The sequence below is a fragment of the Rhipicephalus sanguineus genome, chromosome 8, assembly GCF_013339695.2.
Source record: "Rhipicephalus sanguineus isolate Rsan-2018 chromosome 8, BIME_Rsan_1.4, whole genome shotgun sequence".
Taxonomy (NCBI): domain Eukaryota; kingdom Metazoa; phylum Arthropoda; class Arachnida; order Ixodida; family Ixodidae; genus Rhipicephalus; species Rhipicephalus sanguineus.
The window spans coordinates 120221253-120293341 of record NC_051183.1 but is presented as its reverse complement, the minus strand read 5'-3'; the positions used below and the strand labels follow the sequence as shown (position 1 = coordinate 120293341).

Below are 72089 nucleotides of genomic sequence, written 5' to 3'. Positions count from 1 at the left end.
CTACCCAAATGAATGCCAGTCATCACACCCAACTAGCCCGCATTAGCCCCTTAACTGCTCCAAAAGGGTATATAGTTTACACGGGCCTTGTTTTCTTTACGTTGGTTCAAATCTTATGAAACTAAAACTTGTTGGGTAGGATACAATAGTTTATTGTACTTTTAACAAGTGTTTTAAATGAATAACTGATAAAACAAATTCGCTGATTAGAAAGATGGTATGAGACGCCCCGATTACTGCATTGCCATCAGTTGGTTCCGAATTCATGTAATCGTTTTATGTCGACTCAGGGGCGTAGCCACGTTAGGGCACACCTGGGCCCGTGCCCCCCCCCCCCCCCCCCCCGAAATTTTTTTTGCCATAGCATACAGAGCAGAAAATGACACTCGACCACATCTGCCTGCTCGTCCCCACTACAGATCAAGGAGGTGCCCCCCCCGAAAAAAATTTCTGCCTACGCCCCTGTGTCGACTATTCTGTCGACACAACGAAGGAGTCCCAGGACACGAGTCATATACACGTTCGCCGTAGATAAATATTGTACTTGCGAAGACGCGCGCCTCTACCTAGTGACATGGCCAGTGCTCTTGTCGCGGTGCTGCTCGGTGGTGTCTCTGTGACGCTGCATCATGCTTCCTGGCTGTTGCGTTGCGTAGCGCTTATGTGGGTTCGCACCGCCTATAGACATCACTTAACAGTGGTACCAGCATTTAGGCAAGATTCATTCCCACCGCGTTGATCTTTCTCGCGTTCATTTTACGTGATGAGTGCAGTATTCATTGGGGATTCCATCGTGCTCTAGGGGAACCCCGAAGGGCATAGTCAAGTTTCTACTTCACCGACAGCTTTTGCTCTCTTTCCTTCTCTCATAATCATAATATAAATAGTGCATGTGGGGATTGATTGATGTGTATTTATTACAAGTGGACTAATCCTAAACAGACATTGCTGGTGCGGATCTTGAGCGCTTAAAATTTCTTTATTCGTCGTCTTAGATTTTCCTTATCACGCAGTCATTACGTTTCATTACAAAGCTTCCGATATTCAGAAATGGGATAGCCACGTGGCTTAGTTTCCTTAACATTTGCACCTAATTACTGATCGAGTCGATTATAATACAGGCATTTAGAGACGCTATTGGTTGTACGGCATCAGTCTTGTTTAAGAAACTAGTGTTATAAACGGAAAGCGAATATATATATCGCTGGCTCATAGGGTAGCGGCATGCGGCGCTCTAACATTCTTTCAGGACATGCACAAGCCATTGCTACATATGTCACGCGGGCGTTACGAGTTGCGTACTGCTTACTATGAAACAGAATGTTCGTGTAAACAATGGTTGTTCCATTTCTTTAGCTATATCCAAGCCATTAGTACCGAACATCGCACTGGCAGTGACGTCACAAAGAAACAAAGAAGCGTGAGCAGGTCATGTCGGCGCAGCGCATATGATGACCGCATCGGCATTATTAGAAACTCCACGCAGTATTTTATTGGGGAGTTGCCTAAGTGATGCCTAAGCGTAGTGTTTAACCGTACAAATAGCCATGGCGTGGCCTGGAACTTTGTTTGTGGACTTCATTGCCATGGCGCATTTGATCTTTTTCTTGCGTTCATCAGCATCAGACAAAGGCGCAACGAAAGGCTGAGCCTGCTATAATCGAAAGCCGTGTTGAGGATTGTATTTTGTCAAAGTGGCAATGCTCCTGATACCTGAAATGCTCATTGACTTCACACTTCATCCTATAAAAGACTTTTATTCGATCATCACGAAATATTTCAATAAATCCCTCAGAGCAAGTGTTGTTTTCCATTTTGAACGTATTCATAGCGTTCTGATATATATTGTTACGCCCACAGTAAGGGTTTCGGGTTTATTGACAGAAGGCTTGGACGGAAAGACCGCACAGGACGAAGCTGCCGAGAGATCTTCTTTTCCAACTCCACACAGTTCTTCGTCTTCTCAGTCCGGCACATGCACGGCGTAATATTTCCCCCTTTTCAGACGAAGTGCACAGCGCGTTTTAGGCATCGTCCCGCCGACTAAAAGGTTTGAGGCGAGCCACCTGGGTGACCTCAGTCTTTGTAGATCGTCTCCCACTAGCTGTCATTCGTGCTATTCTATACTCCACTGCACTGAGGCGCTCAAGGACAACGAATGGGCCGACGTAGTTGGCGAGGAGCTTTTGGCACAAGCCACGCTTGCGCAAAGGTTTCCATACGAGCACGAGGTCTCCCGGTTCATAAGTGACGTCCCGGTGCTTGCTGTCGTAGCGGAGCTTCGATCGGTCTTGTGATGCTACGGTACGCAGGCGGGCAAGACGGCGAGCTTCTTCAGCGAGACAGAGTTGCGGCTAAAGAAGGGTGAATTATCGTCATTATCAGAGAACGAAAAGATAGTATCGAGGGGTCGAACATAAAGAAGAAAGAAAGGGCTGTAGCTGGTGGTCTCGTGTTGGGCAGTATTGCAGGCATACGTTATGAACGGTAAAACGTCGTCCCAGTTCTTATGGTTGGACGCCACGTACATTGACAACATATTCACCAGCGTCCGGTTTGTTCGTTCGGTAAGGCCATTCGTCTGTGGATGGTAAGACGTCGAATGTCGAAGTTCTGAGCCACACATACGGAGGAGTTGCTCGACAACGTCTGCCGTAAAGTGACGTCCGCGGTCACTTATTATGACGCGAGGAGGTCCGTGGCGCAGTATAATCGAGTGCAGAAGGAAGGAGGAGACTTGCCCAGCAGTCGCACATGGCAGGGCGGCCGTCTCACAGTAGCGGGTAAGATAATCGGCGCACGCTACAATCCATCTGTTGCCTTTCGATGAGCGCGGAAAAGGGCCCACGAGGTCAATGCCAAATTGCTCAAATGGAGCACTGGGAGGCGTCACAGGCTGTAGGAGTCCGGCTGGAGCTGTCGTGACTGATGTGTGCGCCTGGCATTGGGTACAACCGGCCACGTACTGCTGAACTGACTGCCGCATGCGTGGCCAGTAAAAGCGCTCCTGTGTACGATGGAGTGTTCGGGTCATCCCCAGGTGACCCGAATTCGCGTCGTCGTGCATGGCGCGCAGAACAGAGGATCGTAGCGTATTCGGAACCACCAGCAGGAAGCGGGAGCCCGTGGCCGAGAAGGTCTTCTTGTAAAGCAGTCCTTCACGAACGCAAAAGCGGCCTTCCGAAGCGGATGCTCGTGCGTCAGCAAATAACGGCTCGAAACTGACGTTTTTCTGCTGCTAAATTTCAAAGGCGGCCTTGTCCGGGACCAGTGATGTCACTGACGCAATGAGGTGATCGAAATTGTCGGCATCGCAGTGTCGTATCAAGCGGCATCCGCGAAAGGCAATCAGCGTCAGCGTGTTTACTGCCGCTCTTGTACAATACCGTAAAGTCGTGCTCTTGCAAGCGTAGGTCCTAGCGTGCAAGATGGCCGGATGGATCGCGAGGGCTTACAGGCTAGCACAAAGAATGATTATCCGTGACCACTTGGAAGGGACGACCGTACAGGTATGAGTGGAATCGCTGTACAGCGAAGACGAGTGCCAGACATTCTTGCTCAGTCACTGTGTAATTGCGTTCCGGCTTACTTAAAGTTCTACTGGCATATGCAATAACGTGTTCCTTTTCATTGCAGCGCTGTACTAGAACTGCACATATGCCAATCCCGCTGGCGTCAGTATGAACTTCAGTCGCCGCAGAAGGATCAAAGTGCCGGAGAATAGGCTGCGACGTGAGCAGGAACTTCAGTTGGTTGAAGGAAGTCTCGCAGTCGTGTGTCCATTCAAAACTAGCACCTCGACGAAGCAGACTGGTCAAGGGGAAGGCAACGTCCATGGCAGCTGTCTTGTTTGGGTCGGGCCTGATGCCATCTTTGTTGATGAGGTGTCCAAGCACCAATGTTAGTCGCTCATCGAAACGACACTTCTTCGCATTAAGATCCAGGCCAGCGTTTCTAATACATTCCAGAACGACGTCCACTCGTTCGTTATGTTCATGAAATGTGCGCCGGAAAATCACAATGTCATCGAGATAACACATAAAGATGTTCCAATTTAAGCCCCGCAGAATAGTATCCATGAACCTTTCGAATGTGGCGGGAGCGTTACATAACCCAAACGGCATCGCGTTAAATTCATAGAGTCCGTCTGGGGTTATGAAAGCAGTTTTTTCCTTGTCCATTGGTTGCATAGGAATCTGCCAGTAGCCTAAGCGCAAATCTATAGACGAAAAGTAGGACGCCGAATGTAGACAGTCCAAGCCCCCAGTCGAAAAATCCGACAAAGGGCCCCTGTCGGTCCGACAAAGATAGCTGTCGGCCCGACAATGGTAGGTGTCGGCCCGTCAGAGGTAACTGTCGGCCCGTCAAAGGTAACTGGCGGTCCGACAAAGGCACCGACAAAGGCACCTGTGGGTACGACAGAGGTCTCGTTCGCCGACATTTGAGACCGATAAGGTACCTGTCGGTACGACAAGGGTGTTTTTTCCCGACCTCCGAGACCGACGAAGGTGCCTGTCGGTACGACAAGGGTATTTTTTCCCGACCTCCGACCCCGACAAAGAGCTGTCTGTACGATAACATACTCGTCTGCGCACGACCGACACCGATAACATCACTGTTTGCGCCGAAAACATATTCCACTGCATAGCTCTCCGACACCGACAACGTGGCAAACGGCGACCGAGCAAGCGTTGTACAAGTGACTCCCGCTATGAGACGGGCCCGTGCGGCCACCTCTTCGTGTTAACTCGTATTCGTGCGTTCATCAGACCAAGAGAACATGAAACAATAAGTATTCAATAGATCCAGGGGCGTAGCCAGAGGGGGGGTTGGGGGGTTCAAACCACCCGAAAATTTTCAGCTTTGCTTGCGTATATATATACACGCGCACATACAAACGCACGCACGAACATACATAAAGTATGGTTGAACCGCCCCCCCTGAAAATAATTTATGGCTACGCCCCTGAATAGATCGATTCCTCATATAAAGGATCGCTGCAAGTATAGTCAGCAATTGATGAACGTCTGCATGGCGCATGCCTGCCCGGCCGTCTCTTTCCACGAGACAGCTCAAACAATAAAGAATAATGATATAGAGTCTGTGCTGTTTACTTCCTTCGAAAGATGTACCAACTTGCCTATCAACCTATTTTAGTGCAGTTTTCCAATTACATAATGTCTGCTGATGATTCAAGCTGCAAAAACAAAATTGGACACACTGTGTTTGGATAAAGTACAAATTGTGCTTACGATAACCAGATCCCCGAGCCAAGGTGCGTCGCAGCGCCCCCCTCCCTCTCCCTATGAAGTCAATGTATGGGGCACACTGCCCCCCCTGCCGTGCGCACGCCATGCGTGAACATTGATTGGCAACTGTGCGGCACTGCGCACACGAGCTAAAACTGGCGTGCCTTGGTCGGTCACCTAAGTTGTTCTGCAACAACATCTAAGAAGCAAATCCTAAAATTGGGTAGCAGCACCCTTCCTCGCCTTCACCCTCCTCATTCCCTCTTTTTTCCTTTTTTTCTCTTTGTATGCATTCATCAGTGTCAGTGGTTGACAATAAATCGCATGACACCACAGATCAGTGGAGCTGGGGCAAGCCCAGTAAAGTAATGCCACACCACACCAGAAGTCCAACCTTTGCATGAAGTCGTGTTCCATATCTGCATAATGCTAGCCCAGCGATCCTACATTTAGAATGGCAACTGTAATTTATTATTTGCAGACATTGCGAAACGCCTCATAATACCTATTGGTGATCGTGTCAAGGTGGTGTTCTATTAGCCTAACGAAAATTGCGAAGTGCAATCAATGAGGTTATTAAGTTGTTTATATTTTTAACTTGTCGGGCTCCCGAACTTCTCAACACCCTACCTCCACAACACTCCTTTTCTTCTACCTCAGTAAGCCGCTAACAAAATACCCACTACGAAATAGATACCAAGATTTCAGACTCTGCACTTCTATTCGGTGGAGGCAAAAGTGCAAACTGCCCTTGTGCAAAACAGTCAGCCAAATTAGACTGACACGTCCATCAGACCTCGAAAAACAAGAGCTTCCAAAGAGGTTCAAGGATTTCGCTGTCAGTCCAAGGTTTATCTCCGAAAAACTAAGGATACTCCTGCACTACCAACCACAGCTTCCCTCAACCCCTATTCTGCAGATTTAAGGTTTGTTACATGCGTTGATATCTGTTATTCTCACTTCCACAAATGTGTTAAAAATTCTTAGTTTCTGCAAATCACAGAATGTGTAAGAGCTCTCTTACGAAATTTGCTTGAAAGAAGCAAACAGCTCAAACAAGAAAGAATAATGATAGAGTCTGTGCTGTTTACTTCCTTTGAAATACGTACCAATTTGCCTATCAACCTAATTAGTGCAGTTTGCCAAATACGTAATGTCTGCTGATGATTCAAGCTGCAAAAACAAAACTGGACAGACTGTGTTGAGGATAAAAGTACAAGTTGTGCTTACGATAACCAGTGCACATAAGGCAGGTAGTCGTTGACACAGGAATCCACCCAAGATGAACGTGTGAAGAGAAAATTTTATTGAGGCAAAGCTGTGCCCAACATAACAAATGTGAAGAGAAAACTTTATTGAGGCAAAGCTGTGCCCAACAGAGCAAAGACAACACAACTAGCTGAACCACAGCAACATGTACAAGTGCAGCTGTTGTCAATGAAAAGTACTATACACAGAGCCTACATGCTGCTAGTATTAAACTACTGTGGAGAAACATAAAGACATGTGCGTATGTATCATCAGCTATAACCCAGCTCCATACAATGAGCCCACTAAACTTACGGAGCTGCGACCTCAGTAGGGTTGAACAAGTTTAGAAGTGATAACAACAGTCATCCTGATGCTAAAAATAAGCGATCGCAGAGTACTCAAAATTCTCAAAACAAAGCTACAAAAACAAGGGCACGAAATGTTAGTTTCCATAAGTACTTCACTCCACAATAGAAAAACCAGCACTCTCAACCAATGCAGTTGAATTCTTGTTGTCGCTTTTTCACTGCTAGATCCAAAGATTTTCCCTTGCCATTATGGTTCTGTAGACACTTGCTGCTGTGCTGCTGATTCATTGCTTGTAATGGCCGCACGCAGCAGGCAAGTTTACTTCACTGGTGCATTGGAGCTGGGAGGGTATTTAGCGATGCAATTGGCAGCCACGACACCTCCATTGGCTGCTACATCAAGCGGACGGTGATGACAACATGTAGCAATTTCAAAAGTCAGATCAGGAAGATGAAGCATCGATGGGGTACTCACAATTATAAAGGTCAGTATAAAAGCAGTAGCAGTATAAGTGGCCAGGTTCGTTGCAATGAAAATACAGAGGATGCTAGTCAGGTGTGTTTCATATATGGCCAAACATCTGCACGATGGACCACAAAGCACCAAACATCCGCACTGCCTTTGAAAGATGCAACGACTGATGCACGTCAACACACTTTCTTCATACAGCCTTGCACTCTGCTGAACAAATGACAAAAGCAAGCTTCCAGCGGTGCAGATTTCTCCTTCTGTGGCAATATCCTTCAACAAAAAGTAAGACTGCCTTTGCAAGGAGTGCGAAATGTGTTGCATAGTTTCGTGGAAATATGTCAGACACAGCTAAGGCAATAAAAAAGAAGCCACGAGTGCCATTCAGCAGCCCTTCAATATGCCCAGATCTGATAATGGCATTCCCGACTCGCAGAAATTTGTGGGTCGGCTTAAATGAATGCAGCCTTGCATTCACAAGTGTCAAGTGTCTGTTTATGTACCAAGAGCAACCAGTGCACGAAAGCCACAGTTCAGCAAGCTGCTTGGTAACTTCTTCCAATACGCAATGCCTATAATCAGGTGGAAGTCTCCAAACAAGATCAAGACCTTGCCACTTGAGAGTTGAAGGTCCCTTGATTCATTGGACCAAACAAGTATTCAGCAATGCAAAGGGCAGCAACCACACCACCATTGGCTGCTACGTCAAGATGGCAGTGATTGTGACCTGTAGCAACTCACTGGTAAATTTTGCCTTAACAGATGGTTTTCAATTTCAAGTGTCCTTTGGTCAGGTTGGGAACATGAAGCACCGTTGGGGTACCTACGAATCTGAACGTTAGTATGGAAGCTGCAGCAGCGCAAGTGGCCAGGTTCATTGCGATCAAAATACAGAGGATGCTGGTCGGGTGTGCCATATATTTGGCCAATATTCTCATAGAGGGCTACAAAGGACCAAGCATCCGCACTGCATTTAAATGATGTGCACCAGTTGTCGCGACAAAGGTCATCGCACTTTCTTCGTACAGCGTTGCTCTCTGCTGAACAAATGATAAAAGCAAGCTTTCAGCGGTACAGATTTCTCCTTTTGTGACAATGTCCTTCAACAAAAAGTAAGACTGCCTTTGCAAGGAGTGCAAAATGTGTCACATAGCTTCGTGGCAATATGTCAGACACAGGGAAGGCAATAAAACAAAAGCCACAAGCATTATTCAGCAGCTTGTCCAATTTGATAAAAGCCTTCTTGACCCGGAGAAAGTTATGGGTGGCCTCACTAAACGTAAAGGATGCTGGTCTCCAAATGCTGCTCTCCAAATGTCAGACTTCCTCAGGGCAGCCCTTTCAACTAGAAGCAGATAATCTGTTGGTTGGGGGTATGGCGAAAAATGTGTATGGTAGTCCACTTGGGCAAACAAAGTTGTTCACAGCTACGGTGTACAAAATAACCTGTGGTGTCAAGGTATGCATGTATCCAGGTTTTTCATTTGGCTGAACTGGTTGACCTTTTCCTAGAGACTGCTGCAATTTTGGTCTGATGACATCACCAAACTGCCACTTGAGGACAAGAGCTCGAACATTTTATGCAATTCCTATTAGAAAACTCCCGATAGCGTGGTGATGGTTATGGCATCGAACTTGGCAGTTGACATATTGCAGAGCAAAGAAGGATGTCCGTACCATTTTTTTAGAATATGAAGCTTTTTTTTTCAATCACCACTCGTTGAGAATTTTGCGACGGTTTGCAATGGATTGCAAACCGGATTGCCAACATTAGGCAAGTGAAAAGTTCTTCACTCTTCTAATAATAAGAAAGCTGAGCTTCATTTTTCTGCAGCACTTCTGAATCTACTCAGCCAAAAAGATGCTTCATCTCTTCGATGAATGGCAACACTTTTGTTGGAAAGCTATAAATGTGACTACAGTCACTTCTCGGCCCTTTTCTTGCAAGCAACGCCTGAGAATACCCAAAACAGGCTGCCACCGATATTTTCCCCATGTTCTCAGCAGAGGTCCTTAGCTGAAGGAGTGCGCATGTTCCAGCTCTTTCATGTGAAGTAGGCTTACCTCAACTTTGTGTGTCACCCACTTGTTGTAGGTTGCCATGTGTTTGAATCATTCCAGCCAGTCATTGGGGGCACTACATGGCCATTCACGGAATACTGCTCACATGCTTGCTGCAGCAGCATCAGAGGTTCACTCATCTTGATGGTCATGTCCTCCTATGTGGGGTGTATTTTCTGCGAGGAGTCCATGCAGAGTTCAAGCTGCCAGCAGCTTCATTGGTTACGATCTTCGGCATGGGTGTTCTAGTGTTACGAATGCAAGAAGAAGCAGTGGTCATACCCTGCACCTCCATCAGATGTCACACGTAGTCTTCAGTACTGCAATATACACAAGATGACTGTGTGGAAGATAAACATTCGTATGCCACTAACTGAGAGCGACATGTACAGGCACTGCTACTGTCGACCAATGGAACTACGCACAGCTTACATGCTGCTGGTATTCAGGCACTCTGAAGAAACATACAAATATGCACATACGCGCCATGAAATATCACCTTGCCTGATACTCAATGCAAGTTGAACTTACAAGGCTATTATCTCAACAAACTTGGACAGTGTAGGAGTAAGAAAAACCGTCATTCGAGGCTTTCAGTTGAAAAACGTGGAATGGCTCATCTGAATATGCAGGGTCTCTTGAATCACAAAGCAATTTTTTAATTTTGCTCTATTTACAACTTTAATTCTTCTCTAGCTTATTAGGCGCCTCGCACAAATATGATACGTTACAAACATTAAGAAACGCACACTGCGAGGTTACATTCTCAACACAAGACGTGGTTCTCGGATGCAGGTGGTTGCTGACACTTGAAAACGTGTGGCACATCAAATGCAGTGCTTGTAGTAAGCAGCTGCTGGCAATGCAGGTAAATGGTGCCTGATGCAACACAAATGCCCAAGGTGCAAAAATACATGCTATCGGACATTTTTACATAGGAAGAACAAGCTTTCCTTGGCACAAATTACTCCGAACTGTGAATGACAATTGTCCCAACCTGGCATCTCAAATACTTGCACAGCCTGGGGAGGCTGCCAAATCGTGATATAAAAAGTCTTTTCACACTTTCAGGAACATCAGAAATTGGCTGTGCCTGTCCCAAAACACATGTCTGAGAGCGACTCTTGTGCGTATGCTCCAGCTCCTTCTTTGCTGATAATAAACAAAACGTAAGATCCACTTGTGTGGATACAGTGCGGTATGCCTGTTGCATGACGCGTCTTTCAGCTATCTGTACAGGCACTTGCTTAGCAGCAGTGATAAGCTGGAGCACCTTACCAATGCCATCTTCAAAAGTAAATGTTGATATGCCCCACAAAGGACCAAACATGCGCACTGCTTTTGACAGGTGCAACAACTGATGGACATTAAAGGTCATCGCTCTTTCTCCGTACAGTCTTTCAGTCTGCTGAACAAACTTCAAAAGGAGGTTTTCAGCTATACAGATTTCTCCCTCTGTAACAACATCCTTCAACAAAAGAAAGACTGCCTTTCTTAGAAGCGCAAAATGTGTCGCATAGTTTTGTGGCAATATGTCGGACACCCAGGGAAGGCAATAAAATAAAAGCCACGAGCGCCATTCAGCAGCCTTCCAATATGCCCGATCTGATAAAGGCCTTCCTGACCTGGAGAAACTTATCGGTGGCCTAAATGAACGCAGCCTTGCATTTATAAGTTTCATGTGTCTTCCAATGTACCAAGAGCAAGCAGTGCCCGATAGCCACAGTTCAGTGAACTGCTTGGTAACTCCTTCCAATACACAATGCATATAATCAGGTGGCAGTCCGCAAACAAGATCAAGGCCTTCCAACTTGATGAGAGTTGAAGGTCCCTTGATTCCGTGGACAGGCTCCTTAAGACGACCGGCTTGTGCCATTGCTTTCAGCACACCACTGTGAGTCCTGTCCGGGGCATTCTGGCTCTTGAATGGGTACTCCATGGTGCCTGCAGGTAATATATATCAATTGTGCTATGCATTAGAATGACCATTCTAATTAGACGATAAAGTTGCAGAACATTGACAACACCTAGTAAAAACACTTTAGTATCTAAGAATTAAACTGTCAGCCCTTCTCTTGGTGCCACAAGTGAACTTGTGTTCGGCTCTGGCCATCATGAAGTGAAGGAGCCTGCTTTGTTTGAACTACCAGGGTGTGCAGTTTTCACAAGTCATTTGAAATAGCCTTAGTGTTTTGTGGGTTAATCTTTCATATCAACTACAAAGCTGGCTAAATGGCGCATGAGGTCCCTGAAATGAAGGACGTATATCTTTTTGCACATCATTATCATCACTGTCACGCTATTTGAAGCTAACCTACCTTGCAATGTAGGCAGCACAACCGAGAGAGAAGACGGACCAGAACAAACATACAACACAAGCACTCTTTGTTGTTTTTTGTTCATCAGTCATGCTGCCCACAGTGCATGCAAAAAATATTCAATTACCAACTCACCCAGCTAGCTATTTTAAATCACCTAACCCTCTATGGTCCATGGCCATGTTTCCCATCTCTTTTCATCTGTTACGTTGCCCTAACTGGCCATCAGCTACCTCTCCTAAGGATTACATGGCCAGCCCTTGTCCTTTTCTCTTAACCTTAACTGGAATGTTGGCTGCCCCTATTAGTTCTGATCCACTACATTGCCTTCCTATATCTAGGTGTTACACCTAACAATCTGTTCCATCGTACGCTGCATGGTTCTTAAAATGGCACGTTTCTTCGTTATCTGCCATGTTTCTGTCCTATACGGGGTGTTTCAAGAAACATGTACAAAATCCTCAAAAATCAGGGTAATAAGAAATTCATTCGATGCCTTCATAATTACTCCTGTAGCCGCAGGCATCTAAAAAAGCCTAATGAAATTATTTGGGACAGTAATTAAAAAAGTTAAACTTGACACCCCCCCCCCCCGAAATGGCCATTCCAATTAGACGATAAAGATGCACAGAACAGTGAAAAAATACGTAAGAACACTCAGCCCTTCTCTTGGTGCCACAAGTGAACTGACGTAAAGACGTTAAAATGAACACAGAAGAACTACACCTCTGTAATTGCCGTCTTGAACAGTGACGTCATTCTGGCCGTCTGCTTGTTTCGCTCAACAGTGCTTCAGTTTCGGTTTTGCTATTGAATTTGGTTGAATTTCATTACTAGAGGCTGCTTTTTCTATATCTCAAAGGTGCGATGGGTTCTTCACATAGAGTACTTCAATTCTCCCATTTGACATAACTGGATAACTCCACTAATTAAAAAAAGCTGGCAGATTCCACGCATTGTGGGAATCGATGTAATGCGAAGCAGCCAGCAAAGAGCTGCATACATCGTCTTGTATGTCACTAAGGAAAATGTGTGTCATGGTTTTCATGTTAACTCCCATTATTTATGTTCGTCACACAGTAACGTCGCGCAATGCCAACTTTGGGGTAGATCAAGCTAGCGAAACGGCCGCTAGCGCTCCATGAGCCTGGCACGTGTCATACTGTACATGACATGCGTGTCATGATTTTCATGTTAACTCGTGTTTTAATGTTCGTCACACAGTCACGTCGCGCAATACCAATTTCGGGGTAGATCAAGCTAGCGAAACGGCCGCCAGCGCACCATGAGCGTGGCACGTAGGTCAAGCTGTACATGACATGCATGTCATGATTTTCGTGTTAACTCGTGTTATTTATGTTCGTCAAACAGTCACGTCGCGCAATGCCAATTTCGAGGTAGATCAAGCTAGCGAAACGGCCGCCAGCGCACCATGAGCGTGGCACGTAAGTCATGCTGTACATGACATGCGTGTCATTATTTTCGCGTTATTTCATGTTATTTATGCACGTTACACAGCCACGTCGCAAGATACCAATTTTGTTGTATATCAAGCTAGCGAAACGGCCGCCAGCGCACCATGAGCGTGGCATGTAAATAATGCTGTACATGACATGCGTGTCATGATTTTCATGTTATGACTTGTCATTTATGTTCGTCATGCAGTCATGTTACACCATACCAACTTTGGTGTACATTGATTAATCAAGCGACCAGGAGAGCACAAAGTCGTAGGCGGCTAGATAGATAGATAGATAGATAGATAGATAGATAGATAGATAGATAGATAGATAGATAGATAGATAGATAGATAGATAGATAGATAGATAGATAGATAGATAGATAGATACGCTCAAAGTCGCAGAAGTTCGCTAAGAAATGCTTCGCATTTAAAAGTTCATAAAATGAACTTTGTTAATTGTCTTTAGCCATCTCATGATGCATGCCGCTACAGAAAAAAGCATTTGTGAAGACAGCGAGTAAATATTGCATTTTCCTGATTTTTGTGGATTTTGGACATTTTTCTTGAAACACCCAGTAACACTTACAAAATAAAAGCAGAAATCAGAGTAGCATGCTATTACAGCAACTATGCTATTACTGCTGAAATAAAATAATAGCTAGCTAACCATTAATATTCCAAGTTTTCAGACAAACCATGTTCTTCATTGTCAGACAAACCACCTTTTGCTGCGTCTTTCAGACAAGAAATCGGACACTTTTTCACAATTTCGACTGTAATGATTTCATTCAAAGCACCTTCAATGTTTCAAAACACCCTACCTCCACCCCCCTTTTTTCAACACCATTCAGAAAAAAACCTTCTTAAAGGTCTCTTTATTTTTTTTGCAAATGTACATAATAACAAGAGTGGTAAGGGATGTCACATGAGTTAAAGTGTAATAATTATATCCTCAGACAAAATTTTTTTACTGCCTTATAGTTTTACGTTTCTGTTTACTTGCTTTGAATCCTTGCATGCGTTTTATAGATACGTATAGATAGCCAAGGCTTCTGCTGCTCCAAACCAAACAAACGGTTGCAAGATATAGTGACACCTTCCTTAATAGTTACTAACAGCTTGCTCTGTGTATATAATCAAATAAACAAATAAGGCTATTGCGTTCTGCAGTTATTTGAACACAAAGTGCAGAAAAAGAAAAAAAAACAAGGTATAGGAAAGAGGGTGGTGCTAATTAAAACAAGTGTGTGCTAATTCAACTAATACAACAGAACACAGACACGGAGGGAACTGTCAATTGATGTTTTACTGAGGAAAAGATATCTACTCATTTAATATAATTAAATATTAAAACATAAAACAAACAAAAAGAAAGGATATGTAGAAACACATTAACTTCTGTCAATACTGTGGTCCCAAATATGACATCTCAGCTGTATGCAACATAATTGATGGCTGTGTGACAAGTTTCGTTAGGCTTGATTATAAAAATAGCTTCTTTGATCTGTTCTGCCACCTTGTCACGTAATCTCAAGAGTACCATGGTGCTAGACAACAATTTTGTGCAGTACACTCTTATAACGACAAGTTCGAACACAGCTAACCAGCTTCTTATCCTTGTTTCTTTGAGCCTTTAAACCTTGCACTTCTGCTTAATCTTCTGCAGAGCACTTCCGCCCAAGAAAGCCAAGTGGTTGCCGAGAAAATGCAAAAATTTGAGTCACTGAAGTTGCTCGTCTAAACTTTCATCTCTATGATGCAGGCAAGAGTTTTTGCGTGCAGTATTCATCACATGACCTCCACACCATTCTTGACCACCTCAAAATGCCTCAATTCGAAATGTTCAAAGGTGGCAAAAAAAAGAGATGGCCGCTAGGAATTGCTGCAATATAATCTTTTCGGCAAAAAACAAGCTTCGCAATATTTGTGTAGCAATAAAAAGCAAAGCTCAGGGATAAACTTAAATCATGTGCATGGTTGCACCCATCATCATGTTGAAAATGTGTTTATAACATACCCCTCCTGCAGGAAATGTTTCCAGGGGCAAACAGGGCATTGTTTGAATAATTTAATAACAGATCAAAATACCTCCATGACAGGACAGCTGTGTTCAAACTTGTCTTTACAATGTAGAGTGCTACTGCGCACAATTCTTTTCTTGCACTAAGATACTCTCAAGATTACATGACAAGGTGGCAGGAGAGAGCAAGCATTTTTTTTATAATCAGGTCTAGCGAAACGAGTGTAGCAAAGCCATGCAGGGCCAGGGCCGTAGCCAGGAGAGGGGAGGGTTCAAGTCCCCCCCCCCGAAATTTTTCAATTTTGCCTGCGTATATATGCACACACACACACACACACACACACAACCGCATGCACCCCCCCCCCCCGAAAGAAATTTTTGGCTACGCCTCTGCAGGGCTGTATCCAGGAATTTTTCTCGGGGGGTGTTTATGTGTAGAACGGCTAACTTTGAAAACTGGTGGCCAATTACGAAGGCGTGCAAATACTTTAGTATCTCACAAGAAATTAAAACATGAAAAAAATTTGGCAGGGGGTGTCAGAACCACTGCATCTCCCCCCTAGTTACAGCCCTGCAGCCATCCATTATGTTGCATACCACAGAGTGATTACTTGGGACCATACCATTGACTGATGGTAACAAGTCTCCATCAATATTCAGGAAGTATATATCTTTGTTCCCTCAGTAAAACATCCCTCGATACTTCACCCTGTGTCTGTCTCTCTGTTGTATTCGTTGAGTTAGCACGCTTTCGTTCAACAAAAGTATACAAAAACATGAGTTGCACCAAGTCATTATTTTGTGGCATGTGCTTTGCATACGAAGAAAACCACAATGCACAACCCATATTGCTCCATTTATGGACATGGATAACAGCTCTTACATGTATCAACAAAATACTGTTCAAATGAGCTCACTTACCATCTACAGTAGCACCTTGCTCCAAGCACCAGCTGCAGCCATAGTAACCGTTGAACTGCTTGCCATTGAGTACCTGTGCTCTTGCTGGAGAGTCCACACAGCATACAAGGGCATGTACCGCCGACTGAATGACGCTCTCTGAATTGGTCCACACCAGCTTTCCGATGTTGTTGATTTCTTCCACAAACCTCTTCATAATGAGGTGCATGGGTGGATGAGCACTTGAGAACCACACACCTGATAGGAGGACATTTTTCCAGCTAGTCAAAGCGGGAAGCTCATTGATCGTCACTTGCACTGGCCATATGCTGCTCTTGCTTGAATCGAACACGGGTGCTCCATCGGTGTTGAAAGACAATGTGATGTCACTCCACGTCATCTTTAGCTGCTTCCTAACACTGCGGTATAGGAGGCCATCTGTGATATCAGAGTATGCACCTACAGCATGAGGAACAGATATCTTTTGCAGGTTAGAAATCAGGATACCTCCAACCTGTTTCAAAAGCCTCAGAAGCTGCTCTTTCATGTTCAACACTAGAAAAAAGCTTCCACTGCTCATCAACAGTCGCAACTTTTTCGCAGAGCCACAATTATCACAAGTGATAGTGTGGTTGCCTGTGGCACCATTGTGTTGTCCAAGATAGTCGTGGCAAGACTGGCAATACAGACGCACCCTCAGCGCTTCCTTCTTGCTTTTCCATAAATTTCTCAGGGAATACGTCGAGGATGGTACAACCTGTTCGCCGAACAGGGCATTTATCAGAGTCAATAGTCCTTGTACTTGAGCCCAAGTGAGCCCTGATGTCACAATATACGCAAGCACAAGCAGCAGAGCCTGTGCTTTTGTCGTTGCCTGGTGTGGCAGGCGCTCCTCTGACAGCATCGCAAAGTATTTTTGGAAGTCATCTTCTGGAGGATCATTAGGACTTCCTTCAGCAGCATTATCTAGATTAGTACCTATATCACTGCTGCAGCTATCATCCAAACCATCACTACTCCCCCCAAAGGCAGTCGTAGGTTCATCATAATCCAGTGCTTCTTCGTCTGCATCATCATCTTCGTCTTGTTCTTCACCATACACACTTGTGCTTGCCCCAGCATCAGTTTGTGAAGCAAGGCTGGCGTTCCCATTTTGCCCGGAATTGTCCACTTCGTCGTCCGAGAACAAGTTGTTGCCACTTTTCAAACTCATCTGAAAGATCAAGCACAATAATAACTTTCACTGTCTCCATGTACCACCAAAAACACAGGTAACAAGGTGAATTAAGGGCTCGTTTTTCTGTGTTAGACACAATATTATTGAGAACTAACAGACAATAATGTCAAGAAAAGTATAGGGGGTGTTATTTCTAGTAATTAGATTATGAATGTGAAGACAGTAAAGTGGAGGAAAAGATAACTTGCCGCCGGCAGACTTGATGCCTTCAGTTAGTATGCGAGGGATTATTGGTCAGCTGCCGGCTCGTAAAAAGATCACGTGCTACGTTACGCCAACAGGCCGAAAAAGAGTGTTCTACACTCGCCGCCATGGCTTCAATCGGCACTGACTTACACTCCTAGGTTTAAATGTACATATATACCCCATAAAGTGGGCGAGAGGATGACCGCCGCTGTAGTTCAGTGGTAGAGCATCGGGCGCGTTATTCGAAGGTCGCAGGTTCGGTCTCTGCCGGCGGCAAGTTATCTTTTCGTCCACTTTACTTTCTTCACATTCATATTCTAATTACTAGAAATGACGCCCCCCAATACTTTCCTTGTCATTATTGTCTGTTAGTTCTCATCAAAGATACAGGTGTCACACTTGCAAGAAACCTGCACAGTAGTAATTATACCGTACGGTGAAGTAGCACACTTTGGACGGGGACCAAGGGGACAATTAAGGACACGACACTTGCAGCTTCCTTGTCCCCTTTGTCCCCGTCCAAAGTGCCCTACTTCACCATACGATATAATGGTCACCAACTAGCCCAGCTCTCAAAATTATTGAACTGCATAGTGGTGACATCCCCAATGCCATGTATACACTGCCATGGGACCAAAAAAAAAAGAAAACTAGTGCACACTTTTACATATATCAGGTCCACAACAGCATCATGCACAGGACTCATTCAGACTTGGCCGCGAGTCTGAGTGAGTGAGTCCGGACCAGCTAAGTAATGCTTTGGTGAGAGTGACTCCGAGTGATTCCGATTGCAGAAAAGTTTAGAGAGTCTGAGTCCGAGTGAGTCCGGTTGAGAAAAATATTGGCGAGTCCAAATCCGAGCGAGCCCTAAGCGCAAAATATTTTTCTTGAGAGAGTCTAAGTAAAAGCGATCGAGGTTTATATGTGTCAGACACATTCTTGAGGAGAAGGGGGCAGCACCCCAGAAAGGAGGCGGCAGCCCTCTCAGACCCACGGAAGTAGCGAGGGAGCAAGGCCTTGAGCACAGCGAAACGAGACTGACGTAATGGCCACGTCGCAATGAAAGCTCGTTCTCCCTGCGTAGAGGGAGCCTAATCGATTCTGCAGGCATTTTCAATAACGATGTTCCCTCTCATCGAGTCTGAGTGAGCTCCCTCTTTCATTGCCGACCTATGTGCACAGGTAACAAAGGTATGCAAGTTGTTTTTTAATCACATTGGTACTCCTTAGTAACAGATGCGTGTGTATTAGGGGACAAAATGTGTTGTTTTATGTGTCAGCTGGTGATCACCTCCCACTTTTAGTATGCTTGTCCAGATGACGTCATGTACAGCAGCAAAAGCAACTTACGAAGCATTCTGCAAGCGATCAAGTGGCAGCTTACCAAACAGCAAGTGCGATTTTTTGTGTTAGTTAAGGCAGTTTTTGGAATCAAAAGCAAAGCTTTGCCTTAGTGTTTTGCCTGTGTACACTCATTTTTGTCGCCACCATGAATGTGTCAATAGGCAGTTTTAGAATACGCTAAAATCCTGGGCATAGGTCGGCAATGAAATTGGAGCTCACTAGGCTCACAGCTTGACCAGAGTCTGAGTGAGCCTAAGCGAGTCTACTAATGAGTCCGTGAGCGTAAAACTTGCTTTTTCGATCACGGTGTCAATGCTCTTTAACGGCAATATCTCCCATAATTGGTGCTCTATGATACGCCCTTTGATCTTGTACAGTCTTATATGAGTGATCAGTGGTTTCAATCCAGTAAGGACATTTTAACGCGATAGCGTTAAAGAGCTCGTATCACAGGAATTCCGGTGTCGGCATCGTTGGTTGCAAGTGAAAAATCGGCGTTGTCCGTGAGCGAAAATTGGAGATGGATGCAAATAAATCAATAATGAAAAATTGTCAATCCAAGTGGGACTCGAACACAGGCCTTCTGCGTGGCAAGCAGGTGTTCTACCACAGAGCTGCGCAAGTGCTTGAAACTGCTTCGTGAAAAACGCTATAAAAATGTCATGTAGCGGGAGGAATCTCCTTAACGCATGCCATATTGCGTGGCAGGATCGTAAAATCGCACCAGTCGTCAAAACGTGTGAATTGTGCAACAAGTGTATAGTTTAAGGCTGTCCACCCATTACAAAGCATGCAAGTGCGCGTGGCCCTATACGGACCCATAGACTTTACTTGGCCAATTTTGAAAAGGAAAGAATTGCGGCGTAGTGGGCACTGCGCAACTGTACTTGTAGTAGGCATTGTAGGATAGCTTGAAACGGCCAATGTTACGCGCATAAACAGTCCCTTTCTTGTGGCATGGCTGGCGGAGATGCGCATGGGGTCCGATTACACTATCGCGTTGCGCTCCGCTCTTGAAGGCGGAGCTAAAGCGCCCTCAGAATTTTTATGAAATACGCGAGTCACACAAGGTATTTTCCTGATGATCTTCCCTTAGACAAGTTGATGGGGGGAAGTCATGGAATCCCCCTACCCACAACTCACGCCTCTGATCAATAAATATCGAGATGGAGCATGAACGCTAGTGCGTTGACATATATGTGAATAGATTTGAGTATAAACTTAAGCCTGTAAAGGCTGATAGTAAAACTGGACATGAGTAGATAGGACCATAGGTCAGCAATAAGAAGTGGAGCTCACTCAGACTCACTCAAGAAATATATTTGGCGCTTAGGGCTCACTCAGACTAAAACTCACCAATATTTACCTAAGCAGACCCAGTCGGACTCGGACTCACGAAAATTTTCCTCAACCGGACTCGCTCTTACTCAGACTCACCAAAATATTACTCACCCAGATTCAGGGTCAGGCTCACGGTTCGATCCGAGTCTGAGCGAGTTTGCCGACCTATGCTCCTGGATAACCACAGTAGTACCCAAGCTATACTAATATTCTAAAAATGTCAGTTTCTTTTCTCGGTGGGGTTAGTTGAGTTTTTAAGGAGATTTATGGCCATGCCTGGAAATTACACTCTGGAAAGTCCCCGGACAAATGGGAAGAGTTAGCAGAGATATCGCCCCATTACTTCATTTAAAGGCTAGGAATCCATCCTACAGGTTATAGTGTACTACATGCCATTGCTTTTTCACAAGCGTCCTACTCGGATCTTCCTGCCTTAATTTAGCAACAAAGACACGGACAGGAAATGCACTAAACATGGGTGTTGTCCAGCCGCTTCTAGGTTGTTGATACTGCAAAGCTCTCGTTCAGTATTTGCAATGCGGTCGCTACAATAAAAATGAAAAAAAAAATCAGTGCTTGGATTTGAACCCTAAACTACATACACCCATAGGCGTGCGCACGAGAGGGACAGGGAGGGGGCGCTCCCCCCTAATAACTCGGGAGGGGGGCAAAGTCTGCCCCATACATTGATATAATAGGGAGGGGGCGCTGCGACGCACCTTCGCCTCCCCCACCCCCCTGCTGAAGAGGAACCCTGCGCACGAGCATAAGACTTAACCGCAAGGCTACACACGTATACCCATGCTAAGCATGAGCTGTCAGATCAGCAAAACTTTTATTTCCAAAAATTTTAAAGCCAGACACTCGCTTTGATGGTGACGTACGTGACATTGGATGTTCGCTCTAATGCAGCCGCTGACACTTGTTAATGTTAATAAATATTTTAAGCGGTTAGAAGAGCACCCCCACCCCTCCCCACACACACACAAAAAAACCCGTTCCCACATGGGGGATCGTAATCGCGATGTTGCAAAAGCCAGTCCGCTACACCACTTATAACAATAATAATAATAATTTTTATTTGCACAACAATGTGAGCCCTCCGGTGACGTGCGAGGCTAGACAGAAAGGAAAGACCCTTACGCGCGTGCGTCTGCTAGCCCGTCACCGGAAGACGGAGTATCGTCTACAACACGCTGCATTTATCGCACGTTAAAACAAATAGTGGCACATACCTGATTTGCAGAAGTCGACTTCTTTTTGAGCACGTACTGTAGCGTTTGCCGCGGCACCTGACCATCCGAGTCCGACTGTAGGTACTGCCTGTAGCGTTTCCGTCGACTTTCGGACATTGCGAAGCGCGGTCGTAGTCCAAACTTTGGAATGTAAGAAAACTGCAGGTACCGAACGAGTCTCAACAACGCCCGCTTTTATACGATTCTAACAAAGGCTTACGTATTAGCGCCGCACTGAAGGAAACTTCATGGGCAAGAATACATTTTCTTTTATGTATAATCCGTTGAGGGTCATATTCTGCTCGAGAAAAACAATGGCAACTTTATCAAAATGTGAATGATAGCAGCGATGGCAAAAATTTGCACAAATGTTACTATGTAGATTCATCATTAACAAATAAACTGCATTAAAAAATGGGTCAGACGACTAGACGACGTGAAAACAAAAGTTAATAATTACTTTGCCGTTCCATCCCATCCTTTCGTCAGTTTCGTTGGTTTCGTTTGTGATTCAAGCCACATGGTTGTCTTAGAAAATGTGATCAACATAGAAAGTTGTCCGGCTAACTACCAAGGAAATAGTTTAAACGGATCATTTATAAATATATTTATGGGACATCGATGCTCTGGAGGAACATGGTTTATAATACAGTGTAGTCTTATCAGGCCGTAACACGAGTTTTTTGCGGTGGGAGGGGGGGGGGGAAGAAGGGCGGGCACTTTCTGAAGACCTTGACTATATATATATATATATATATATATATATATATATATATATATATATATATATATATATATTGAGAAAAACACCTATCTTCATTGCTTAATTTCGATAAAACGTTCCCCTCCATCAGAATAGGAATAGTTGATCAGAATTCTAATTTCACAATAAAAAGGTACGTCAAATATTAATTCCGAATACGAATTCATTTAGTAATAGAAAATATAACGGAACCTACTTTGTTTGACTATATCAAGTTTTTGATCCGCGCTTATTGTCTAAATCTTATTGAATGTGCTATATGAAATCTTGAACTGCTTCGCATACTTTCCCGTCCCTGTGCCCAAGGGCCAGTGCGCCTAGGCATAGTAAAGTTGATCGATCGCGCTGTCAGGAATCACCTTTTTTTGTTTGCTTCGTTAGCGCCTACATTTAAGCTGGTTCATATATATAGGGCACAAAAATTTCGACTTGGCGTTGCTTTTCTGTTTGCATGCTCAATTATAGCTCAAGTTGGTGAAAAATCACGGGCTAATTCTGTGACAGTTGACAACAATATATTTTGAACCGAGGGTCTACATTTTTCACCCAAAATTTATCTCGTACATCCGCACGTCTGTACTTTACAGAGGTGCAACCTATGTGCCTATTTGTTCATTGCAAATGCCATCAGCTGTCTTTTCAAGAATGCACCTTAATTACCTAGCTGACAGCACTATGCGCTGCACGTGCGTCCGCGTGTTTCTATCCGCTCTTTCGCGCACGTTTGCGCTCTAAGCGTACCTAATAATGACCCACCAATTAGAATAAGTCGAGTCACATTGCCGGGCGTATTTGATGTGCGTCTGGCACCAATTAAACGAGACAAAACTACGATTGACGTCGTCTTGTTTCTACGTGCGCCAGACTGCACGTGGTTGCTTTCTCGCCTAAGTGCTCTGGTATTAATTTTTAGCATCGGTATACAAAAAATTATACACTTTTCAAGCACCGACCATGTTGAAGAATATTTTGAACCGAGGATCTACACTTTTAACCCAGACTTTCTCTCATATTTGAAGCACATGTGCATGTATAGACGTGTGTGTACTTCATACAGGGGCAAACTATACGCCTATTTGTTCGTGCAAATATCATCGTTGGCTTCCTGCAAGCGTATATTGTTGCGATAGGTGATTTCCACATCAGCTGTCTTTTCAAGAACGCACCTTAATTTAACTAAGCTGACAGCACTATGCGCTGCACGTGCGTCCGCGTGTTTCTATCCGCTCTTTCGCGCACGTTTGCGCTCTAAGCGTACCTAATATAGACCCGCCAATTAGAGTAAGTCGAGTCACATTGCCGGGCGTATTTGATGTGCGTCTGGCACCAATTAAACAAGACAAAACTACGATTCACGTCGTCTTGTTTTTACGTGCGCAAGACTGCACGTGGTTGCTTTCTCGCTGAGTGCTCTGGTATTAATTTTTTAGCATCGGTACAATGATACACTTTTTTTACTTTTGTTTTTGTTGTTCGGGTTATTCGCCTTTTCGAGATTGCGATAGTACCAGCAAACATCGTACCGCACGTAGGTTTCGGCACTTCATTTATCATTCGCTAACACCGAAGCGTAAACCATGTTTTTAATTTGTCTCAAAGAACGAAAAATTTGTTTTTATAGTTTTAGATAAAAGAACGGTGCGTAAGCTTTAAGGAAGCCTTTGTTAGACTTAAGCGTAGTGTCTAAAAAATATTGTTTGAGATATTTGTCCATACCCACAGAAAAAACTGTCGAAATTCTGCGGGCTTTTGGCCAAGGCGTTTGTGTCCCGCCTCTTGGAGCGCTGTATCAGTAACCGAAAACGAAACGTACGTGCTGCGATAAACTTCGCGAAGCCGAAGCCACACGTGGAGCTGTGTCGGATCGCCTTAGTAGCCAACGCCGGCCGTCGTGTGTGGCAGTAGCTGGGATAGTCTCATCACGAGAAGGCATTTCGCCCACGCTATGCTTGTTTACATAGAGTACGTCATAGACTCGACTACTGACGTAGTGGAGCACACAGCAGTAAAGGACTTCGCTCCTGAAAACATTGCCGATTTCGATCCTACGGTTCTGCACCACGTATGGTGGAATGGAGATCAAGACACCGCGGGTGGCTACTACGAGGCTCGAGTGCTGCACATGGTGGTAAGTTCTGCTGATTTCATCTCACAACATTCGTTGAATTTGTGTCAAATCGGACTTGTTTTTAGAACAAATATTTTTACAACAATGTAACTTGTACGTGTGTGTGCTTGTCTCGCTTGTCGTGCAGCATCGTAGCAAGGGACTGCCGTATTGTCATAAGTTGACTGTGTACACAGGTTTGGGCCTGACTGCACAGGATCGACTTTCTGATACATATTCCTCGAGTGCGCCCGCCTTGTGTTAGCGTCACGGGCATTCTTACGCAGCCCCTAATCACTTCTCTGTGGGCGATCTGCGAAAAGCCTGAAAAGTTCGGCAGAGTCGCAAGATGAACTTGTTCGCTCACATTGTTGTGTACGATAGCTAAGAAGAGGGTAAAGCACAACTGGACTTCAGGTTTAATTTGGTTTTGTCACCATCACATGAAGGGTGGTATCACATGAAGTGATGCCAGCCTTCATGAAGTATAGACACGTGAATGGCGGTGTCACAAAATACCAGCGTCGAAAGGTGAAATATATTCATCAGTGAAAAAGCGAGCATAACACAAATACGACATCCGTGAGCAGGCATCTGTTTCAGAGATTTCAATATAGTTTTTTTTTTGCTGACTGCAACTTCACTTACTTCCAACAATGCAATATATCTGCAAAGTGCAGCTATGTTGCTGGATGGATTCAGTTACTTATATGTATATCCACGTCTTCTGTGCTTTATTGCTCATGCAGTGCCCCATCTGTCGGATTTACACCTTGTTGGATGAAAGGATTATCTTGTGGACTAAATGCTAGCACATTCCCTAAAAATGGGCAAACGTGTACTCTTGCAAAACATTCGACTTTCCTCCTTTTTTTAACTTTGCCCTGTTTGAACAGTAGCTTGAATTTCTACAGTGTTGAGAGTAACACGTGATTCAAGGCGTTTAGCACCTTTATTTAGTATGTGTAGAGGCAATGCTTGTATGGAACAATTTCAGGTCTTTTAGATTTGCTTTTTTTTCTTTACTTTTGATCCTACTTCTCCTGGTTTCCAGCATTTTTCTGTTTATTTTGATGAATGAATATTCATTGTTGTTTTTATGTTACTGTGGGCACTGCTTATGTAAACATGCATAAACTCTTTCCTTGTGGTCTGTACTGTTGCCACCAATTTCTGGGGGATCTTTCAGTAAACCCTTTCTTACTGACAGAAGCCGCTTATCTACACATTTCCATATCTTGAGAGAGTGGCAGTATTTTGGCTTAAACTAATGAACCACGTGAAAGCAACACGTTCTTTCCATGTTTTAAAATTCAACAAGTCCGCGGCATTTTCTCCTCAAAGGCAGAGGCACACATGCCTGCACAAATGGGCGCGCACTCCGGGCTGACTTCGGGAGTCAGATCGCCAGTGACTGTGCCTTCGGAGAGCATAGCTGAGTGCATGAGCGGGACTATAGCTTTAGTCATGAAGGAAATCGGCTGCCGTGCTTCAATCATCTGGGAGGGGTTTCTCTTATCCGACTATAAGAATGTCACAGCATGGAGAAGGCACAATTGTAGAAGTCATTTCATGCCCAACGTCCCAGCCTTTTGGCGATCATCTGAAATGTGTTTTAAAAAATTGTGCGGACTTTTTGCATTGAAAATAGTGAATTCCAAGAATATTTCGGAGAGAAAAAATTTTTGGTCACGTGGGAGCCTTTCCCAGAATCACGTGGGAGCCTTTCCCAGAATTCTGGGAGCCAATCCCAGAATGTCTTCTAGGTGTTGTTTGTAAGAAAATTTATTCTAAGAGTATCATTTCTTGTTTCAATACAAATTTCAATACCAAATCACATTACTGCAATCTGTCTTACATATACACCTTCAGAAATTTTGCCTAAATGGCCTATGGTTTCATTTTTTCTATTGCAATATTGAACCATGCATGAATATTTGTTTAATGTATACTTACTCTACTGAAGGTATATTTTGCGCTAAAAATATTTTCAGACCTCTGAAGTTTCTCACATTTGTGAAAGAAAATCGGGAATTTCAGAAAATCTTCATTTAAGTCCTTATTGAGATGTGATTTACACATGTGGTGCTCCGATTAAAAAGCAGCTTTATGCATTAATCGAAAGCCAATAGAGTTACTCTTTAGCAAGTTTTATCACTAAACTTCTTGTTTTAAGGAAGAAAATTTTCAAAGGTCCCCATTGATCGCTATCTTCCCATTTGCTCATGCGCCAGCTTTCTCGTTCAAGTTGCCCATCGCCGTTTTCAGGCCTCTCAAGTTTAGAAGCTTGAGGGGCCTGAAAATATATTCAGCGCAAGATATACCTTCCATTGACTAAGTATTCATTACTTAGATATTCATACAAGGTGGAATATTGCAATAGAAAAAATTCAAGCATAACACATTTTGGCAAGATTCCTGGAGGTGTATATGACGGCAAGATTGCAGTAATATTACTGAGCTGCAAACACCTTACCTATACACCATTGCTTAATGTGTAAACCGAATTCAGTATTGAAACAAGAAAAGATAGCCTTAAAAATAAATTTTCTTATATACGACACCCAGGTGACATTCTGTGAAATTCGGAAGGCTCCCATGTGACCAAAATTTTTTTTCTCTTCAAAATATTCTTGCAATTGCCTATTTTAAATGCAATAAATCAGCTCAATTTTTTAGAAGTTTGAAATGGTGTCCAAATTGCCTGCATCATTTGTTATTTACTGGTAAGTAAGTGGTTTCGGGATGTGAAAACACAACAATTATTAATATTAAGGTAAAGTAAATGAAGCAAGGCATTTCGGTAAATAAAGACTGTTAGCAGAAATTCACTTGAAGTGTACATTCCAGGTGTAACCGCGCTTAAAGGGACACTAAATGCAAATAATAATTTATGTCAGACTGACAGCTCAATGTATGACAACGTCTAAAACGGCAGTATTATCAACAGCAGTGCCCTACTTACCGCCATGAGCGGGACATTTTGGAAACGATCCCGATGACTCAGTCAAGTCCGACTACAATTAATCACTCGTAATCAAACTAGCTGCAATAAAAAAAGAACCTTCCGTGCGCCAAGAGATGCAATGAAATGCTGCTTGTTCGTTTTTGTTTGATTAATGGAAAAGGAACCTCTTTGGCGTTGCCATCGGGAACAGCGCACGTAGTTCAAAGGTTCCATTTTTGCCGAACTGCGCTTCGCCCGGCGCCCTGCTTTGCTCACGCGGTCGCGTCTCAGTGGTAGTTTCGGTATCACGTACTGCCGCGTGTGTTTTACGCGCTCATGAAAGTTGCTCTGACAGAAAGTTCGACAAATAGCCGCATGCATGTCATGTTGCCCGATGCCCGAATGGTGATCGCCGCCACGCAGTAAAGGCGGGGAACGTTGGGCACGGCAACAGTGACGTGAGAAAGACCGCTTTCAGATGAGTTATTTGAAGTGCGCTGACGCGATGCGGACCACTAAAACTTGATTTTATTTCAAAATACGCACTTTTCTGGCACAAAAGTAGCACTACGAGGTTCCTGGACCGCTTTTTCAGCAATCAACGTTGACTTAATATTTGCCTTTAGTGTCCATTAAAGATAAATAAGAATTTCACCTTCCTTTTCAAGCGTGTGCGAAAGTGGGCTGCTGCCGCCCTCTAAAGGCTATCGTGTACACAGTTTGCAGCCTACAACAACTCCTGCAAGCATCAGAGGAAAGGTGGGCACACCTGTTCAAGATATCAATCGCTTCTTTTTCCTGAAGAAATGTTTGGTCGACCTCATCGCGGTTAGATGTAGACAGGTTTTCCTTGAGGAGCGTAAAGCAATGCTAGCAGACCTCGCAGGCGTTGCGAAGATCCTCAGCCTATATGAGAGTAGCTCCTAGAGGTAGGCAACAACAAAAAGGCCAAGGAAAAAAAATTGCACAACGAAAATGCTTTTTTTTCCGCAATCTTCTTTTTGTGAACGCGTAAATAATCTGCACAGAATACTCGGACGTAGCCACGGGCCGCGTGCATCACGTGTAGTGGACAGCTAGACAGAGTCAAAATATTTATACTGAACGGCGCCGCACACATTATCTCACTTCTGCACAGCTGCCATGAATGAATTTCCAGAACTGCTCACGGTTTCACATTTTATCACCAAGGGTATCAAAGTGCTTTGGGCTGTGATAATTAATTTGTAGGCCACACTCGTCAAAACTAAGGATAATGTCCGTCTACCGTTACCATTGCTGTTCTTGAGGTGGAAAAGCACTTTAGTAAAGTGCCAACAAAACATCATCTATTGGGAAGCTTCGGCCACTCATAGCTTAATCATGCCGCACCGCACGTTTTCTGGCTGCCGAAACGCTGAGGTAAAGGTCGAGACAATACAGGAAGACTTTACCTGTGACGCCGAAAACATGTGATAGCGTGAAGTGAAATAAACTGCTCGGAAATGATTGAGCTAACGTTTTACAAATGTTGTTAGGCACAGTGTGCGTCAAATGGGGAAAATGGTTAGAGGGTATAATGCACGTAATGGAAGGGAAGAAAGCAGGCAGTGAGAAAACAACTGCATAAGAGCGCGCCTGCTGATTGTGGCATCTAGTGACAGATTAAGCTGGCCTGCGCTGCTTTGTTTGGTGCGCAAGGAGAGTTTTGACAAAGTAACCTAAACCATGTGCTCGCGGTGTCTCACGTGCTTCTGATTAGCGAATAATGGCGGGGTAAGTTGAGGTTGTCAGCTGCAAACTGCGTACGCGTTAGCCCTTTAGAGAGCTCCAGCAGCCCACCCCCGCACACGCTAGACACAAATAAAGTTTGGGAATATATTTTTCTTGACGACGAGACTTAAGAGCAAAGATATACTGCAGGAAAATAATTAAAACTGTAGATTTACGTGCAGTGCAAGCTGATGACAACCATCAACCGCACTGATGTGATCACATACAGCAAGCGCTCTTCGATAAAAAAATGCCGTCAAAATTGAGACTGCAGTTTTATTTTTTTAATTAGCTCTTTGAAAAATTTCGCTTCTTTAACTATTTTCTTCTTCTTCAGCGCTGGCTGTACGAAAACTATCTTCTTCATAAATATTGCAAAGGCTCTTTGCTATACTTGACACTGTTCTAAAGTTTCTGTGTGAAATAGGAAAGGCGCCAATGTGCATTAAACTTAGCAAACTTTGTTGATTTGGACAGTGCTTGCAATTTTTTCACATTTTTTCCCTTTTGAGGACTGCATAAAAAAGCATGGATGTAATTCATACGTAGTAATGCCTATTAAAAAAATTTCAACACATTATTTATAGTTCGCCGCGTTAAATTCGGCCATGAAATCCGAAAACATTGCAAAGAGCAAAAACAGGAGACCGCGCGGCCACACCTTCAAATATTTGTTTGGCACGCTGGGAGCGTTTCTTGGGAATAAAATTTTCGTTTCTGTGCACTTTGAATGGACCCACATAACATATAAAAAACCCAGGCAAAACAAAAATATCGACCCGACAGGCATGTTCAATCTCTCGTGGAATATCTCTTCGAATGTGAAGGACAGACTACCCAAAGTGAAGTTCCCCGGTGTGGTGTACGCTGTCCCATGCGCGGATTGTGACGACGTATATATTGGTGAGACTGGTGACTTTGAACGGCGTCTCAAGCAGCACAATTATGACGTGAAGAAGGGAAATGTGAAATCCAGTGCTTTGGCTGAGCATGCGTCAGGTGGACACACAATCGACTGGGGGAGGGTACGTGTTCTCGCTAGAGAAAAAGGACTGTCACGGCGTCTTCATCTTGAGTCGCTCGTGATACAGACCACACCGCGCACTCTCAACAGGGAGCGATGGTAATCGGACGCCAGTTTATGCGCGCTGCCTGCGTAACGTATTCAAGCGTACATAAGGCGAACTGCTTGACGCATGTTTCATTTCACTTGTGATCAAGGCTCCCGTGTGGGAGCCGATACGTCTTTGTGTGTGTTTTTAATTTTCCTTTTGGTCGGCGCAGTGCCTCGATGTTTTTACCTTCACCATGGAATCTCTCTGTTGACTAATCGATCAAGCACGATCTGCTACAGGGGATGGGGGTGGTTCAAAGGTCATCGAGTCAATGAAGCACCCCACTACTCTACCGAAACGTCAATGGCTACTCAGCGACGAAAGCAGAAACTGCACGGACATGACCTCTCATTGACAGTGCTTGTATTCGCGATTAGAAAAAAATGTAACCTGTATGCTCTGTAAAAGCAGTATATTTTTGCCGCTTGAAATGCTCGTCTTCACCACGCTGTCGTGCCGTGCCTCACTCGTCCCAGTTATTTATTCATAACTATGGATAAACAATTTATTGAAATGCTTGAACAAAAACAGCAGTCATATTTGTAAATTTAAGTGGATTTATCTTGTATTACTTTCGTTGACATGAATACGAAAATAAAGATCCGCAGGGCCATACCATTTTTGAGAGAAACACCTGAATTTCTCAACAGCCGTTCAAAACTGCAGTGTAGCAGTGGGACAACTCCATCGAGTCAAGAGTTGTGGCGTTTCAATGGCCATCAACTGGATGGCCTTGCAGAAGTGCCCATGCGACACAGGTATTAGTGTATTTGCATGTAGAGTCTGAAATATATGCATAAGGTTAGATGCTGCCCTTGGTGAGCAGACGTGAAAAGAATGCATGAAACACTGTGCTCAAAGAAGCAGTCAATATAGTGTTATAGAATACCTCTGTGCCCCTACCTCTACATTAGATGAAATTTGCTCTTTGGTACTGCACCAGCATGAGGAACTGTTGGCTAAAAAATTTTGTGAAGCTCACAGTGTGAGGAAATTAAGTCATTGCAAAATACCGCAGCCCAAAAAAAGACTTAGAAAACAAAACTACAAGGAGGAGTGCTGAATGATTATCGTCTTGTTTCGTCCAGTGTCTTATTTTGCGCTGCAGTATTTTGCAATGCGCATTTTCTACTTTCCTGTGTTGGCTTCTGGCATTTTGGAAGGATTTTGGTAGGAGACGGGGCAACTGCTATTGCCAAAAGCATGTGATGTGGCTCTGTGAAAGAGAGGCGGATTGTATGCCAACATACCCAGATCTGCTCATAAGTTTTGTCACTGGCGGCTTGACATGCTTCCACATTGGCTTGACGATAGCAGCAAGTGACGCCAGGGATGACAAGGCGCCTTTGACAAAGATAGGTCCCCTATCGAAACGTCGGCCAGCCTGATCTGAGGCACTTTCTCCTGTTTTGAAATCTATAACGGTCTAATGTTGTGCTATTCTGTACTTTGTAACAATCGTGCTTCTGACCTCGCTCTGTCTTTTGTTTATCTGTCTATATGACTGAATAGAACCCCAAGCATTTGTAATTTAATGTAGTTTCTTTGCCAAAGCTGCAGGGTAGGATCACTTAAAAGACTGTTTGAACTGTTCAGAGAACCAATTTTCTTATCTTGCACATTACAGCACTTCTAAGAAAACTCTTGCTACAATAAACTGGTGGAGTAATTAATCATGGGATTAATCATGAGATAATGAATCACGCATATTTCCTCAACCACAAGGAATAGGGTAGACTACAAGCTGGCAGTCTTTCCAGGCTGCGACAAGCTTTCATGTGACAGGCTTTCCATTACTCTAAAAAAAATGCTTGCTGCTCTGCTCACAAGCATGTGCTTGCGGCATGCAAGCACATGCTAAAATTGCTTGGAAATACCCATTCGTAACTGTAAAATGAGAGCTACAAGGATGGTTGCAAACGGAGAACTATACTAAGTGTGTCATAATACTTTAATGTTTCTCTCCTATCATTGCTGTGTTTCAGCAGTCAGTTTTCTGATGCTTTGTTACGTGCCATGCAGAAAGTGAAGAAGCAATGACGTTACATATATCAAAAAGGCCCAGAAAGCCTGTGGTGTCCTTGGACAAAAACAAAAAAAAAGGCAAAGCCTAAAGGAAAGGTATGGTAACTCCCATTTTATCTGTTTTTAGTAAAATATGCTGTTACTCGGGAATGCTTAAATCTAGGGTTCCATGTGCCAAGACCACAGTAGGTTATGATGCATGCCTAGTGGGACACTTGGAAATAATTTCAACTTTTTTAGCTTCTTTCACATAAGTCTAACCAAATGCGTGAATTTGCATTTCATTGAAATGAAAAGAGTATGCAGTGTTTGAATGTCTGAACCATGTCATTGTGCCTAGCATTTGGCTGCCATAACCACTGAGCCAGCTTAGAAGGTTGAATTGGGTTGTGGTCACAGATCTGCATCCTGTGGCTATGGTTTCAAACTCAGCAGGGGTTTCAAAAAAGGTTAAAGGAGGGAGGGGAGTAGACCTTGAACATGTCTCCTAAAGTTACCATTTAAAAGAAAGCCTTTCCCGTATGTTATGCGAGTCATTTCTGAAGGGTATTTGGCACCAGGGTTCGAGAAACATATCGAAACCTGGATGCCAATTCTGAAATAGAGATTACAATACATACATTACAATACATAATAGGCGAAGGTGCTTGTGTATGGTGTTCGAAGCTCAATAATATTACTGCAATTTTTCTCCCATATACGCCTCCTCAATTTTCACAAAATGTTCCATGTTTTATTGCTTCCCTTGTAGTACTGTGCTATGTATGAATATCTGAGTAATGAATACTTACTTTATGGGAGTTATATACTGTGTTAAAAACATTTTTGGACCGTTGAAGTTTCTAAATTAAAAAGAATCTCCAATTTGAGGTATAATATTGAGAATTGGAGACATATTTGTCATATTATTGTGCTTCAAACAACGGACTGAAGTGTTTTCACTTAATATGAAAATGAAGTTTGGTAGTGAAACGAGGAACGATACTCTCAGAATAAATTTTCTGACAAGCAACAATGAGACTATATTCTGCAAGATTTGGAACGCTCCCTAATGACCAAGAAACTTTTTCTCTCCAAAATATTGTAGTAATCTACTGTTTTAAATGCAAAAAATCGGAATAGCTTTTCAGGTAAACTTGAAATGGTCGTGAGAATGAATTGGGGACGTTTGACGTGGAATGACCATGAACATAAGAGTAAGATCATGTTTCAAGGGTCCGTATACCTATCATGTCTGCCCCTTCATTGAAAGAAGTGTATAATTAGAGCATTTAGTTGTTATTTTTATTTAGGAAATTTGAGCACTTGTTCTTTCTTTGCTTCTCTGGAATTCACTATCCTGAATGAAGGAAATAATTTTGAGGGGTTTTTTGACACAGCATTAATGAAAACTAGCATATAATGAAGCCAAAGAAAGTACAGGGGGCATTAATTGTACTGTTGGAAGAGTATTGTAGTAATTGTGATATAGGTGTGAAGACAGTAAAGTGCAAGTACGACCAGTAAAGTGGATACAACTTGCCTGCTGGCAGGGACGAAACCTGCAACCTTTGAAATACGCGCCCGATGTTCTTAGCAATATAGCTAAGGTGGTGGTCGTAGTGGTATTTATGTGCATGGAAACCTGGGTGTGCTAGAGCCACTTTGCCGCCTGGCTTCATTGTTATCTACATTCACCGTCCTGGCTACAAGTGGCGCTAACACTCCCAGGTTTGCATGCAAATATACACCCGACAGAGTGGATGAGAGGACGACTGTCGCTGTAGCTCAATTGGTAAAGTATGGTGGGCATAATCCAAAGGTAACATGTTTGGTCCTTGCTGGTGGCAAGTATGCATTTCATCCATTTTGCTTTCTTCACATCTATTCACAATTATTACAGTGCACTTAAAATAGTACAATTAATGTCCCCCATATCTTCCTTGGCTTCATTATATGCTAGTTTTCATTAAGTTTGCACTATGTTGTCTTTAAGGTGAATTGTGTTACAACAGCAGGCACCACAAGAGCTAAGGCGTGCAAGAAATGCGGTGCAAGAGAAGGAAGAACAAGAACTGTTGAGCGAAATTGAAAATGTTGTGCCCAGTGCGCACAACTGCACACGCTGTGCCAGTGGCTGCAGCATGCCTGCTGAGCAGCGGCTGCTCAGGGAAGAGGTGGCAGAGCTCTCGGAGAAGGTGGCTCAGCTGCGAGCCCTGAACGCCCGCCTGTAGAAGGCCCTCGTATCCAAAGTTTTTGCCAGCGGTAAGTATGGGCTTTTATTTATAAAATTAGAAACTCTGCTTGTTGGTATGTCTGCATTTAAGTCCCTAGATTTTTCCCTGTTCTTTCTTAAGTGCCGACAACCATTGAAGCGCCGCCGCCGACTCTCATTGGCTAACACTTATTTCCGGTAGCCATGTTCTTCCTAATGCTTTTCCAGCACCTGGTGAAATGCGTCCCCCGTACACTAATGACGGGGAATTGGCGGAAGGAGATATGCGCGTCGCGTTAGGATATTGTCCGCTGAACGCTGAAAGATGCGTGTCTAATATACTTAGATGTACGTGGCTTTGTAAATCTTCCAAGTTAGGGAGAAAATGGCGGTTGACGCTGGCTGCACATGAGAGAGGGCCCGAGAGCAGGCAGTTGGTGGGTACTTAGGTAAAAGGGCAAAATCTAGCGGCTTTTGTCTGCATGTTGCTCTTGTCAAAGCATGTGTATTTTGCAGACTTGAAGTAATTTCACACATACTATAACATTTTTAGACCAATTTGGTTGGTGTTTTTTTTTTACTTTTTAATTGTAAGTACAAGCACTGCGAGCAAGCAGGCGTGTTCGCGCTATTTTTTTCTTCCATTGCTCAAGGAATTTTATCAGAACCCAGATATATTACCCCATTGACTTGGTAGCATTCGAAATCGCCTTTGTCACAGCTCTAACTTGACCTCCAAGTAAATGGACTATCAATAGGATGCCTTCCAAACTCTTGTGACACTGGTATCAGACTTTGGTAAACAAACTCGTTATGTGTGAAAGGTTTATGTAATGAGCAGGTTTCTGTGCTTTCTAAATTGTTTACGCAAATGTGCTGTCCCTGCAATACCTTTGGTTTGGAACACTTTGCATTCTCATCAAATGATGTGTACTAGTGAATTTATTGCACAAGCTTACTTGCTGCCAACTCTGCAGAATCAACATTATATTTAATGGGAGCAATGCAGTCATCTGTAGCATGATGTGTTGTAAAAAAATCAGAGAGCAGGATAATATACGCGATATCAATGGATGTGTCTGTGACAGCAGCACCTCCACAGGCACAAGAACCAAATGGCAAGTTTCAAACTTATTTTTGTGCATTTCATTTTACTGCCATTGCATGCAATGCTCGCTTGAGCTGTAGATGTCACCACTTTGCTCCTGCTTATGAAGTTTTCAAGAGAAACATTATTTGAAATTTTGAGCTTGTTAATTCTGTTTGAAAGTAGCAAAATTTCGGTATTCAAATTTAGAACTTACTGGCTGACGAAATGCTTAGCATATGGCATCACACTCGTTGGAAAAACTGTAATGTGGCGCTCTGAGATGTGGGCAATCATGCATAAACGCTGAAAGGAGAACACGTTAAAATGATCTGGTGATGACAGCAACCATTCAAATGGTGACATATTGTTTCGAGTTGGTCGCTGGCCTTGAGCCACAAATCACTTGAAACTGCATGAAAGCCCTCGGCACTCTCAACAGATCAAGGGGTATGAACATGGGTTTGTATGTGAAGCAGAAGTTATCAAGCAGTGCGATCACTTTTAAAGGAGGCTCAGGCTTCAGACAGTCATATTGCGTTTGACGAAAAACTGATGATTGCGATTTTGCTGGTGCAAGTTGGCATTTCACCAGGTGGCTGAAGAGGCACTGAATTGCCCTTTTTCGAACTCAACTTCGTAGTGGAATAAATTGAGTGCTGTTCAGAAATATGTTAGTGGAATAATAAAAGAAAAAAAAAACAAGAAATGAACTTCGAGGACACTTAAACTGGTACTGACACCATTTTTTGAAGGTGAGCTTGCAATGTGACGCAAATCTCAAGTATACAGAGACAGCTGAGCAAATGCTGATATTTTATTTTGATATTAAAGTAAATTTTTCATGGTGCACCTACAGACATCAACACTAGCTTGACGTCAAGTCAGGCTACCGTGCCAGTTCTTGTGACTCCATGCTGCAGTTTGGCTAGTTGTAATGGCGTTGAGTGCCAAAACTTAAGAAATAGCCTCTTGTGCCTCACCAACGCAGCAACGGTGTGGAACGGCCATGGAAATATCACAATATCTTGCGTGAGCATATGATGAGAAGCTCATACCGTGTTGCGACATCAGGTTACAGTAGGAACCAAAACTGGCTTTTAAAAATGTACTGTAATTATTTTTCAGTGTGCACTCGTGCTTATCAGTACATTTCCTAGGCTCTTGAGGGCTTGGCTTTTGATCTGGCCCCAAAAGAAAACGAATGAAAATTTTCGTGTCAGTACCCTTAACTTTAAGCTTCGCTTTCAAGATTAAAATGTGATAGCATAATTGGGCACTATTCGACTTGCCATGCTACACTCCTCAGTGAATTATTCAACTGTCCACAAGGAAAGGAACATCTGTACGCTTAATATTAGCTTTCGTAAACCTTCCTAGGATGCCTACTTCAACTACACTTGCCAAGTGCATGCTATGCAGTGGTGCAACAGCTCTGCTATTTGCACCTGTATGATACAATTCCTTATTTTGCACCAAGCTGAGCCAAAACCATGAAGCTTGTTTAAATGTCGCCAAGGTGTGCCAAAATGCCCGACCAGCCTCAAATTTTTCTCAGTTGTGCTAATTTTAGCGAGAAATGGAGATTGCATTGTTCACTTGCAGTTTTTGTATCATCAACAAATCTAATCCAGACGCGCAGACCATAACTCTAACCACTGGTAATTGTCGGTACTACTAAATATTTCAGCGGCTAAGAGACACACCAAAGGGAACCTGCCTACGAGGCCCTTCACTGCAACCCGAAGGCCCTTTCCCGAAGAAAGGCATGCCACAGGTCGGTTCCCTTGCAGCTTACTAACTGTGGTCACTTGAGAAGCCTTTCAGGAGGGAACGCTGACGGTAGGGGGCAAAGTTGTTTTTTCAGGCCGAAGAGGACAATAATGTTTCAACAGACGAAAGTGTGATGTTCGCAGCCACGAGGATAGAAAAATATTGTGTACTTGTGTGAGCAGAAGTTAAATGAAGCAATGTCTGCAGGAAACTTCACAGATGTTGGGCAAAAAGAACAAAAGTGATTAGGCAAATTTTGTGGCCAAAGGTTGAATGGTGTGCAACTGTGCGTTGCTGGCATTTGTTTGTCTGCACACACATTATGTCTTGTCACATTGGAGAACTTGACACATGCATGCAAATGTTCTCCATTGAAGCTGAAACAGTATGTTTCTTGTATGCCCACGTTGCGATCATTTGGCATACAAAATTCATTCCTGCAGCGCTTGCAGAGTGTTGTCACTCAAGAAAGCCACTTCAATAGCACAGTGTCAATTAGTACAGAATTCAGTTGAGGAAACAATATCGGCATTATTGTAGACATTCAAACTTGCAGCCATGTGGTGGCCTCCACAGTGCTTCCAAAAGAAATGCCCTGTTTTCAATGACAGTGGCACACCATGGCAGCCTTGTGCAGCATTTTATGTTCTTTGATAGAGTGATGGTAATTTTAGAGGTACTCTGGTTGAGTGCAGTAATCATCATTTGAAAGCAAGCCTAGGTTGGCATTATCAGTGATTGATATAGCAAGGCATGATTTGCAAATGTCTAATCAAATGGGTTCTATTACCGGGGGCACAAGGGCAAGCTAGAATAAGTGAAGCAGCTGTCCTTGCAAAGAGGGTGCGTTGTACTGGTTATCACTGTAATGCACATTTCTGTCTTAGGTGGTGACTGACGAGTGGCACGGATTGCACCTTTGGCTATTGGTTACACTGTTTACACACAAGTTGATATTGACAGTAGAAAAGACCACTTTGCCTTTATCTATCTGCATTTCGAGATATTTTCTTACTTTGGTCGTTGATTCTTGTTCTGTCGCGACTGTCACTGACATTAGTACATTTCTGTTTTGTTTTGGAACGCACTGCTAGCATACTTTAAGCAAGCACAAGCATTGAACCTTTTATGGAAGTCCAATGAGAATGAACTTTCCTTGTGGTAGTGTTTTTGAACTGCTTTTAGAACATCACATTGTAAATGTTTATTTAATTTTTGTCTTTAGAAACAGTAACCGCTCCGTGCATCCAGCTCCCCATGCCTGTCACGCCTGACCATGAGTTTCAGACGACAAGCTCTGTGTTAGAGCATGGTAAGGATCGCTTTTTCATTTGACAGCTACGTGAATCTTTCAGAGCGTAGTGATTATGCCAGCGGCCTTGGTAATTTTGTGATCAGGTGTTACTGTTGCTGCAGGTTCAAGTGGAACGCAATGTGGCGCAGAGTTACCCGATTCGGGTAAGATAGAGGTTTTTGTGTCTTGAGCTCCATTTACACGTACGCTTATGAAATGCAATTTCGTGCTCATTTTATGTATTTTTCAAGGTGTGACAGCAGCAGTTCCGGTGGCATCAGTGTCGCCAACCCATAGTAAGGGTACATTTCTTATACAGTGCCCTTTAGCTTTGGGTGCCAGTATTGTTTATTTGGGTGGTAATTATGATTTTCACACAACGATAATGCTGCACTGAATATAATTTGCAGGCTAAGCTGCCTGAATATAATGTGCTCCCGATTTATGAATGAACATAGCTTGCCGCAACGTTTCCTATAAAAAAGAAATGTGATAAAGAATTTATCTTCACAGAATGGTTTCAAATGAGCTTTCACAATAAAAGTGGAAATGTCGTTGTCGGCATTTAAACTTCATTAACTACACATACAGAGTATGTGAGGGTGATATTGTCGAGTGATCACTTTTGAAGATACTACTATCACTGTGTGATACCCTAGAATCTGCAAAAGTATGTGTATCTAGGTCAGTTATTAGGAGGCAAGCCTACTCATGCAAAAGAAATTAACAGTGTCACTAACCATAGCATTTTACAAGCAGTAACATAATGGGAAGAAACATAAAGAATAACAAGAAGAAAATGTTTACAGCCATAGACTACGCAATGGGACGAAAAATTATAAGCCTTAGATTAAAGGGGCCCAGAAACACTTTTTCAACATGGTCAGTACACTCTGCCGATCCGTAGTCGAGGCTCCTGAGAGCACATGAGCCAAAACATTAGAGCTCTGCACGCATTATCAGTTAGCTATTAATCGCTCGCTCGGCTCTCAACAAATGATGCCGTGAACCTAAATGACCGCACCATAAACCCAAAGTCCACGGCCATTAATTGATTTGAGTATTGTGAGCTGCATAGTTACCGTGGCTGCCGCGGGATGCCTGTGCGAGCGCTCACCATCACACTGAAAGTAAGCGGTGCATTTGAAGAAAAAAAAAGAAACAAACAAAGTGCTCGTGATGTGCACTGACGAAAGGACGCATCTTTTTGCACCCTCATCATCACTACCCCCTGCATAACTTCAGCGCACTCACCAGTTCGAAATAACAGAAAAAGCACTCAAAGTGTGCATGATGCTCCGATCATGCACGATGGCTTTTAAAAGTTTTGCAACGGTCAATTTGTGAGGAAATAAGCTCTTTCAGTGAAGCCATTTGAGGATGACTAGGAAAAGCATTGCAGGGCCCCTTGAGAGGTAGGAAGACATAGTGCACAGAGCAAACAAACCGTGGTAGCAATATCTTTGGCATGTCAGGTAAGGACAGATAATCGATTGCCAGATAGTATGACTGAATTGGATTCCGAGGACATACACGCAAGAACATACGGTACTGAGTCGTATGAGATATTTTGTGAAAAGGTAGCTTCGTGCTACAGAAATATTTTGTGAAAGGGTAGCTTTGTGCCAAGCTGTAGCTTCGTGCTACAAATAGGTGATTGTCACTTGTCCCTTTCAAGCATGCGTGTGGCAGTTTCAGATCTTGAAGGCTTGAAAAATTCTTTTTTCGATTTTATGAACTTCCAGATTTAACGAAATAATTTGAGTGGAGTCATCGCTTTGTTAAATTGAGTCTCAACTGCAATTATTTTGGGATATTGCAAAACTAATATTGATTTTAATTTTTTAGCGCCTTATGATGACTTATTAAGTGGTCTGACACAAGAGGCAGCTGAACACGACTGTGGTACGAATGAGTCTTGTTTTACCCTATGTGTAATTTTTCTCTTAACTGTAATGTTCTTCAGTACATTGTGCACACATAGACTGGCAACAGAAGGCTGTAGTATTTTCCCATCTGGTTGGAGTTCTAAGGACTCCTGATCAAAAACTTTTCCTACTTTACACAAAAAATTTGCTGCCAGAAGGATGACTGTGTACACCAGCAGAAATGCATCATTCACCGGTCTTTTTTGACACATTCCTTAACATGTATGTACAGTCGCACAAATCTTTAACTATCGTTCGCAAGCGGCAATTTTTTCTGTGTATCTTTGCCGTATGACTCAATTAAGTTCTAAAAAGGGCGAGGGCATGCACTTGCCCTCACCCTTTTTGCCCACAAAACAATTTTTGGGTTCAATCATATGGCACTGACACACAGGAAAGTCACTGCTGCGCACGATAGTGGGTGACTGTACAGAGTGCATCAAAGTGCCCTGCCACCGCTGTTGGTTTTGCCTCTAAGAAGGTTACAGTGCACCACATTGTCATTACCCAGAAGATGATCACGTAGGATCAAACATTACAATTTTTGTTGCTTGCTGCATTGTTTCTTATGATGCTGCTCATCAGAACTGATGTAGCACAACAGTGTGATCCAAAAAGGGTGTCCAAATGCTGCAGTATCCCATCTGAGCTCCTTCTGGATCAACTGGCTGCAGGGAAACTCTTCTGTGAAATTGTTTAGGGGATCTTGATGCTTCAAAATTCATTTTCTGTGAATTTCAGGCCCTGTAATTTCATTTTATTGGAAATTTAAGCGGGAAATATTATGTCATTACTCCTTCAACTTTCCAACCAAACACCCATAAAGTAAAACAGCATTCATAACTCTAGCATTTGCACGCAACTATTTTTGCTACACCGAGAAATCTTAATTAGTGCTTCCTCCATTGATTCTGCAGGTGTGTACAATAACTTTGGTCAGCATGGGTTTGCCAAATTTTTCCTGCAATGTACTTTGCCTTCTCACAAGATATTTACATGGCTCTTGAAATCTCTTAAAATGCTGTTGCCACGAATTTGGTAAAAAAATTCGTACTAATATAGGACCATCTCTGGTCATGCTTTGGTCATGCAAGCTGTAGGCTTTGTTGGGAATACATGTCACATCAATGTTGTACATGTGTTGTGTCCTGCTCTTGACATTTGGCCGAAAGGTCTCATGGTGGCATTGGTCGACTGTGTTAAAAAATAAGATTGGCCAAATCACTTGCATTTCTTTTTTTTCTGTCAGAAGTGCTGGTCTGCACTTTCTGTGGTAGTTTAAAATTGTACATTCGGAACAATACTTTTTGTGTAGCTAGTTGGTTAAACATAGCTCTAAAGTGAGGGGCACGAATTAGGATGAACAGGTGCTCATCTTGTCATTTCCATTTTGTGTTGGTCTTAATACGCGCCCCTGATTTTTGATTTATGCTAAGTCTTTATGGTTGGTTAGGCCTTTTATGGTTAATACCTTTTCTGTTTAACATTTATAACTATATCCTTTGGGTTCTGGCAGAAAAATTCATTTGTCATTTCATTGTGAAGTATTGATCATTTTGGCAAGGACTACACAATACTCTTGCAAGCTGCCACTGCTCGTTTATGTACCGGGTCAAAATGTGACCTATTCATCTTCCGTTTTGTTATTAGTATCTGTGCCAGCTCTGGTTTGGTTTTTTTTTGCAATAACCCTTAGCTGTTATAAAATCTGGCAATTTTGGGAAAAACCTGCTCATATTTTTTTCTGCAGTTGACACGCCGGTGCCATTGGCTCAGGAGCACACCATTGACTTCGTTATTTGGTCGTCAAGGGATGATGAAAAGGTAATTTTAAGTCACTGTAATGTTGGAGGATCCATGTACTTGTACATTTCTTAGTAGTTGGCTGTATACAATAAAATAGGTTTATGGCTGGTTGCCTTAAAGGCTGAGATATAGTGTGGTGTATTCGACGCTAGGCCATGTGCAGTAAAATTGCACACTCCGACGGCTACGACAGCTAGTTCCACAATCTATAGTCCTGCGTGCCTGCCATGTTGCGGCAGTCAGCTGCAGAGTGGTGCATAACGTGACCGCAGCTCTGTGTTTGTTGGTTAATGTACCCTTTTACTCGCTCCGTGCTTGTGCACCTATGCTTTTTGGTTGACGTGCATGTTTTTTCTCGCTCGGTGCACTGTTTGACTATGTAGTGGAAACTACTTTCTTCACAGGCATGGTGCTATCCTGCCCCTGGAGCTGGGAATAGCACTAGCATTGGTATATTACATGGGTGTGTTAGGAACAAAAATGGATCATGTATGTAAAAGTGGTTAACTGTAGAAACAGTGCTAAAAGACGGGACGAAGAAAGGACACAACCACGGCGCAAGGACCACGGTCCTTTCTCCGTCCCGTCTTTTAGCGCTGTTTCTACAGTTAATCGTGAACCAACCAGCCCAAATGCGTACCTTATTGCAGTAAAAGAGTGGATTTTGAAGGCTTCCCAGGCGTTTCATATGTCGCGGCACTCTGTGCTATCATTGGCCTACACGCACATGTCTTCCCTTTGAGCAGGCGAACAATTATGCAATCGCTGATGAATGTGAGTAAACCATAGATGCGCTTTCTGATGCAAATCACCCGCTGCCATTTTGCTGACTGCCACTGCTGCGTGCAGTGAAAAACCGCTAAAGGGGACCATGAGGCAATGCGAAGCCAAAGGCAATGGGCATGCTACCGACCTCGCCTCATGGAACGCGAAGAGAAACACTACGCGCGTCTTGTCTTCCCTCTAGCCTGGCCGTTAATTCTCACAGGGTGTGCGGGGAACGTCGACAGGCGCGCGAGAGAGAGGCAGCGTAGGAGAGGAGAGAGGGGGGGAGGGGACTCGCATGCGCTGGTCCTCATCGCGGCGTGCGCAGGAGAGAATTTCGGCATGTCGAGCCCACATTTTAAGGAGCCAACCGAGGCAAGTGCTGGACTGAACGCACGCAGCATTCTGCCATTTGAAGGAGAGGAGACTAGAGGAGAAGAGTAGCGTATGTGCCATGAGAGCAGAAGCGAGAACACAGGAGAAGCACAAGCAGGTGCTGGTACAGAAGTGGAGAGAGTCGCGCATGCGTAGTGTGAGTGCGGACCACAATGCTGCGTGCAGATGACCACGCCGCGTTATATACCCCCGAGCAAGGAATACTTCGCATCTAAAAGGGCATGTTCTATCTCTGCTCTGGCATGCCGATAGCAGCTCGGCGCGCCAGCTACGCTGTCAGGCCACAGTATAGGTTGTCCAATTATCGTCGGTGTAGCTTAACTGCGTCGCGTGTGGTTGCGCACGCGTGCTTGGCTTTACTTGCTCAAATAATTTCATGCTTGCCCTGTGCCTGAAGTAACACCTAAAGCTGGAGAAACAGTGCGTTCCTTGAATGTAAGCCTGATGAAAGGAATCTCAATGCAAGTGGAGTTTATAGGCCACAAACCTGCTGAATTGCATTTGATGTTGTCGCTGCTCTTTTGGTAAACACTGTGCCTCAAAGAGTGCGCAGTGTTTGGTATCATCAAGCACCATTTCAGATGCTGCATTAATTTAATTTCACTTTTGCAAAATGTTACATAACTGCAACTTATGATAGGTTTGTTTATCTAGTTAAAATGTGAAAGTGGCATTAAAGATGTCGTGAACCACTTTTTCTAGTAATGACTGATTAATATATTCAGTTTATTGCCTTGCAAAATGATCACTGCAAAAAACGTTTCTAATATGCTAAGTACGAGCGGAGTTACAGAGATTCATCGCACGTTTGAAGTGCGTTTTCTCTTTTGTTCTGCCAGGCGCGGTCGATGCTACACGGTAGGGATGACAGGGGGAAAGAAGCTATGTCATGTAATGCATGTGTTATGGCTGAGCCACACTTCTGAATCACACTTCTGAATCACACTCTTTTCGTGTTACTTCAGTGCAGTGCTACTGTTGCTACTGTGAATTTAGCACACCGTAGAGTGCAGCGCCTGGCACATAGTGGCATCCTGTGGCAAGAAGCCATGGCATGTCACCATGTTTGATCCAAACGTCGCTCTTGGTTTACGACTGCTACTGGTGAATAGCAGCAATCTGTTGTATGACGGACCTCCGAAGAGACAGTGAAGACTGAGCTGGCTGAGTTGTTCAGAACAGTGTCTGCCTTTTGCTGTATGTTTTTTTATGAACCTTGAGCAGTGCTTCAGGGTCATTGCATTTTGCAGGTCTACGCCGGCTCTGGCTACTGGATCAGCAAGGATGCTTGGGGGACATTGTTCCGGGCCACTTGCGATTCGATGTTCTGCCGTCTGGCATCCACAATGTTTTGGACGCCAGACGAGCTGAAAAATCGCGGTGTCACTGGAACTTTTTCCAACAAGTCCAAATCCAAAGGGATGACCGAGGCCAAACAAGCCTTTACGCCCCAGAAACTGTCGTCTCTAAAAGGTGTGCACAGCTACATATACTCGTCTAATGAAAAATGCATTTGTTGAATATAGCAATACTGTTTTTCATTTTATCGCCACGGCCGCTTGATTAAAAAAAAAGGTGTGGTCCTTTGCATCATGCTGAAACACATGGGCACAAGCGGGAACGCTGTATTGACAGTTCCATCCAACTTGGTACTAGTAGACAGGTGCGTGGCAGTGCTACTGCCACGCACCTTTAGCTTGCTTTTTTATTTCGAAAGTTTGCCCAACGACATACAGATTTAAATATGCAGTTGAGGGGAGGCCGGTTTCCGCTATATACATTAACACTTATACATTAACAGTGCTCTATTGTGGGGCCCATAAAGCCACAAATCAGTCTGGTGGTCTGGTTGGATGAAGACCCGCTGTTCTTAGCTTTTCAAAGCTGCAAATTTGATGCTGTATCCCACCATAAATGAGCATGCTGAGGAGCAACTGCATTCTTCGGTGTCTTTGAATGATGAGGAAGCATGTCAACATCGACCACCACTGTGTTTGACACAGAATGGCATTAATTTTTCTTTGTTAGACACAGTATTAATAAGAACTAACAGACGTTGATGCTAAGGAAAGTATAGGGGATGCTATTATTAGTAGTATATTAGTATGTTATTAGTATATTAGTAGTAATTGTAATGTAAATGTCAAGAAAGAAAAGTGGATGAAATGTGGACTTGCCACTGGCAGGGACCGAATCCGTTACCTCCGAATAATGTCTGATGCTCTACCAGCTGAGCTACAGCGGCGGTCCCCCCCCCCCCCCCCCACCAGTCCACTTTATGTGGTATGCACCTAGTCAATGAAGTCTCTCTGGGGGATGCCATAATGCTCACTGGGCTGTTGTTGACATGCATGACCTCCCAAAAATGCACTGCCGAGGCTGTGACATCGGCTTTTGTACTTCCGTGCAACAGCCCAGAAAGGAGGCGATCCTTCTCTCTGTTAAAAATGTCTGTGTGTTTTAAATTTGGGAATGTTAGTCAGCGCCACTAGTAGCCATGACGGCGAGTATGGAACACTTTTTCTGCCTGTTGGCATCACGTAGCACTTCCCTTGGCATCATTATCTGTCACTTCTAATTAAAGCAGGAGATTGTTGTTTCTGAACAGAACGATGCTTCCAGGCAAGTGCTGAGGCAAGATTGTCAAAAATACTTGCCAACAGTTCAAGGCTTCTTAACATAACCAGCAACACGGCGGCACCTGTATACCAGATTGTTGCAGCGTGTCTTGTGGTGCCACAATGGCAGTAAACATGAGGGACCAGCAGCATGTTCAAATTGTATGCGTAATAAACTCGCGCACCATCGAGGCGCCTAAGGACAATCGCGTTACTCTCCTTCTCGGCACTGCATTGCCTCCTTATCTCTTCGAACGCGCAGCTAAAGTGCAGCTGGTGACAGCAGCTTACTTGACAGGTTGAGCTGTGCATCTCTCTGTGTGACCTCTGAAATTTGCTCCAGCATGCCACGCATGCCCGCTCCAGCATGTCGCAGCATGGCCTGGCCATGCCAAAGCAAAGTGGATTGCATAGGCCTCATAGAAGCGCACGATCAAGACCTGCTCCACTAGGAACTGCAATGATACCAGTACCTTAATCACCAGTACGGCAAGATGTATGCTGACAAGTAAAAAGTATGCGAGAGCAATGACTGCTAAGTTTGCATACAATCTGGTGGTGTCTTCGGTGGTGAAGTTACAGCTGCAGACGTGTTGGATCCTGGCGTTTACTTGAAAGCAAGAGGTGATGCTCACTGCACTGATGATATACTAGAAGCTAGTGGCACCACTTGCCAGTTACCCTACAATATATGTCTTACTATTTAGTTGTATTAAAGCGCCTTGGCTAGATTATTTCTTTTGACCTTGCAAAAATTATAAGAACTTGCAGTGATGCTAGTGCCTTTGGTTGCTTAAATCTTGTAATTGCTTTTATTGTGCAGGCCTCTTCAGAGTCTACATGGGGTCTGGAGTGACCGAGGACGAAGAAAAGAAACGGATGAAGGATGTGCGGCGGCACCTCTCCCAGAAACTGGCAGATTGCCAGAGGAAATAGAAAAACTATAAAAAATTTGAGTGACATCCCCTAGGCATTTGTTGACTTCATTACCTGGTGGCTTCGTATGTTTGTCTAACAAACAAGCCCTTAATTAACTCCTCTTTTGTTCATAGTAGAACATGCAGTTTTATAGATTTTTATGGACAGAATCATTCAAACATATGGTAATACATTCAATCAAACATATAGTAATACACACCTCAATCATTATATGATGCCATATTTAGAGCACACCCAAACTATAGGCTTGAAGTGTGACTGGTTTGGCAGTAGCGCTACCTCTTGGTGCTGAGATGCTCTGCTTCATGGTGGTTGCACTAGGAGTGTTTCAGTTGAAATGGACATTGAAGCACACAAATTAACAGACTTGTATGGTATCTTGCACGCCCGAACTTTCATCGCAGCGACTCTAGCCTGCAACGTTGCCTATGTTGTGTCGTGGTCATCTTGGCTTGGCCATGCTGTGATTTAGCATACTAAGCTGCATAACATGGATCCGGTGGGTGACTGTGGTTCTTAGATGATCGTCACAGGTGCAGCTGACTATTTTCCACTTGCAGATGTGTGACCACTGCGAGAAATCCTGGGACAGCGATTGGCCGCACTGATATTCAGGGCAACGGCAATACAGTCTGCTTGGTGGTTGTGGGCACAGACTGCTCAGACCTTGCTGATGCACTAGAATTGCACATGGTTGGCAAAGTGTTAGTGCTGTGCAGCCTAGACCACCTTGCCTAGGCTGACACGAGTTCGTGGCATCTGCTTGGAAATCTGTGGTCTCTTGCGAGTGGCTGAGTGAGTCTTTTGTGTGTCTGGCAGTGTTTCTCATCTGGACTGCGTTCAGCAAAACGCTGCTCAGCAAAGGGTGAACACATCCAGCCAATGGATATGATAAAATCAATGTGGCTCTCAGGGGTAGACAATTCATGCTCAGGCAAACATCCTTGAGTGGAAGCTCGTCAAGTGAATTGCGCTCGTTTCTCCAGCTGCTGCGGTTAGAAAGTGAATTTGACTGCTACCAGCGATATTCTGGTGTTGGCCGCTGCGCCAATGAGTGCATGCTTTTCATGTATGCATGCCCAATTCAGTTTTTGCCAATTAGTGGTGCAGAAACTGCACGAAGCTGCAGCATATGCTGTAAACTTCATATTATAGCATGTTAAGTGTAGTTAAAAGTTACTCTGCAAAACAAGAGAGACCGTAGGAGTTGTATATTACATGTCAAAATTGAAGGTGCGTTTTTGTACTGGAACAGTGGATGTGGTCAACCACTGGCACTTGCATATAATAAGCTAATTAATTAAATAGCACAGCACAGAAGTGTACCTTTGCCAGAAAGACCTCGGCCAGGGTGGCGGTGAAGCCGTACAACTATACATTGTGGCATAAGAATAGGCCGCCGCAACCCCGTACGTGGACGTGGTATAGGAGGAGGAGGAGGAGGTGCCCCCTCTCCCGTTGAAGGTTCAAACAGACCGACAGTCCCCATAGACCCGACAGCCCCGATAGACCCGTCAGCCCCGATAGACCCGTCAGACCCGACAGACCCGATTGGCCGACAGGCCAAAATAACACATTGCTTACAGGCCGACAAACCGACAGCCTGTCGGATTTTTTGACTGGGGCATGTAGAGTAAATCCCATCATTCATTGAAATAAATTATACATAACTCATTTAGTTGACGTTATTAAAAATTATAGATTTGACGTTGTAGAAAATATATCACGCTCGCAATTTTCCTGTATGTGACGCCATTTCTCCCGTTAATTTACCGAAAAAACTTGGAGTGCACTTGAGCTTCGCCTTTAAGCGTAGAACGCGATAGCGTCATCGGGCCCCGTGCACATTGCCTTCTCAATTGCTAGACTGAGCGACACCGACGCCGACACCGGTATTTCTGCGAAACGGGCTCTTTAACGCTTTTGTGTTGAAATAGGGAGCCGGCGAGGACGCACAAAAACACATCCATTCGGGCGTGAAGCGCGAACGGCGAATCGGACACGAATGGCCTTGAACCGACGAGCTTCGTCGGAGAGCACGGTGAGAGGGACGCGCGCATTTTTCCTTTTCCGCTAACGGACACTCACGACAGAGGGCGCATGAGCGCTGTGCCCGATTTCGTGACTTTATTAGGACGCCTGAGCGAGCGCAGTTTCGCCTCCTCAAGAATTCTTGCTCTATGCTTAGATGTGTGCATAAGGGACCCTGCGAGTTTTCATTATTTGGTTGCACCTTCCCCTTGATTGGTGAGGAAATCGTCACATACATTTAACCGACACAATTCAAAGCATTTAGTGTATGTTATATACGATTGGTTAAAGGATACAAAGGAAACCTACTTTCTTTTGTTGCGGTAATTTTTATTGCGCAGGCTACACGTAAAGCTTTGGGATAGGCAATTAAACTGTGAAATAAAACCAGATCGTGCACAGAGGCTTTTAATGTTGACGCAAGCTCGGTGTACTCTTGCTTCTTAGGCTCCTACTCTTGCTTCTCTTGCTTCTTAGGCTCTTGCTTCTTAGGCTCCTGCTTCTTAGGCTTTCTTTTCTCTTGTGACACTTTCACACTGTCCCTTGCCTCACAGAGGCAATGTTGCCTCTTACGCATAGCGACGTAATACCGCAGTAACCTAGCGATTGCCTCATTCTTATGCTCGTCGCATGGAAAGGTCAGCCAGAAATAGTGAAGAACGTGTTCGATCGTGCCCCAAAACACATCGCAGTCGTCCATGGTCTTCGAAAAAAATTCTCAGCAAGCGAAGCATCTCGTATAACCGTGAGTTCGAGTGCCTCAGACCACATCTTGACTTGCAGAGCGTCAGCTCAGTATTCTGCCCACTCGGTGTTGTGACTGAAAGAGACTGCGTGCATTTTACGCAGGGAAGCAACTACGTCATTTTTCGGCTGACGAACCCTGTTACATAGTACAGGATTGCGTCAACAACTTCGACACTTTTGTAGTCAGTTGTCACAATGTCGTCAAAGTCCCAGGCTTCAGTTTCAATCAACCCATCAAGCTTGGTTTTGAGCATGTCTACGCTCGACTCATCGGGCTTCTTGTTTTTGAATGCAGCCCTAAAGGCGGCAAAGTCAATAACATGCGCTTCCTCTCGAGCTTCGCAGTTGCCGAACTTAGGTGGTTTCAGCACACTGAACACGGCTAGCATTCTGTGCAGCTGAATGAACGTTGGCATGTCGGGGTGGTCGTTTTCACCTGCTGCCTGTCGGACGTCTGTAAGCAGATATTGTGCCAGGTCTAACGTTGATAAGATAGACACTCGGAGACCTTCGGCTGTTGATGCAATCTGGAACATGTCCTTGGTGATAACACCAAAGTTGAGATCGTGTTTCCAGTCGTTGAGCCATTGAAGCGATTCCTTCGTCAAAAGAATGCCTCGGCTTTGTTAGTGCACTGCTTCACCGGGATGTCACCTGTTCATTGCATCGAACAGGTCATTCATACGTTCAGTGAACTCCACAGTACCCGCCGTATCCAGCGAGTTGAAAACATTGCGTATGGTGTAGTACGTGATGGCCGAAGCCATAGATCGACTGAACACCTGCGTTGCGAATTTAACGCGCATTAGATCCGTGTTGGAGGCGTTTACGTGGCGGCTGGTTATCTTCGGACACACCTTCAAGCCTCCGGCATTCTTCAGATCTTCTTTGTAGACAGCTGCATAGAACCGCCATTTCACCCATTCTCCTTTTACTTTGAGCACGCGCTGCTTTAGTAGTCTATTTCTAATGCACTTGAAGAGGTGCCGTACGTCCGAAAATGCGTACACCTTTCTGTCTTCACTCATCGGTCGCTCAAAGAAGTGCTTGGTTTTGTCCAGTTTCCCACTGACACCAAGCCCAGTCCACATGTTTCTGTTGATGCTGGCGCCATCGCACACGATGCCGTCAACAATTGCGCATGTATTTTCCAATATCACTATCGCTTGCAGCACCAAATGGCTCAGAATGGTTCCTTTTGTCGCTCCCCTTGATGCAAACACCGCGATAGGCTGTGCATTTTTCTCCGAAGGAGCAAAGCATAAACACAAGTCCATGGTTGACCAATGCGGATGTCTCACCGCCTCCTTCACCGTAGTCAAGAAGGCCGGTTTAGGTTAGCGTTTTCGACTCCACACATTTCCTTTCCCTCCCCTGTACCTCGTCGAGGAGAAGCATGCCATGCCTTTGGAAGTCAGATTTCAAATGCAAATTCTTTTTCAGTACTGCAAAGAATTCTGAATCGAAGCCACATTTAATCCCTGCAGACGCAACGTATTTCCTTACAGTTTTCACACAGGGCAAAGACAATACATCACATTCCCTAAGAAATTTGTAGGTTGATGGCGAACGAATATGTAAGGCAAGACATAGTAGCAGCCAGCTGTCTGTGTACAGCCTTCCGTGTTTTGATGTAGCTTTCGCCGCCGCTATGCACTCACTTAACAGCATGCGGTGCGTCTCCCAAAGCCCCGCTTTGTTCGCCAGCTCTTCTACTTCGTTGTTTAATTATTTCACTTGCTCCTTATATTTCAGAAGCTCGTTGACGACGGCTTCTTTTGTTTTCTGGAGCCTTAACTTTGAGCGATAAGAGGCAATACGCTGCCTTCGCAATGCCTCCAACTTAAGCTTCTTTGATGGACTCGCCAAAAGTCGAATGCGCGTAGCTTTCGCTCGTTTTGCTTTCTGCGCTTTGTGATTACGCTGCGTGTTGTCTAAGGATTTGCAGGAACTGCATTGCGATTCGCATGCATCAAGTAGTAGGGAACAATTTTTATGCATCCAGAAACCGAATCAGTCAACTCTGGCGCATTCTAATTGATTGCCAAGGAACTTACTCTTTGCAGGGCCACCACTGTACACAACGCTTTTATAGAACATGGCAAGCAATTCACTGATGTCTGGGACACTCGATACCACGTTGCACGTTGAACACCTTACTGCTCACTTCGTGCTCGAAAACATATTGGCTTACTCTAGGCCACTCTACACGCATTACTTGCTCTAAACTCTTGATCATGATAGCTGTCCTATGAGAAAACCCAGAGGCACTGTCCCAGTGTCATACCTGTTTATTGGACTAGTGTGGCGCTGGGTGCTGGGACGCTGGCACACTGCACGAGGCACACTGGACGCTGGCGCACTGCACACTAGGCCACCCGTTACGGGCCGAAATTGGGCCTTAAATTGTTTTTTAAAACTGTGGCCATACCCAGATCATAATTAGGGCTTAAACGCGGGAACTGCGACAAAAAAAGAAAAAAAAACTAAAAAAAAATCACAGCATATCCACGGAGTGAATGATGATGAGAGGGCGAAGCTGCGGAGGTTCATCGGCAAACCGTGAATCTTCCGTGCATTCTGCCCAGTACATCATCACCGACGTGAGATCGGGCGCGTTTATACTAAAGTTTCGATGAGAGTTATGACGACTTGCAGCTCACTTTAATTTTACATGTACGCTGTGAATTTTCATTGTTTAATCACGCACAGGAGAAATCGCACACACGCACAACCTTGGAGGTCAAAATCCAGTGCCTATATATACGGGGTGGTCAGTGAACGGTTGTGCAGCGCGAGCGGTCGGTTTTTTCAATCAAGACGCTGCCGCGACGCTGCCTCGCGACGCTGCCTGCGTCGGCGCCGCTGCGCCGCGAGGCAAGATAGGGGGCAGGTGACCGTAGGAGAGGAGAAAGAGGGGGAAGCGTAGGAGAGGACAGGGCGATACATATCACGTACTGTCGCAGCGCATTGTCTTTAGGGAGCATTCATGTGTGCACGCGCCCTCCGTTTTTAAGACTGGTTTTGGGAGAGGGGAAGGGGGAGGGGAAGGGAACGTGGGAAGTGGAGAGGGGGAGGGGGAGGGAAGGGGAGAGGGGAGTGGAGAGGGAAAGGGAGAGGTGTAGAGGACATGGGGAATGGTGGGGGGGAGTGGAGAGGAGTAGTGTGGCGAGGGTATGCGCAGTAAGGGTGGTCACGCCGCACACCACCACCACCACCGGACAGATACTGCCGTTTACTGCCGGCTGCCGGGAGATACGCCGGACAACGGAGACGTGACAAGGTTAGACTAAGAGGAGCTACGCCCCTAAAAACGAGTGCGAGTCGAACTCACCACCTCGACGCACCGTGCATCCTGAATCTGGCACGTTACCGCTGCACCACACCAGAAAGACGAGCGCTGGTCTCTTTTTTCTACATGTTATATCTACTTTCGGTAGCCTGTATTTTCATTTTTAGGGGCGAAGCTCCTTAAGGCGGCACCAGTTCGTCCCTCGTAGTCGTAGTAGTGCGTAACCAGTCGTAACGCTAGTACCAGATCTTGACCTCCAAGGTGGTCCCGGTGGGAGATCTTTCCTGTGCGTTGTTGAACAATAAAAAATTCGCAGCGTGCGCGTTAACTAAAAGCCGAATTCTTCTGTCTCTCATTCTCCATTAGCAGCCATTGGCATGTTCCAGTAGGAAACGCTAATAGAAGTAGAAGTGTAAGTGTTAGCTAAAAGCCGACTTCTTCTGTCTCATTCCCATTAGCAGCCATTGTTTACCTCCAAGGTAGTGCCTGGTGAGATTTCTCCTGTGCGTGATTAAACAATAAAAATATTGTTCAAAACGCGATTGATTGACGAAATAAACCAGCGAAAGACAACAGATGTTTTCTAAAAGCAAAACGAAAGAACGCCAGATGTTTCTAAAGCAAAACGAAAAGACGCCAGCTGCTTAACGAAAGACGCCAGATGTTTTCTAAAGCAATGGTTTTCTAAACAATGAAAATTCACAGCGTACATGTAAAATCAAAATGAGCTGTAAGTCGTCATAACTCATCGAACCTTTAGTATAAACGCGCCCGATCTCACGTCGGTGATGATGTACTGGGCAGAATTCACGGAAGATTCACGGTTTGCCGATGAACCTCCGCAGCGTCGCCCACTCATCATCATTCACTCCGTGAATATGCTGTAATTTTTTCGTTTAGAAACGCAGATTTCAGCCTCTTCCTGCTCCCGAGAACCTAAGAGAAGGTAGTTGATTTGTTTGTCATGTGCTGCCTAGGATCCGAATGTCTATCTGGCACGTTTTGCGCAAAAAATCTTAGCGTAACCGCAGATGTGTTGCGGCAATCGCACTGACTTGCTAAGCAGTTAGTGATACCTATCTAAAAAAACAGTGTCCATCTGACCTGCACACTGAACACTTTAGTTTTCGTCAGCTGTTTGAACATATTTTCTGTCCATTTTGTTTACGTTCCGCGTATTATACAGCTGCAGTAGTTCATCCTAGCCGAAACAACCGTTAGGCTTAGAGCTGTACGCCGTGCGCCACGATCGCTGTGATGAACGTGGATATTCAATTACGAAGTATCTGGTAACCGTTCAAATTCAGTTTCGATCATACCTGACTCAAGCGGGGCCATATTTGCACCTTCGACTATATGAATCAGAAGCTAAAAACGCCGAGATTGAGTGTTACATTGGCTCACTGTTGGCGGTGGCGTGCGGCTTTCAGCGGTACGAGCCCATATGGAAGGACTGGACTGGCTGCTAGAGTAGGTTGAAGTTATTATCAGACTAATACTAATGTCGCATTGTGTTGCGAATGATAAGTTCTTTCGATGCAGTTATATGAACTACATTCACGACACTCGATCACACACTTCAGAGAAAGCGCGCGCGGCGCGCTCGGCAGATGATTACTTTAGTGTATACGTACGTACGTCGTTTAACAAAATTAAAGCTAGATATGTGTAGGACACAGACTAGAATGCTATTTTCAAGATATTCGATAACTTTTTCTTTTGACTTCGCACGACCCGATACCAAATCCTATACGAATTCCACCCAGCACGCCCAGTTTTTTCCAATGTGCTGCCAGTGTTCCCAGTGCGCAGGCAGACACTGTACAGCGTGGCCAGTGCCTCCCAGTGCGCTGTAAGACACTGGGCCACACTGTACAGTATTCACAGCGTCTTTCAGCGCACTGGGCGGCACTGGCCACGCTATACAGTCTGTCCCATTGTCTCCCAGCGCGCTGTAGTACACTGGGACACACTGTACAGCGTTTCCAGTGCCACCCAGTGCGCTGAAAAGCACTGGGAGACACTGGCGACGCTGTTTTTTCCGTTAGGGTGGTGTGGTTGGTGAATCCTTCCCGAGTTCCGTGAAAGAAATATTTTCGACGCCTCCTATACTAATTTCATAGCGATTCCATGCTGGGCTCGGCAAGCTGGCATGCTTATCTTTCATCACTTTATGAAGCAAGCATTGCTCAGACGAGGAAACGCATGACTGCGCGTCTGCCGCAGGAGTCGTAATACCTATGCACTGATTTTTGCGGCGCACAGCGGGCCGGAGCTACTGGTGCTAGCGCATGGAAGATCTTGGTTGCGTGAACGCAAACAGAGTTCATTTTCTTCAAGCTTATTGACCTCACAAGCTGCGTAGGCATGCATGCGACCAACCTGACTTTCTCTCGCATCTTGACGACTATTGTCAACATCGGTGACGTTCGCCGCCGGTGACATTTCTGGCTTGTCGTATACACCCATTTTTGCTCTTTTAACAGTATCGTGACCAGTTTTCAATGATGGTTCTTGTGAAGTGCCCTTCTTTTTCGGGGATGTCAAAGATGCTGGAGGGGGAAGAAAGACGCTGGGGATAGCTTCCGGAAGCAGTCTAGGTCTTTTCGGGTAGTCCAGGATCACCTCGCCTTGAAGTTCTCCGTAGTATTTATCCCGTCTAATCCTGTCACTTGTGAAGTGCTTCTCGCAGACGCAGTCTTCCGATGTGAGCTGACGGCCGCCGGCAGGAATTGCCGCAGCCCATGCTTGCAAATATTCTGGATCACTTGGAGACTTAAAGATGGTCACCTTTTCCCTGCTAGACTTGCGCCCGCTTTTGCAGGTTTCAACAAAACACCTTCGTCCCATTTTGGGCCGAAGAAGAGCACCCTGCGCGCCGAAGAAGAGTATACTGCGCGCAGCAGCGCTATTATAGCCCTCTAGCAGACGCTGACCTGTTACCACGGGCTGTTACTCAGAAGGCAATCCGCAAAAAAAAAAGATCACCGTGCCCGTTGAAGCAAACGCCGCTGTCGTCTGCTCACGAACGCTGCCAGGACGCGCGCGGGCGGGCCCGCCAGGCCGCACCCGGCCGGGAGCGATTTCTTTTCTTTTTTTTTGCGGATGTGGCTTCACGCCGCAAGGCGACGCCAATTGAAGTTCTGCTATGGTGGCTAGTGCCGCCGTCGGCGCATGTTATTTTTGTATTTTTTGTGACGTTATCTGGACGGTCGTCGACGCCGGTTCTAACGGGAGTTTCGCCTCCTAAATATTTCTTCCTCCGTGTTAGCAATGCAAACAGACGATGCAGCTGTTACGCGATACGACACTTGTGACAGATTCGTCTGTAGTCTGAACCTGGCTTTATGCTTGCGCCTTGTCCGTTGTCGGCGGCGTGTACACTAGTTCTCACTGGTCCCGCTGTAGGCGCAGCTTCGCTCTCTCCGGTGATTTCAAGAATGCTCACTAGCTGGCGCGCCGCCGCTCAAGTCGGCGCACCCCACTCTCGGCGCGTGCGCTAGACGGCCACACGTCTCGCTTGGCGCTCGCGTTTGGCGCGCTTCCTTTTTCTTCGCCGGGAGGTCACTCAGTGAACACTCCTCGTTACAGCAGCTCGGGCTCACCGCAAAGACCCTGCGGTGAGAGCCCGGGTGGCCCAAGCGAAGAGCGGTAATGTATACATACCAACGTTGTAACGTCTGTATATGATGGTAGAGGAATGCGTACGGAGGAATCGCGGGTTACCCGATCATCTCTGAGCAAGCTCCTCTAACATCGCTCACTTCGTGGATATGGCGGTGATTTTTCAGTTTCCGTCATGGCAGCTTTATCGAGCGTTCATTCTTAACTCGATGCAACTATCAAGATGATTTTCCTAGGTTGAGGAAAACAGGAACGGATGTTTTGGCTTGTCCCGCGGGTCACTCCCTTTTCTGGGGTGAAACAACTTCCTCTAGACAGGGACAGAGTCAACGCCTCCTCATGGAGTACAGTACTCCGTCGGTGATAGAGTGAAAGCACTGCTCCGAGCGAGTGCTTTCACTGCTTTCACAGTATCATTTTAAACGCGCATCAGACATCACACGTATGTGCGCGTATTGCTTTACTATTGTGCTTTTTATTGTACTTTCCACGCGACACACTGTGCATCGCTACACACCTTAGCGACGCGAAACTTAGAACACAGAAGCACCACTTAGCGTTCGCATTTCCGAATGTGGCGAACCAGGTGTTGGCCGAACACGCATACACAAAATGCAACCTCGCTTGAGTTTCCAGATCATCATGAGACCAATACGCTCACAGTACGGGATGTTGCACTGCAGTCGCTAGATGCCGTTCACGTCCAGCGTCGAGATTACAGTCGCGCATACACGGGACACCGGTACGCGCTGCCGACACAGCTGAGCATAGGAAACTTCGATGACCGGGCAACGGAAGAAAATGGCGAAGGCAGCGACGGGCGACCGGAGCGATGGCGAGACTTCGACTTTAGCACGCACGCTTCTCCTCTCCTGGTGTGTGTGTGTGTGTGTGTGTGTGTGTGTTTTGTATTTTTTCTTTCCTCGCTCGCGCATGCGTCGTAAGGTTGCGTTATCGTGTTTATCTCGGGGGCGCCTGTAACAGCCCTCCCGTTTAGCGGCCGCTTGAAGGTAATCGCGTTTATACGTTTTTTTAACGTGACAGCATCATGGAGCTCGTTTCGCAGAAATTCTGGTGTCGACGGCGTCATTGGTTCTGAGCGAAAAAGCAGATTTGGTCGCGAGCGAAAATTCGAGTGCGTTTGCACTTTGGCGTTCCTTGCGTCATTGTGTATATGTCTCGAGGCCATCGAGAGCCCCGCCACGGTGGTCTAGTGGTTATGGTGCTCGACTGCTGACCCGAAGGTCGCGCGATCGAATCCTGGCCGCGGTGGCTGCATGTTCGATGGAGGCGAAAATGTTTGAGGCCCGTGTATCTAGATTTAGGTGCACGTTAACGAACCTCAGGTGGTCGAAATTTTCGGAGCCCTCCACTACGGCGTCTCATAATCAAATCGTGGTTTTGGGACGTTAAACCACACATACTAATATTATTATCGAGACCACCGAGAAGAGAAGGCAAGGTAGCGATTGAGAAGGCGATAGTGTGTGTGCCTGTGTGTGCATGCGTGTGTACGAATATCGCTGTCGCGTTTTAAAGGCAAAACGTGAGTCCCCCTTCTTTTTTTTTCTTTATATGGCTTTCTGTCCACAGCATTTTATTGCGTACTCTGCGCCGCGCCGCCTCTAGACAGTGTATAACCAGTACCTGACTCAGAGTGTGCGTAGTGTGAACATAATAGCGTGCATTTATGATCGGAGATTCTTTGTGCATGTCAGCGGTTTTCGTCGCGATAAGTTGACGAGGAATGTATCGCCGTCACTTCATCGATTGAGCTAATGCCAAAGATATTAGGCTCCACGAACTTTTGTTTACAGCGCCTGATATTTGGAGAGGTGCAAGACTAAAAGAAGCTCCGAAACAAGCCCTTATACGGCAAGAGAGTAAAACAACCATTCACTCTCTCGTAGAATGCAGGAGTGGAACAGGCACTTTACACTATCTCGCCAGGAGTAGTGAAAGGCCTTTTCACTCCTCCTGGCAAAAGAAAGTAAAGCGCCTCCCTGTAGAGAAAGTATAATGAGATCTGCGGCAGTAACACAGCTCTTTAACTCTCACTGCAGGAGTTTCAGTTTTTAGAGTGTATGTCGGTTTTGAATCTAGCACCGGAGTGAACAAAAATAGACTCTGCATAACTAAAGGGAACGAATCCCAAAGGCAATGATTTTGCTCGCTACATGCGCCAGACACGATTGGAGAATCGGACAGAGCCTCCTAACACGTATGCTTTGGACATTATAGAGAAATTTCTCCGGCCCTGAAATTCCCTGCAACATCATGAAGATTCCCTTTTTCCCTTTCGTACAAAATGACAGTCGAAAATTCTCTGAAAAAGAGAAAATTCCCTGCACGGAACATCACAGCCGCCTGTCTCGCTTGCTCGATGCGCGTGTCGCGGTAGCGCTGGTCTTGCGGGGCGCTCTGCCGCCAATAGGTTTTTAGCTCGTCCGTATTACGTTCGAACGTTTCCGTGCTACCGGAATTCAGGTTTCCGTTTACCGTGTTACCGGAGTGTTGATCACGGTGGCACGTTTCCTTCGCGCGCGTTCCCTGCGCAGTATACGCCTGGGTTGCATACGCGTACGCAGGGTTCTCCGTTCGGGGAGAGGGGAAGAAGTCTTGCCGCAGGTCTCCGCCTCCCGTCCACCTCACCACCTCATTTCTCGAGTCCGAATAAAACCAAGCTTCACAAAGAATACCAACATGGAAATGAAGCATTGATGTGTTTCTCACAATGACCTGCCTTTGGTCCCCGGCTTTCGAGGTGTAAAGGTCAGAAGAGATTCCGCTTCTTGGATTGCAACATCAGCGGTACTGAGGCTCCATTATCGTGACAACCGTGCATGACCGTGTAACCCACCGCATTGAGAAATGACGTGAAAGATCCGAATGAGTAATCGTACGAGGCAGACGTGGTGCCCCCTTCAGGTGATTAAGGGGGCGCACTCTGCCCCTCCTCTTCCACCCTCTGCCAACGTCTATCCTGGGTCATGCATTCACACGGGCGGCGCTATCATTATGTAAATGGTTGGATGATGCTTTGTTTTACCGATGATCCAAACATAACTCGTACGCGCTGCTAAAATTGAAAGAGGCATTAAAATTAAATATAGAAAAAAGTCAAAAGTTGTCGCTAGAAGTTGTTAGAATTCTCGGAACAAGTTTTGTAGACGTAAATAACGTGGTGCTAGCACGCCTACAGAAGGTTTTCAAGCTGCGTACGTCCACATAACATATTAATTAAACTTCTAATATACTTCGCGCCTTTCTTGTCTAGATGTTTATAGTATTGTGTTTCTTGGGGAGATTCACCATGCAGACTTACCGTGCGGTTTACACTGGGCTATTTCGGTTATGTCCTAGTGCACCGCGGTGATCGTAAACGTTTTTATCTGGACGTGTTGTGCGATGCGCGCTAATGATCGATGATCGGCAGTGAAATGCGATGAGGAGAATTACGCCGCTGCCTGCATATTGCACAATGCAATATGCACTGGACCCAACACGCGCAAACGTCAGCGTGCAATCACATGGTGACCCGCGGAATTCCCAGTGGACACAGAATTTCTGGAGAAAGACAGTTGAGACGCAATAGTACTCACTCTTGTTCTTAGTACTCACTTCTCCCTATCACACACATACGCTCATAGGGGTTCACTCACTCTCATACTCACAGCTTCTCGAACTCAAGTACTCATTTATGTTCGTATACTCACATCTTCCCACACACTCGTGAATATTTATACTGAAACTCGCCTTCCAAATGAACGTCAGTGAATTTGTACATGGGCAAGCGTGCTTGCCTATGCTCGATGTGTAGTGCCATTCGCTCTATTCATCCGCAAGAGCACACATGTACTACATGACTGTTTCATACGTTGTCGTTGGACAAAGTGTCACAAATTACCCCATTTAAAATTGTTTTAATGCCGTCCACGTTTCGGTTACAATAAACGTGGGCGTTAGTACAATGCGCGATCCGCAAGGCGTCAACGTTCCATTGCTCGTCTCCCCGCCGCCGCCTTACACTGCCGCCAACCGCCAACGCCGCAGCTGGTCTGAGAGTGACATTATTGGTCCATGCGAGCCTACCCACATTTCTGTGCACTTGTGTATGTTACTCCGTGAATTAGTTGGTCATTGTGAACTCTCATAGCGTGCATACTGCAATTACAGTTGATAAAGCACCCACTACTCGTATGTGAAGCAATACGCGCCCCCACGTAGCGGCACACATTACTGATGCTATAGCTGACATTGACAATGAATTATAGCTGATCGTTGGTAATGGGGAGGGTAGGTTTCAACCACGAACGAACCGCCCACTCGTTGCGCAATTCACATGGCGCGACACGTGGAGCGATTCCATGCTTCTGTCACGCAATAGTAAATATTTTAACGTAGGCCTTAAAGGGGTGGTGCCGTCAAATGTCGAGGCTATAAAAAGGCTGTTGTAGATTTCCACACTCAACACGACGGGTTATACACAGCCAACTTGTAATATATATTTTCACTCGCTTCCAACGAGTGCTGGAGTGCTTAATCACGCGATCTAGACACATGGTTAATAAATGTTTGACGAGAGTCCTTGCCCAATTTGACGACGCTATAAGGTGTTTGTCCTAAGTATGTTGAAGCACTGGCGTGGCGGTAATTAGAATATTTGACTGCCTCGCAGAATGCGTGGGTTCGATTCCACCGCAAACCCTGATGTTGACTTGGGAGCCTTAAGAGGATGTTTACTTATTTATTTGTTAATCAATTCATTTAAAAATTATTTAACTAATTTATTTGCTTAATGAATTATTCATTAACATGCCTTGATTAGCGGGACAGTGGTGAGTAGTAAGGTTTGCCCAATTGATGTGGCACACGCCTGCTAGGGTTGCCTGTTGAAAGGATCGCTGTCCGTGGAGTTACGAATGGCCTAGTTATATACAGCTTCACTGCAAAACTGCAAAAGTTGCAGAGTACTACGTATACTCCACTGCGAGATAGCATTCGTGTTTCCGCAATGCGTGTGCTTACAGCACTTTATGCTTTACTATCTCAGCAGTACATCCACGAACAGAAACTACAGCCGGCTACAAGCTCAGAATAAACACAACCTCCACCCCCAGAACTGCTGCCATTTATCTGAGCAAGAGGGTGATCCTAGGTGGTTTCCGCTACAAGCGTAAGTACCCGTTCGCTGCCAATGTAAATACTGCGCATATTAACAACTAAAAGTTCGCCTCCCTACTTGGCATATTGCTGCCGGGTTGCATCTATCACCACGCTGAAGTAAGGGAAGAGGGGGAGGACGGCTTGTTCTGTTGAACAGCCACCATATTTACTGTCGGACTATTTCCCTCTCTAAGGAGCTTGTAAACATTTTGGTGAACGTGCTGCGTACGATGCAAGATGGAGCTCGGAAGCGGGCGTGTCCTGGACAGTCCCGCAATGTCAACAGAATGAAATTGTGCTAGTTCGACCGGGACTCTCGTCCAGCCGGTACAGCCAGTCATATTGACTCAGCCGCACGATCCTGCTAACTTCTGCGGCACAGACAACGTTTACGTCGATGACTGCATTCCAAAATACAAGGGTTTGCAGCGATCTATCGGTGGCACCCGACAATGACGATCGCCAACGTTGCCTTCTCTGTCTGCAGAACAGCACGCGTGTAGTTCAAGGCCCACGAAGCAGCAATAACGACTTCGGAGACTGTAAGCAGAAGCTGTCACCTTTTTGATAGGCCTGACTGGCTGCCCAGGCGGCGCTGCGAAAACGGTGCTAAAAAGCGCCCCCTACGACAAGTTCTTTGGTTTCGAGTAGTCAGACTGGCGGCCGCATGCAGCACTAAGCTCAGATGCGCAATGGAGCCGCCGCTGTCGGTTGTGCTGCGCTTTGGATCTCGGCCAGTTTCTGGCGTGGCTGAGTTCTTCAGGCCAAGCAATCTGCGTAAACGCAAGAAGCTCGTCAACGTCAGGTATGTTTACGACGTGCAGGAGATTGAAGGAACCATTTCGGGGCGCTGCAACTCGCAAGTGCAGCGAATCTCATACGACGTTGAACTCGAGTTAAGTTTTACTAGGCATGCTCGCGCGATTAACGACAGTGCATAAACTAAAAGATTGCTGTTAAGAAAGCCGACATGATTTGCATTACACGACGAAACGGAATCAAGAAAGGTCCAGTGACGAAGGCTAGCCGTCGGCGGCCCGAATGAGCACATTCGCGTCGTGTGCCGTTTTCTGCCGCATTCAGTCGCAAACACACTTTTTCCCCATGCACGGTCGTAATTTTCAACATTTGCTTCTAGGGAATTCGTCAAATTCTGTCAGCGCGCGGTGGCGGTCGAGAAGCGACGGCGCGCAATGTTTACAGCCGGCCGCTTGAAGCAGCCGGCTGTAAGCTGCCGTAAAAATCGTAGGCACATACGCAGGGTGACTCATGGCATCGTCTTTCTCGTTTCGCACGAAATGCCGGCTGCATATCCTCGTGATCGCCGTCGGCAGCCACGGGGTGCCGTCTGGACTGCACAGAGGGAATATATACACATATAAACGCGTGCACGCGCGTACGAAAAGTAATCAGCACGTTACGTTGCAAACCACGTTTTGCTCGCGTACTCACTTCACGCGTCGGACGGCACGTATCCAGCGGTTCCGTCGATCCACTTCGTACGGCTTTCAGGGGAACCAGTAAAACCGCACATTAGAATCCTTACCCCCATGTTCGAGGCAATTAACCACGCAACAATAACGGCGGCGACCGCGCTTCGGGACCGCGCGCTGCTCAGAGCCGTCGCCCGGACCACCTGCTTTCGGCACGGTTTGTTGAAGCAGGGATCACTCGTCAAACATGTCAGACTCTGCAGGCATAGTGGACAAGTTCCTACGTACGTTTTAATCACTTTTTGAGCCTGAAAACTAGGCGCAATATTAAGTAAAACGCTTAAAGCAACTGAGAACTGCGTAACTCGCCGGTCGGCGTCCATTTTTGACTACCCAAGCAACTTCGGCGCACGCCACCAGGCTCCGCCACAGTACTCGAAACTCCAGCGCGTCAGCCCTATAGACCAGCGGGGCGCCAATGGGCCGCTTCTAAATGTCCCTCCAGCCAGGCTCAAACTTACACCGAATTATGTGTCGTACACACTTGACGTTCTCGACGTTTGCCGGCATGTCGTACCAACATGATAGAGGAAGGCAAAGTAAGCCATGTGCTCAAACACATTGCGCAAGATCCTTTGAACCTGCTAGAGTCTAAGGACTGCTCAACCGTGGACGACATCATCAAAGAGTGCCGGCGATTCGAAGAACTGTACAGTCGTCGCGTCGCACATCATTTTATGCTGCTTCCTAAAATTGCCGCGACGTAATTCCGCGAGGACCTTAAGCCGACATGCCGTCAAGTGCCCACCACCGAGAGCGTAGCCCACATCGGGCGTTGCAAAATACAGGCGTCGTCTTCACCATCCTTTCTGACGCGGCCGTCCAATGATTGTCGTCCATGTAGATGCCACCCGCTTTTAAGTAATGCTAGCTGCCTGGGAAGACGAAAAACCAAAGAGGATCGTGAAATAGTGGAGGCATACTACATTAATAAAAGTGGAGTTAACTGTATGAGGACACCGTCGATTTGCCTCCTTGAGATGGAATTTGGTGTTGTGCAACGATGACAAGGAGGATGATTGTGGTCGTTTAACATCTGGTGACGTTGTAGGCGACAATGATGTACCGCACATCCGTTGTGAAGTTTCTTGGGCGAGTGCTTCCTTTCAATATAGACACACTTGTTAGTTCCCGCGTTGTGTGCGTTGGCGTCTTTCTCATCTCCCGTGAAGCAAGTCCAATGATCATCGATAAACGATCTCACTGATTCACAAGGTTGTGCGGGAAGAGCTCGCGAACGTCTGACTGAAGCCCGTATGTTCGCCCACGCAACCTTGTGTAAGTTCCATGGCGCCGCCTTCGCATGAACCGGGAACGCTTCGTCGCTATCAAGACCCTGCACAGGGCGGACGCCCAAGGTCAAGCCGATCTGGTATCGCTGCCATGGGTTGGGACATATTTCTCGCTATTGTCGTTCTCACAGCCCCCATCCCTCTCGTTTCTGGCTATCGACGCGAGGACAGTCGGCTCCTGCATTTTGCCGCTCGTGACAGTGAACCTTACAATGAGGTTCCCGCAACATCAGTGCGACGCTCCAGCATCGCTGTCGGTGACCTCAGGCCCTTCGCTATTCGTCGCCCCGCCCTACTGAACGCCCTTACTCGGAAAGCTGAGCAATGTAGCTCCCAGAAGTGACGCTGCATTGAACACCTGCCCCGAAAACCCTCTGCTCACCCTTACTACAGACCAGAGCCCGATTGCTATAGAAGTGGATGGCGTGCTTGTTACTACCCTCATTGATGCCTGTGCACATATTTTCGTAATGAGCTCTAATCTCCGTGCACGGTGGAGTAAGGTCCTTACGGCGCTTGAGTCCCTGTTTGTACGTGTCCCCAGTGGAGGAACTACGGCTGCGCTCGAAATGTACACCGCACGTGTGAGTGTCGATGACCGGCAAACTTCCGTCCTGTTTCTGTTCTTGCACATTGTCCTCATAGTGTGATCCTCGGACTCGATTTCTTGTCTGACCTCTCCGCTGTCATTGACTGCTCAGCCGGTGTCGTACAACCTGACTTGCCGGCATCCGCCGAGGTGTCAGAGCCGGTTCGGAACAAGCTTTCCTGCGCTGACGTTCTTCGTCTGCCACCACGAGCACTAACCTGTGTCGCTGTCGCACCGTCCTTCAGTGTACCGAGTGGCGAATATGTGATCTCTTCCTCTCCGAGTGATCTCGGAGAGGAAGAGATCACTGAGAGGAACAGCCTTGGACACTGCGCAACCCTTTGTCCAGTTTGCTTACAACACCTCGCGCCATGACAGTGCTGGACATTCTCCTTTTTAGTCACTTGTTTGGACGAGAACTGACTTTGGCGTTCGACATTCTCGTACCGAACCCTGACAACCTCTCGACAGCATATGCTCGCAAGCTATTACCGCAGCCGCAAAGGCCCGTCCGATAGCCCATCGACGCCTTTCTTACTCACAGTTGCCCCAGAAAGATAAATGCGACAGTCACCACAGGAACGCTCACTTTATTCCGGATAACCTCGTTCTCCTGCGGTCTCCGTATCGGCGTCTTGGACTACCCGAAAACCATCTTCCTAAATACTCAGGCCTTTACTTTTTGCAGCGCCAGGTGAGCGACTTTACCTATGAAATCGCCCCTCTAGACTCTGCCGCGACTTCCACATCTTCAGACGTCGTCCACGGCGCCCGCTTGAAGCCGTAACTATCGACCAACACTTCTAACAAGCACCGGGGTGGCGCTCTCACCGCCCACGGTTAAGTGAGGGAATAGGAGATGGACGACGTGTTCTGGTGAACAACAACCACCATATTGACTGTCGGACTATTTTCTTCAGTAAATATCTCGTAAGCATAATCACATGACTTACAAGCTATAGTCTAGTGTTGCTCGTTCACGCAGGAATGCGTCCATGGACGCTGCTTACACTTCGTTTTGATAAAAGGGACGTCTGTGCGGCTACGCCACTGCCGGTGTTACGTCATGCAAAGACCCCTTACCCTACCGACCCCCACCGCTGCACCTTACAGACCAGTGTAGCCAACTTGTCTGGTATGCACAAAATATGCACACATGCACTCAATTACAGGAATACTCCAAACCACCTCCTAGGGCTTCTATCAAAGTGCCGCATAGGCATCGTTCAATGTTTAAATATTCGTTTAAGACTCGTAGAACGTTACGCATGGAAATCAATTCCCGCAATGCGTGGGATCTGCCGGAATGTTTTTTAAGATGTTGGTGAGGGTCTTTAACGGCTCCCAGAGTGCGCACGCCTCGACCTACAAAATGCGAGTTTTGCATAAAATTATCCCAATGTCCAAACATTTCTTGTGGTTAGAATAATCCATGTCGGCTTTACCTCTTGTCCCACAGAGGGGTTTTTTCACGCAACCACACTATATTTTATTTAGGGCCATTGAAAAATCAAATGCTGCACTTTTTACAGTTCTTTTTGCACCGCAGGTAAAAAGCATTCATTCGGTTCAGATATAAGAACATTTTACAAGCGTGGATAGTGTGCCTAGTTGTTCAGCCAATCGCTTTCGAAACTGGTCTCTTTACAAGACCCACCACCAAGAAAATTGTTTTTGTTTGATTAATTTATTTACTTATGGCGATTATCGTCTTACGTGATGAAAGGATGGACGGGCAGACAGGTTTCTAGCTGAGTGTACGTAGAAAAGCTGGCGCATTTAAAAGTCCTCTTTTGCACACGATGTAAAGCCGAAATGAATGATTGTACAAACCAAAAAAATAAGTTTTGCGCAATTTACTGCTGACGCGTTTCTGTGGCAGCGCGATGCGGCTGCTGTGGGGCCGTTACAGACGCTGACGAATGTTGCGAAGATGAAAGACGCATTTTGTGATGCCACTCATAAAGAGCGTTCTAATGAAGCCCGCAACCTACAATGAAAATGTACGCTTGCGCGTAACTTACACAACTACAAAAGCAGATACTTCGTATATATTGCATTCATTCATTCATTATTCATTCATTGTTCATTCGTTGCTATGGATGTCAGTGCTTCTTTTGATTGAACCTGCTCATTGAGTGGTGACATAGCAATTGGGGAGTTGGAATTCGTATGAGAAATTTAGGTGGCAACGTTCGAATCAATTGCTTTGTTTTGTAAACGGTTGCTTAAAGGATGGAATGGAAACTTGATTTTTTGTCTCTTGCAGTAACTTCCGTTGTCTACGGTGCAAGTAAAGCTATTCGCATAGGTAACCAAAGCTTCGAAATGAAACCGGATCCAGCAGGGAGGCTTTCAAAATTGACGGGTTAGGTGCGCCCCGTTACATTTGGCTCCATTGACAGTTCCTTCCACGCGCGGTAACCTTTTTATATGTATACACTCGCTCCTCCTTTAGTAGTGTAGTTGTAGTACTCCTAATCTCCAACCATTTTTTAGGGGCGAAGCTCCTTTAGGCGGCACCCGTTCGTCCCTCGCAGTCTTAGTCGTAGTAGTCGTAGTGCGTAACCAGTCTTACGCTTTGACCTCCAAGGTAGTGCCGGTGGGAGATTTTTCCTGTGCGTTGTTGAACAATAAAAAATTCGCAGCGTGCGCGTTAACTAAAAGCCGAATTCTTCTGTCTCTCATTCCCCATTAGCAGCCATTGGCATGTTCCAGTAGGAAACGTTAGTAGAAGTAGAAGTGTAAGTGTTAGCTAAAAGCCGACTTCTTCTGTCTCTCATTCCCATTAGCAGCCATTGTTTACCTCCAAGGTAGTGCCTGGTGAGATTTCTCCTAAAAATGATTAAACAATAAAAATTTTGTTCAAAACGCCGTTGATTGATGAAATAAACCAACGAAAGACGCCAGATGTTTTGTAAAAGCAAAACGAAAGAACGCCAGATGTTTCTAAAGCAAAACGAAAAGACGCCAGCTGCTTAACGAAAGACGCCAGATGTTTTCTAAAGGAATGGTTTTCTAAACAATGAGAATTCCAGCGTACATGTAAAATTAAATTGAACTGCAAGTCGTCATAACTCATCGAACCTTTAGTATAAACGCGCCCGATCTCACGTCGGTGATGATGTACTGGGCAGAATTCACGGAAGATTCACGGTTTACCGATGAACCTCCACAGCTTCGCCCACTCATCATCATTCACTCCGTGGATATGCTGTGATTTTTTGAAAGACAAGATAGCTGCGTTTTAGATGCGAAGTATCTTATGGCGGAGTTCAATCCGGTGGTGGTTGTGGTGTGCGGCGTGACCATCCTTACTGCGCATGCGCATACCCTCTCCACTCACCCCCTCTCTACTTCCTTTCTCCACTTACCCTCTCCCCTCCCCTTTTCACTCTTCCTCTGAAACACGGGCTAGACAAGCCGAAATTCTCTCCTGCGCAACGCCGGGATGAGCACTAGCGCATGCGCGTCCCCTCCCCCTCTCTCTCCTCTTCTACGCTGTCCCCCTCTCGCACGCCTGCCGACTGCGTTCCCCGCTCGCCCTGTGAGAATTAACGGCCAGGCTAGATAGAAGACAAGACGCGCGTAGCGTTCCTCTTCGCGTTCCACGACGCGAGGTTGGTAGCATGCCCAAAGAACGCCAACGGAACGCGATCGTGCAAGTGCTCCGGCCTCGCATCGCCTCATGATCCCCTTTAGCGGGAAATTGTGTAATTTTTAAAGGCACCATACGCTCCACAATCCTTCGTTAATTTTGAGCCGCATATGAGCAAACGTGTGGCGGCACATAAGTGTTCTTCGCATGCTCTCGTACGCATTGAAGTAGCAATCGCCGTTGATTGATGTAGCATTGAAGTAGCGATTGCCGTGATTTCGTTCGTTTGTTTTAGATGCGAAGCAGCTTATGGCGGATGCGGTAGTGTGCGGCGTGACCGCCCTTACTGCGTATGCGCATTCTCCACCCCCTCCTCTCCTCTCCTACGCCCCCACCCCCCACACTCGCGCGCCTCATTCTGTCCATACTTATTGTAACTGCGCAAAAAACGGACGGAAACACGACGGGCGAGAAAAGGGCAAACAAGCACAGTTATCAACTGAAGTTTTATTGCAAGAACGAGGCAATATGAAGGGCAGGAAAAAGCGAGAGAGGGCAAAAAAAGGAGGAGACAAAAGGCACGAGGGACCCAATCAACAAAAACTTTGGCCACATCAGGCATGGCACGTCCGTCATACAAAACCAAGATAACTTATCTCTTTATCATGTATGGCGACAGAGGGAACACTGACGCAGGACTCAGAATTCTTTTGAATATGCGCATCCTCAATTAGTTCTCGCGCTCTTTGGTTCTTATGCCGGAACAACACAGAGGTATCACCAAAGAGCGGAGTAAAGCCGCATTTCTTACAGTGGGCTGCTAGATGAAGACCGGAGTGGCCTTTCAGAGAATTAAAATGTTCTCGAAGTCTAACAGTAAGGCAGCGACCTGTTTGTCCCACGTAAACACGTTTTCATGACAAGGGTATGGAATAAACAACACCAGTGATACAGGATACATAATTATTGAGATGACTAACATTACATGTAACTTGCCGAACATTTTGCTGATTTGCGATTCGTCTGTCTACTTTAGCGCATAAAGTGGACAACTTGTTCATGGCAGATATAACCACTTGGACGTCATATCTTGACGCAACCTTTTTTAGGCAGTGGGTAAAACCGTGAACATATGGCAGAACAGCAAATTTCTTATGCTGCGCCTTCTCATCCAAGTCACAACCATGACCAGGACCTCTCTTTATTTTCTTAATCAACTTCTCGCAGACCTTTAATAATACGTACCGTGGAAAGCCTGCCTGTCGCAGTTATTTCACCTGCGCAGGAAAACTGCTTTCAACCAAATGCGTGCAGGTTTTTTTCAGTGCAGAGGTAAAATATGAGAGCGCAATGGCATTTTTTACCAGTTTTGTGTGACCCGATTTATAGTTTAGCAATCCTTTTCTCGAGCTTCGTGTTTCCGTCCGTTTTTTGCGCAGTTACAATAAGTATGGATCATGACCAACTAGCCCAACTTACCACGCTTCTGAACTCATTCTGTCCTGTGCAACGCCGCGACCAGCGCCCTCCTACCCCCCCCCCCCCCTCTCATGCGCCTCATTGTCTCCTGCGCAACGCCACTATAGCGCCAGCGCATCGCGGCGTTGCGCCCAACAGAGGTGCTCCGTCACACTTCATATGCCATCACACTTTCATATGCCACGAGATGACGACCAAGTTTTGCGTGCAATATGCGAAGCTGTTCTGGCTATCACACCTCGTTCTGTGATTACGCTTTCACCGCTAACCACTACAGCTACCACAAGGGTTTGTTTAATCAATTAACATGGACGTTAGGTGTCGGGATGGAGATGTACCACCAATCATCAAAGTGGGTGCATCCACGTTAAGCGATGCTATAGCTGCCAGACAACAATATACATTGTGCAAACTCTCTTATGTCAATGCACAGTGAACATTCAGTTACTTCTGTCAGGGCACGCTTTACTTTCGTGTTATTCCGATTCCTATGATGGAGGGATCAACCATCTTTTTGTCACTTGTATGGACGAGAACTGACTTTGCCGTTCGATATTCTCGTACCGAACCCTGACAACCTGTCGACAGCATATGCTCGCAAGCGATTACCGCAGCCGCAAAGGCCCGCCAGATAGCCCATCGACGCCTTTCTTACTAACAGCTGCCCCAGAAACATACATGCGAGAGTCATCACCCTAACGCCCACTTTATTCCGGATAACCTCGTTCTCCTGTGGTCTCCGTATCGGCGTCTTGGACTACCCGAAAACCATCTTCCTAAATACTCCGGCCTTTACTTTGCGCAACGCCAGGTGAGCGACATTACCTCTGAAATTACCTCTAGACTCTGTCCCGTCTTCCACATCTTCAGACGTCGTCTACGGCGCCCGCTTGAAGCCGTAACTATCGCACAACACCTCTAACAAGCACCGGGGTGGCGCTCTCACCGCCGAGGGTCGACGTTGCAGTATTGCAGCTATCGCCACAGTTAAGTGAGGGCATACAAGGACGACGCGTTCTGGTGAACAACAACCACCATATTGACTGTCGGATTATTTTCTTCTGTAAATATCTTTTAAACACAATCACATGACTTACGATCTATAGTCTAGTGTTGCTCGTTCCCGCAGGAATGCGCCCAAGGACGCTGCTTACACTTCGTTTTGATAAAAGGGACGTCTATGCTGCACCGCCAACTGCCGGTGTTACGTCATGCAACGACCCCTTACCCTACCAACCCCGACCTCTACACCTTACAGACCAGTGTAGTAAACTTGTCTGGTATGCACAAAATATGCACATATGCACTCAAATACACGAATACTTCAAACCACCTCCTAAGGCTTGTATCAAAGTGCCGCACAAGCATCGTTGAATTTTTAAATGTTCGTTTAAGACTCGTTGAATGTGTGGCAAAGAAATCGATTCCCGCAATGCGTGGGATCTTCCAGAATGTTTTTTGACGTTTGTCAGGGTCTCGAACGGCTCCCAGACTGCGCACGCCTCGACCGACAAAATGCGAGTTTTGCATGAAATTATCCCAATGTCCAAACATTCCTTGTGGTTAGAATACTCCGTGTTGGCTTTACGTCTTGTCTCACAGACGGGTTTTTTCACGCAACCACACTATATTTCATTTAGGGCCTTAGAAATATCAAATGCTGCACTTTTAGGTTTGTTTTTGCACCACAGGTACAAAGCATTCATTGAGTTCAAATATAAGAACATTTTACAAGCATAGATGTCTTGCCCAGTTGTTCAGCCAATCGCTTTCGAATGTGTTCTCTTTACAAGACCCACCACCAAGAAAATTGTTTTTGTTTGATTATTTATTTACTTATGACGATTATCGTCATACCTGACGAAAGGATGGACGGGCGGACAGGTTT

At 45.4% G+C, this 72089-nt stretch overlaps 1 protein-coding gene across 1 annotated transcript; it reads left to right on the top strand.

Moving 5' to 3' along the window:
- The first annotated feature begins 39535 nt into the window (after positions 1-39535).
- LOC119403469 (BEN domain-containing protein 5) lies at positions 39536-46887 on the top strand. Its single transcript, XM_037670401.1, has 3 exons — positions 39536-39568; positions 44584-44806; positions 46775-46887. The coding sequence occupies exons 1-3, from the start codon at positions 39536-39538 to the stop codon at positions 46885-46887; spliced, it is 369 nt and encodes a 122-aa protein (XP_037526329.1).
- Positions 46888-72089: the final 25202 nt, after the last annotated feature.

Coding starts and splice junctions, on each gene's coding strand:
- LOC119403469 (XM_037670401.1), top strand. CDS start 39,536: ATGCCTGTGCGAGCGCTCACCATCACACTGAAA. Junction 39,569..44,583: donor CGCTCACCATCACACTGAAA/GTAAGCGGTGCA, acceptor TGCATTTTGCAG/GTCTACGCCGGCTCTGGCTA. Junction 44,807..46,774: donor GAAACTGTCGTCTCTAAAAG/GTGTGCACAGCT, acceptor TTTATTGTGCAG/GCCTCTTCAGAGTCTACATG.